Consider the following 72,089-nt stretch of genomic DNA (forward strand, 5'->3'; position numbering starts at 1 on the left):
TATCTTTCCACATCACTCAAAACTTCCGCAAACTCCCAAATGTTGATCTTGCATACTCAAGAATTCTCCCGCATCTTTCAAATTTAAAGCTCAATTCTTCCAAGCATTCAAGCAATTGACAAGTCCACCCCATGAATCACCTTCATAGCCATCAAGCATGAAATCTCCAATTCCCTTCAAGCCCAATCGCCTCCCAAGAATGCCGCCCCGCTAGTTTCCAAGAAAATCTGCAATAATGCTCAAGAAACTAGAAAGTACCCCGAAATGGTCATAAAAATAACAAAAGGGAAAATATGCATGAAAGTTAACTAAAATGCGAATGAAATGTACTAAAATAAACTATAAAAAGAAGTAAATAAAATGAAGCTATCAATCTCTTTATTCAGAAGGAATTGAATATGAGGCAACGATACTGGCTGGAATTACTCAAGGACTACGACTGTGAGATACTTTACCATCCCGGTAAAGCTAATGTTGTTGCTGATGCTCTCAGTCGGAAAGTCAATCTTGAAAGGAAAAGGCCAAGAGCGTTGAGAATTGAAGTTGTCTCGACCATTGTGGAAAGTATAAAGAAAGCTCAAGAGGAAGCTTCTAAAAAGAATGACCGAAAGGAGGAACGTTTGGGCAAAACGTTGGTGTTCGGTGTAAACAGTCATGGACTGAAGGTGTTCCAATATTGGATTTGGATACCTAAGACAGGAGGAGTAAGAGATCTTCTGATGGAAGAAGCTCACAAGACCATGTACTCGATTCATCCCGGTAGCACTAAAATGTATAGGGACCTAAAACCCTACTACTGGTGGTCGACGATGAAGCTTGATGTTGCAAAGTATGTGACAGAGTGTGTGACTTGTGCGAGAGTCAAGACACAACATCAGAAACCGTATGGAAGTTTAGAACCTTTACCTGTGTCTATGGGTAAGTGGGAAGACATTGCTATGGATTTTGTCACTAGACTGCCCAAAACAAAGAATGGTCACGACATGATTTGGGTGGTCGTCGATCGATTCACTAAGAGTGCGCATTTCATAGCAGCCAGGGAGAAATGGTCTATGGAAAAGCTTGCAAATTCTTATGTGAAGGAAATTGTGAGACTTCACGGTGTTCCGATAACGATTGTGTCGGATCGTGATAGCCGTTTCACCTCACGATTTTGGAAAAGTCTACAAGAGGAATTGGGTACCAAGTTGTGTTTAAGTACAGCTTACCATCCGCAGACTGATGGTCAGAGTGAAAGAATGATACAAACACTTGAAGATATGATGAGAGTATGTACCTTGGAATTCCTAGGTAGTTGGGATGAACAGTTTGATGGGTTTTGGTCATATGACATCCTATGTGCTCATACAAACCCTAATGCTTGGATCTAGATTTCTCTATTGTACATGCTTTGAATCGAAGACTATAAACCCTAATTCTAGCATATGGAAATCGATATTAACATATAATTAGGTTTAAGATGTTACCTTGATTGTTATGTTGCAATAACAATCCCAATTCCACCTTGAATTGACTTTGCATTGCTTAGAGTCACAAGTGCCACTCCTCTAATGGCTTACAAACACCAAGAGCAAATGGAGAAGGTATAAAGAGAGAGGAGAGAGGTTAGAATTCGTCCTTAGGACTCCTTGGGAACAAGTACACGAATTCTAAGGCCTTAGGGTCTTTATATAGGTGTAGAGATAGGGTTTCAGTCATTATCCTTATCTAGTTGCTTATCCACAAAGCAACCCATAAGATAAGTCTTAGAAATCCCTTATCGTTTATCCTTTGGACGATTTCAAGGATATCTTATCCCTTGAATTCGTCCAACCTATATCTAGGATAACTATTACCATATATTGTAACTATCACATAATTACAATTCAGCCCCTCTAGTTTAATTAATTACACTTGATCACAAAATTAATTCCTAATTAATTATTGACCAATATTAATTAAACAAATATGATTTCTCCTTTAATATATTATTCTTATAACATATTAATAAATCATAATAACCTCTCTCTCTTTATTTATTTCTCCAATCAAGTTGCTTTGGTGAAGGCAACCCAAAAGGACCATGCACCATCGGGTCAAGTACATACCAAAATAGTTATGGACTTAGACACTAATCCAACAGTCTCCCACTTGGATAAGTCTAATAACTATTCTGTGTATGACTTCAGATCCTGATCTGCAATCGTAGCTTTCCAAAGCCGCTGTCAACTCTGATCCTATCAGATATACATGTCCTTAGATAAGGGATCATATATTCCTCCATTCTAGATATCGTATGAGATATGATTTCAAATCATTCTCTTTGTACTATATCTCGATTTCCAATTTATGACGACTGACTAATTGAACAAATCAAATTAGCCCTAGCCCGGCCGAGCATTTACGTTTGTCATCACTAAACCATCGAGGGGCCCAAAAGATATCGCTTTTATCCTTCTTTGGATAAAAGGAATGGATAAACTTTGATACAATGCTTGCTTGCACTCACAGACCAAATCACACACAACAATATGTTTTATAACACCAAGTTACTAGTGCGTTTTCATATTATCAATGTGCAACCGATTAGCAAGATACAACTCACACATCTCGGTTTCAAGAATATAAGATGTTATCGTCTCACCAATCACTCGTGATACAATTCATGGAGTGATCCAAGTGAGCGTGGATTTAATCCAATGCTCAAATTCATATTCATAAGCACTCATGAATGTTGCAGTAAACATTTGCTTATGTCTAATACTCTTTTAGACAATCCACACACCAATTCACGACAGTCTTCATTCATATCTACTTCCAACATATGAACGACTGTGGCCCGTTTGAATAATTCGATTATTCTTAATAAACTCAATTATTCTGGAAGTTAAAACATGCAAAGTGAAACACAAGAATAATACTAATCCCATATGGCCTCAAATCTTTGAGCATAAATAAAACGCCTTTTATTTATCACCATATTGATTACTCATTATTTGTCGTTTCGGGTAATCAACTTCTTACTTGAATTCCAACACTTGTCCCATGCTCCTAGCATGCATACAATGTTTACCTATGGTTCTTACTTTTGTGAAATAGACAAATCGAACACATTTCCAATCATTCTCATTTTACAACTCCAAATCCTTTTTCATAAGTGTAAGAATATCAAATTCTTGCTACTTATAGAATATGCTAGATTCTAACACTTTATGCAACGATCCTTTAGTAATGTCACTGCACCAAAGTCACAAAGACTATTGCTAATGATTTTACAAAATCTTCTATCGGAGATTGTTACAAGACAATTCCTTAGATATGATGTCTCTCACTCAAAGTACATTCCTTTGAACATCCTTTTGCATAAAAGTTTCTAATCTAGTCATAGATTTTCAATATTTACTTCCCAATATGGACACGCTTCCATATTTTCCATATGACAACTTATTCTTAATAGAATCTTATCTATTCATAATAATGTCAATATGGTCCATCCAATACCATGCTTCTAACTACTCACAAGCAACCAATCCTCGTCGAACTTTGGATTGTTCTTTGATAGTTGTTTAATTATTTTAGTCAAAACCAATTCTAGTCCCTTTTCCCTCTAAATGTGCTAGACATTTGGAAAATTTAAGAATGGTCAAACATTAAAGCATTTGCAATCGATCCTATACCCGAAGCGTATGGGACACGATGCACAATGTTTTATTTGCTATGTTCTCAAAATTCGAATTGTGCAGAGGAATGCCGTAATCATAATCAAAAATTTAAGAACACACTATGTACCTTTGACTAAATCTATTAACGTTTCACAACCTAATCCTTTAGATTTGAAATGAAGCATAATATTCTCTCCCTTAATTATAGCAAAACAACTCTACAACCCTTACGACTTTGCAAGTTATGACTCTTGTTTTTCTATAATTAATATTGCAAACTTGCAAAACTTTCCATAATAATCATACAATCATAACTTTTATGCTCCCACTATCATGATGATTACTATAAAACATAACACTTATGCTCCCACTAGCTTCGACATGTATTCATAAACATCTTAACTTTTAGAAAGACAATACCTATTGAATTTCTTAAGTCCATGTTTCTAATACTTATTGCTTTGATAATCTTTTTTTCTTGAACTTATACACCTTTTCCTTTAGATAGTTCATATGTGTGTCTCAACAATTAAGACTAATTGCCAAACCTCACAATTCAAATTATGGAAAGGGATACCGTAACCATGATCGAATTCGAGAATGCAATTTTACAATCACTATCTTCTTAGAATCTTTCTTAGTGAAAGCATTTCCTCACAATCATTTTCATGAAGGAGGAAATCTTATGACACTTAGATTTAAATGGTGTATTTGTTCCTATCCATGTGAATTTGTTAAAACCAAAGTTTACGACAAATTCAAACTCATATGGACCGAGCCTTTTTTAATCTTGATTTCTTGCCTTATGGTAGCACAACTGCCCACCACGTCTTCCAAGTAGTTAAGCAGCTCACCTTTTCCTATCAATGTACCTTTCATTGATTAAGGTGCCTTGCATTTTATGCGTTCAAGATGAGAACTCATAGGACTCACATGCATAATTAACTCAATTGGAACAGCACAGAATCAAAATATTGTCAACACGATAGGTTGTAAACCTTAACTCGTGTGCTAGTGATGATTGATAAGGTTTATTTGATTTGTTCTTGAAACCTTTCAAGACCATTAAGACTCCCACTTACTCCTTGACATATAAGATTCTTTTGCCAATAAACATTTCTTGACAAACAAATTTTCAAGAGTTAGTGTAGCTTGTATCAAAACACTTCATAAATTGGTCCTAGTTGGCCTTTGTCTTATCCAAGACATCACAACTTTCCACATTTGATGAATGTTGTAAACCTTTAATACTTTTCACTCATTGTCACAATCTTAACTTTAAGACTTGTTATTGGAACGAAGTATGATAGACTTCTTGATCTAACCATTTCTTCAATCCTTGATTCCTCTTCTTAAACATACAATTGTACTAAGACTCACTTAGAGGATCAATTGAGATATGGTTCTTAATCATTAAGATCTATCATAAAGCATAAAAGCTAATCTCCCTTCTTCTTAGAATGGAGAAACTTTTATTTTTTTTCTGCCTACTTGATTCTTCTTATTCGTTCTACTATTGATCTAAACCCTTTAATCAATTCAGAATTACACTTAATCTTGTAAGTATAATCATATTTACTAATCCTTTAGTAAATCATGACGAATATCTTTGTTACTCTTATGGTGAACTTGATCAACATACAACTTTGTGTACTCGATCTCCTAGTCCTTCACTTGACACTTTGTCAATAAATTAGTCTAATTTCCAAAATATGAAATTTCTAATTCATCGTGCAACCAAGTTGCATGATTCCAAGTTTCTGTCCAATTGAAACTTGGGCGATGAGAAACTCTCCCTATTTGGTAAATTCTTGACTTTCCATAACACAATAAGAAACAAATCCATTATTGCTAATAATTTTACATCAATTTTTCATACACGCCATTGTAAGGATAAATAAATAAAATTTAAAATCAAAATTTATTTTATTGTGGAAAAATTTGTCCTTCACAATGCAACTCATTGAAAAACTTATGCTAATACATCTTTCTTATCAATCTAATTCTAACTCAAAGTAGTAGCTCAAGAATCTAATCTTCGAGAAACGTGATCGAAATCCATTCCTTCACGGTTAGATTCTGCTCACTTCTTCCCTTAAGCTTCCTTTCTTTTCTTCGATCTTACAAGACATCAATTGTAATATTATCACATTATGTATTAAGAATCTAGAATATAAGCTTAAAAGAGTTAGTTAATGGATTTTACCTATATTAGAGCCATACGTTTAGACTCTCCCATCTCTTAGATCTCTTAGGTAAATAGGGCAGCTTTGTCTCCAATGCCCTTTCTCTTGGCAATAAAAGCAAATTGACTCTTTTGGAATAGGACATGGAACTACTTCAGACATCGCCTTTCTCTTATGATCAAACTTTTCGATCATAGCATGTCTTTTGTTGCCATTGTCTATATCCATAGAGGTCTCGAAGGCAGATTCACCAATCAACTTTGCTTTTTCTATTGCGCCAAATCATTGCTGATTCAGCAGCAATAAGCATATAGGTGAGATCTATAAGGGTCACGTCGTAGTTTATCATATAGTACTCTCTTACGAACTCACTATATGAGTTGGGAAGTGACTGAAGAACCCAATCAACATCCATTTCCTCACAAATAACGGATCCCAACATTCTTAACTTATCAATGTGTGACTTCATCCCTAGGACGTGTGCACACACGGACTTTCCTTCTTTATGTTTACTTGCCAAAAGGGCTTGAGTGAGCTTGAACTTTTCAAGCCTTCAAACTTGTGGGTTAGGGAGAATAATAGGAGGAGGAGGAGGAAGTGAAGCATGATTTCTTGTTCCTTGATTGAATCGAGGAATATCATCTTGATGTGGAATGCTTGTTCCACGAGATTTGGGAAGACCATAGTTGTCGAACTTTGACATCTACAAAACGGGAGAAAACGAATTCAAGTTAGTTGATTGATTGAGTCCTTAGTAAATCACCCAAATGAGATACTAAGGCTAGGACCCAACACAATATTCTACAACTCGAGAGAGGGATGCCGTAACCCTAATTGCAGAATATTTGAAGGTAAGTGAATGACGATTCACTAATTTCCACCACGAAAAACGAAAAAGAAATTTAAGTTTTAAATCTATGAAAACTCTGAGATCCTTTGAGATTCATTGAACTTTCAATGGCATGTTTAAATCTCGATATTCCCCTCTTGTTTGTGACTGGGATGCCGAGGATCACAAAGCGGGTGTGAATAACCATGCAAACTTACATGGTGCCCTCACATGTTACAGTCACCTATTCGATGTGCCGGTAAACCACACACGCTCCACCGAACTATGACAAACATTGAGTCACCCTTTGCAACCTTTGCTTATAACCATTTAGTGTGCCGGTAAACCACACACGCTCCACTAACGTCTTCGCAAGGGCACAAAGTGTAATTTCATGGAATTGCATCAATTCACTTTTGCCTAAGTAACTAAGATTGGCAATTAGAAAAACATTTAATTACTTTGTATTTCATTATACTTATAATGGAAGGTTTCGTCCTATCCTACCCGTTCAGCTAACGACCCTCCACTAGTCAAGAATGCGGTGGGTAAGAGTGGATACCCATTCAATCGCCATTTTATAGGCAATTTCCTTAAACACCCCTTATAGACCAGCTTCGTGAATGAGGCCTACTAACGGTAAGACTGACTTTTACTCATACATATATATATATATATATATATATATATATATATATATATATATATATATAATGTTAGACTTTTAATGTTATATATATATATATATATATATATATATATATATAGTATAGGGTGCATTTTATACTTTTAAAATACTATGTGGTTAACTTTAACAATTACACTTTTAATTCAATTAAATGGTTAACCTAAACTTTTATGGATTTATTAAATCTCTTTTAATTATACTCCTTAATTAATTAATAAAACCATAAGGGTGTATTTGAACTTTTCAAAACTAGGGTTTTAGAATTTAACATTCCTAATCAACTTTTAATCAACTTTTAAATTCCAAAACTTGAGGGCAAGTTTTGAAACATTTCAAAACAATTTAGTTTTAATCTATCTTAAAATTTCGAATTTATGACATTTAAATTTAAAATTTTAAATATTAAAACTCTTGATTTAATAATTATCTTAAATTAGACTATTAATTTAATTATTAAATCATAACGGATTATCTAAATAATGAGGATAATTACCATTTATACATTTAAGTTATCCTAATCCCTTAAATATCTATATAGATTTTGAAAATATGGATGGATAATGCAAGATCTTGAATTACCATATATAACAATTAGAGGATAATTACAAGATATGGGATAATCCAAATCCCTAAAAATTAGGATCTTATCTTGGGGAGGAGGCAAATTTCGAAAATCAAGGGATTATAACAAACCCTAGATTTCGAAATTTAAGGGTTTAAGGAAAGGATTTGAAGATCTTATTCAAACTCTTGCAAATTAGGGTTTGCAAACCCTAATCTCGAAAAACCCTAGCCTCTTAGGGTTTATTGGCAATAAACCCTAATATGTCAAGTTCATACAATTGAAACCAAAACTGGGATTTGATACCACTGATGGGTTTTGGTCATAAGACATCCTATGTGCTCATACAAACCCTAATGCTTGGATCTAGATTTCTCTATTGTACATGCTTTGAATCCAAGACTATAAACCCTAATTCTAGCATATGGAAATCGATATTAACATATAATTAGGTTTAAGATGTTACCTTGATTGTTATGTTGCAATAACAATCCCAATTCCACCTTGAATTGACTTTGCATTGCTTAGAGTCACAAGTGTCACTACTCTAATGGCTTACAAACACCAAGAGCAAATGGAGAAGGTATAAACAGAGAGGAGAGAGGTTAGAATTCGTCCTTAGGACTCCTTGGGAACAAGTACACGAATTCTAAGGCCTTAGGGTCTTTATATAGGTGTAGAGATAGGGTTTCAGTCATTATCCTTATCTAGTTGCTTATCCACAAAGCAACCCATAAGATAAGTCTTAGAAATCCCTTATCCTTTATCCTTTGGACGATTTCAAGGATATCTTATCCCTTGAATTCGTCCAACCTATATCTAGGATAACTATTACCATATATTGTAACTATCACATAATTACAATTCAGCCCCTCTAGTTTAATTAATTACACTTGATCACAAAATTAATTCCTAATTAATTATTGACCAATATTAATTAAACAAATATGATTTCTCCTTTAATATATTATTCTTATAACATATTAATAAATCATAATAACCTCTCTCTCTTTATTTATTTCTCCAATCAAGTTGCTTTGGTGAAGGCAACCCAAAAGGACCATGCACCATCGGGTCAAGTACATACCAAAATAGTTATGGACTTAGACACTAATCCAACACAGTTACCATTGGTAGAATTTTCCTATAACAATAGTTTTCACTCGAGCATTAAGATGGCACCTTACCAAGCTTTGTATGGACAAAAGTGTCGTACGCCGTCTTGTTGGCTTGAGGCTGGGGAAAAGCAGTTTATGGGACCGGAGATGGTTCATCAAATTGCAGAAAAGTTGAAAATAATTAGGGAAAGAATGTTAGCAGCTCAAGATCGTCAAAAGAGTTATGCTGATAAAAAGAGAAGACCGATGACGTTTGAAGTTGGGATTTGGTTTTGCTTAAAGTCTCGCCGTGGAAGGGACTTATAAGACTTGGTAAAAGGGGAAAGTTGAGTCCAAGGTTTATTGGACCGTTTAAAGTTCTTCAAAGGATTGGGAACCAAGCTTACAAACTCAAACTACCAGAAGAACTGAATGGAATTCATAACACTTTTCATGTGTGTTATTTACGAAAGTTCACGGGGGAAGTTCCCGACATGATTCCACTTTCGGAGTTGAGAATCGATGAGAACAAAAGGTTGATTGAAGAACCAGAGGCAATTGTTGACCGAAAGACTAAGAAGTTGCGACGCAAGATGGTCGAGTTAGTGCTTGTCCGATGGAAACACACGAATGGGCCGAATCTCACCTGGGAGACGGAGAGTGACATGATGGGTCGCTATCCGCATTTGTTTGTTGAGGTGTGATTCCGGGGATGGAATCATTCTAAGGTGGGGAGAATTGTAACGCCTGTTTTTCTGGGCTTGCCATTTTTAGCAATGTAATAGTCTAGGTTAACCTTTGTAACCCGTTTTGAAATAATAGAAGTGTATTATTTGAGTATTATGTGTTTTCTGCTTAATTGCTTAATTATGTGGTTTGATTAATTAAAAATAAAAATAAGCGTCAAAATTTAAGTGTATAATAAACTTTATATCTTTAGATAATGTTGTAGTAGTTGAAACAAGGTTTCCGAAGATATAAAGAATGCCGAAATCCGAGTTATAACGAAGAAGTTATGACATGTCGAAGTTTCGCGACAAAACCGGCACTGCTGAATAACGTAAAAAATGAAATTTACGTTAGAGCGATATTTAGTCTTAGTGATCTAAACGAGAATCGAAGATCTCGTTGTTAGTATCAAAGCGATAAAAAGTTAGGCGAGAACGGACGTCAAACGAAGAACTTATGAATTTATAACGAAACTTTCTGTTCCGGCCTATTAAAAATAAATAATAAAAATAAAGCCAAAATTAGCCGATGGAGTCTAAACGAAAGTTGTAGAGCGTAGTCTCACCTTCGCGTGGATATAAAGAACGTCGAAAATGGAGTTCGTATGAAGAATATATGAATTTCCGAAGTTTATTAAATAAATTGTATTTAATTTTAATTGGAAAATCCGGCCTTATCCGAAGGCGAGTCACCGGACTCATCCGGAGTACGCCCAACGTACTCGAGTACGCCCCGAGTACAGCGAAGATGTCGACACTCGCACTCGAGGAGTTCGGATGACGAACGCAATGACGATTTCGGACCAGTACGCCTCGCGTACTAGCGTACGCCCCGCGTACTCCGAGGCACCAGCCTCCTATAAAAAGGATGCGAGGGCAGCCGGCTTCTTTGCTATTTTTCTCCATTCTCTCTCCCGTTTTGCCTCGATTTGCGTGCCAGAAATACCCCGAAGCCCCGGTAATATTCCGATTCCCGAAGCAAGTCCCGAGATCCCGAAGATCCCAAGAAGTGCGGTTTCCGAGCCGAAGCTCTGTTCGCGAGAAGTTCGATTTTTGTAGAGATCTGCTGAGGATTTCTACTTTTGCAAGTCGTAGTGCTGTCCGATCATCTTCTGATCATGTGAGTGTATACTACCTTTCATAAACGCAATAATAATACAAGTATGGTTTGCGTGTATTAAGTATATTGTTGTTTATACGTGTGAGTGCGTTGTTACTTTCTCCTAACGTATAATTATGAAGTATTTTATACGAGATACGTGTTATGTGTATATTTTGTTGTTATGTGTGTGAATGTATATTCACTTTCTTCTATCTTACAGATCTGATTATTTCTATATGAAATACGTGTTATGTGTGTGTGCCTCATCTGTTATATGGAAAATGTATTGATCAAGCATGCTATACAGGTTTTGAAAATATGTATAAAAATGTACGTTTTTATCTACTAATATGTTGGGTAGAACATGGGTGGATAGTTGGTGTGTAATAAACAGATGAGAGGCCTCGTTGTTGTTTTGATCCAGTCATCTAGCGGAATTTAGATGACGACCACGGACTTTTCTAGACAGTCCAGTGGAACGCTAGCAGACTCATAACCTGTAGGTGTTAATGAACTTGGGTGTTCATTCGATGTATTCCATCCCCCTCATGGTTGCCTTATTTGACTTGTATTGCTGAGGAATCCCCGCAGCATGTGTTGTCACCCCGATGAAAATATTCTTAGATTAGGTCCCTTGTGTTAGTTATTTTAGGGACATAAAGTGAGAATAACGGGAATGGGTAACTGGGTTATTGTTGGTTGATAATAATTAATTTAATTATTTATTGTGAGTTGAAAACCCTATATGCTCACCAGGCTCCCAAGCCTGACCCACTCAGTCTTATTTGTATTACAGGAAGTGGCGCAAGGGCGTAAGATGGATGAACCATCAAGTTGTTTTTTTTACAAGTCTGTATATGTATATATTTGTTGAATGAGTTGTAATGTTATCGTTTATGCTTATTGGTCTATATCGGAACATGACACCCCGAGTTTTGATTATATAATGAAAAATACATTTCTTTTATGAAATGCTTTGGTAAACATTGTTTTATCATGTTTTGTTTTTGGGAACAAATTCCGCAACTCTTTCAAATCAAATGGATTTACTCTGAATTTATTTTAAAAGCATAAATGAAAATCGATCTTTTCTGACCGAGATTTTGGGGATGTCACACGCATAATCTCTGGCAAAGTGTCTCGAACGAGGTCTGCTGCTCCGGACCCCAAGAAAATGCATCACCCTTCTTGGTCAACTTGGTGAGTGGCACGGCGATCTTGGAGAAATCCCTGATAAATCTCCGATAATAGCCTGCCAACCCTAAGAAACTCCTGATCTCAGTAGGCGACCTTGGCACCTCCCAACTCATCACAACCTCAATCTTGGCTGGATCGACCAATATCCCCTGCTGGTTAATGAGATGCCCTAGGAACTGGATCTCCCGTAACCAAAAATCACACTTGGAAAATTTGGCGTAAAGCCTCTTCGATCTCAAAACTCTGAGGATTTCCCTCAAATGCTTCTCATGCTGCTTTCTGGATTTCGAATATACCAAGATATCATCGATGAAAACAATCACCGATCGATCCAACATCGGCCTGCACACCCGGTTCATGAGATCCATGAACGTTGTTGGTGCATCGGTGAGCCCGAATGACATCACCACGAACTCGTAATGCCCGTAACGAGTTCTGAACGCTGTCTTCTGGATGTCCTCATTCTGAACCCTCATATAGTGATATCCCGACCTCAAGTCTATCTTGGAGAACCAAGACGCCCCCTGCAACTGATCGAACAGATCGTCGATCCTCGGTAAAAGATAACGGTTCTTGACCGTCAACTTGTTCAACTCCCGGTAATCGATGCACATCCGGTGTGAACCATCCTTCTTCTTAACAAAAAGGATCGGCGCTCCTCAAGGTGAGCTACTCGGTCTGATAAACCCCTTTCCCAGCAGCTCCTGAAGCTGCAAGGATAACTCCTGCATCTCGGGCGGCGCAAGGCGATAGGGTACCTTGGCAATAGGTGCTTCCCCTAGCACCAAGTCGATACGAAACTCCACCTGCCTCTCGGGAGGCACACCCGACAACTCCTCGGGGAAAACATCAGGGAAATCCCGCACAATTGGGACCTCATCAATCAAACTTGGCCTCCCAGTATCCACTCGCGTGTCAATCACATAGGCCACAAATCCCCTACAGCTTTGTCTCGCCCTAGCAGCTGAGCAAAATGCTGACTCAGGACGGGTACCCTCACCGTACATCATAAGTACTCCCCACTAGGGTCTCGAATCGTCACCAGCTGACGCTCGCAGTCTATGATAGCTCCAAATTGGCTCAACCAATCCATGCCCACTATGACACATACGTCCCCCATCGCAATTGGGCCTAGGTCGATCGGAAACCCCACACCGAAGATCTCAAGTTCACATCCTCGAATCACCTCCGTGGCATACAGTGCTCGCTCGTTAGCTATAGAAACTCGGAGAGGTCGACTCAAAGCCTCTTGAAAAATACTGATATGACGACTAAAGGCTAACGACACAAAAGATCGACTCGCTCCCGAGTCAAATAGCACTAGGGCAGCAACTAAATTCACAAGAAAAGTACCTACGCATAACATAATATAAGCATAATATCTCATACTCAAATAAATAGAGAGAAGAATACATACCGACCACAACGTCGGGTGCTGCGCGGACCTCCTCCGCCATCAACTGAAAGGCCCTCCCACGAGCCTTTAACGCCTCGGCCTTCACTGGCCGAACCTCGGTAGCCCTAGCCGCAGGCACAGATCCCTGTTGTAGTTGAGGGCACTCGGCCTTCCGATGGCCGATCTGGTTGCAATGGAAGCAAACCGAAAATCCCTTGGGGCAATCCCTCACGATATGCCCCTCCTTCCCGTACTTGTAGCATACTCCTTCCCGGCACGACCCCTCGTGACTCTTTCGGCACTTCCCACAAGTGCGGCCCTTCACGCTCCCAGATCTCGAATTAGCGGGCTAAGCTCGCTTGGCTGCCGGCTGAGACTGAGCCAGCCGCCGATCCATCCTCTGTGACTCGGCCTCCTCTCTGGCCTGAGTCTCCAACTCAATCTCCCTCTTCCGGGCATTTTCCTAGAGCTCAGCAAATGTTTGGTAAGTCGATATCGCCACGAACTCCTGAATATCTCTCCTCAAAACACTCAGATACCGGCTGATGCGAGCCTGCTCAGTAGACACCTGCTCAGGGCAAAACATCGCCCTCTCGTGAAACTTCCTGGTAATAACTATAACATAATCAGTACCCTGCTCGAGGGTCAAGAACTCCTGAATCACCTATTCCCTCTCCACCGGGGGAACATACTCATCTTTGAACATGGCGGTGAACCTCTCCCAGATTACCTCAAAAATCTTTGCCAAAGTGAAGCTTGCTGTCACGAACTTCCACCAATCCTTCGCTCCCAAGCGGAACTGGTTCAGAGCGAACTGCACCCTCAAGTGTTCTGGACAAGAACACATATAGAAACATCCCTCAATGTCAGAGATCCATCTCATCGCAGCAATCAGGTCCTGCGTCCCATTGAACTCTCGTGGCTTCGTGTTGCTGAACTCCCGAAACAACAACGAGTCACCTCCCTGAGGTCTGGCAGCAGCAGTAGCTTCAGCAGCTGCAACCTCAGTCACCGTTGCATACCGCTCGTCAAAGGTCTCAATCAGTGTGGTCTTGATGTCCCCGAACATCTCTGGAATCTCAGCCCGGATGGCAATAGCCACCTCCTCATGAATCAATCGACGGATCTCCTCGTCGCTGACCCCACTGCTCTCGGGTGTGTGTCGTGTCCCAACCATGATGTCGCTGACCCCACTGCTCTCGGGTGTGCATCCGAGTCCCTCAAACCAAGGCTCTGATACCAACTTGTAACGATGAGAGTTTCAAAACAAAATTTTCATTATTCAACACCCAAATTTATTTAAAAATATTCTCAAAAGTATTCACCAATAGTTATCAAAACATAACATATCCCAAGATCACAAAATCAAATCCCTTCTCTAGTGTGTACGGGTCACGCTGGCGCCTTTCCATGGTCCTCGCTAGTACCTGAAACACATAACACAACAACTATAAGCATAAATGCTTAGTGAGTTCCCCAAAATACCACATACAACACATACACCACTCGAGGCTAATGTACAACCCTCCGGTCGATGTGTCTCAGCGGGACCCTCCAGTCCTGTAGCTCGTTGGGCCCTCCGGCCCGGTCTAAATTGTTGGACCCTCTGGTCCGGTCTGTATCGTTGGATCTTCCGGTCCGGTCTACACAATCATATAACATACAAATATCACATAGCACATAGATTCACATAATCTCATACATAACACATAAGTCCTTCCGGTCCACATAAATACCACTCTAGGTAACGTATAGTGAGAAGACTCACCTCGTGTAGCTCGGTAACTCGTAAATCTTGGAAATCTCGGACTCTGTGGGATAAGATCTAGCCTCCGCCTAATCATATGAAATAACACTCAACATCAACACATTTCCCAAGGCTAAACCATTCACTCTAATCACTCTTAGGAAGGTAAAAGACCATTTTACCCCTTACATGGCTCAATTACACTAAAGTGACCAAACCTTAAAAGTCAACAAAAGTCAACCCTCCGGGTTACGCTGCGCGTACCAAACGTGTACGCTGGGCGTACCCGGAGCCTTCACAGAATCGGGGTACGCGGCCCCTTACGCCGCGCGTACTGGAATTACGCCCAGCGTAATACCTAGTTTCCTTATCCATCTCATTCAGGTCTTAATCGGGTAAGGCTTGCATTCAAAATTCAGATCTAATTCCTCTAATATGACTTAATCCATAAAGTTGAAACCTTTAAGCCTTTGCATGGCTGTAAAGGTCACTTTGTGCTCAAAACACCTTTCCTCTTTCCATAATGAGACTATAACTCATGCATGACACAAGATCCACATCCAAGACTGGATTTTTATGAATCCTCAACACAATATACATTAGAAAAGGTCAGATCTAAGCTCATGGAGACTCTTTGCACACAAAGTCTCCAACTTTGAACCAAAACCCTAAAAATGGTCCAAAAAGCAAAACTTATGAAGAACAAGGAAAACTTTGAGCTTTTTACCTTAGAAGGGATCTCCAACCACTGTAGAACTCGGATCTACACTTGTTCTTCAACTTCTAGCTCCAGTAATGGCTCCTTCTTCTCCTTCTTCACCTTGAAAAGATAACTTCAACCTTAAAACACACACACCAGCTAAAGCACGGATCTCAGCTCTCTAAGGACTCACTCAAGGGGATATGGTGGCTAGGGCAAAGGACTACATGTTCCTTTTATAGTGAAAAAGCCAGAAATCAGGGTTTGCATCTGGGCTAGCTACTCCCAGCGTAACCCCTGGGTATGCCCAACGTACCCGGGCAAGCCCGCGTTCAATTTAAGCGAGTGAGTACGCGCGGTGTACGCCTCAGTACGCCCAGTGTACTCACCAATCCACCAAACAACTTTAAGGGACTAATTTGTCAACTCTCCCAAAATAGAAGGGTCAATAAGCTTACTTGGTTTTCGGGAGCGGGGTGTGAGATGTTTGTGAAGTTTAATTGAAGATCCATTGATGGATTATTTGGACGAACTCACAGTGAAGCAAGAGGTGTTCAACTGTTTCTAGACTTTAATTACAGAGTGAACACAATTGATTTGAGTTTCGAACACCTCTATCAGCCAATGAGACAGCCACCAGTATATATCCCATCCGAGCTTGCTAAACAAAACACTTTACCTTCAATGGGATCAGCTTTGACCAACAAACGTCCGAACCTTTGTAAGGAATGGTTATAGAATCAATAAGGCATCTCATATAGTTTACCTTGTATTCCCAATATCTTTTAACAAAAGCAACGTAAAGTTGTTTGCACTTGGAGTCTTGTCACTTACGCTAGACCACATCACATGTCTTAACTCCTTATCGAAATCCAAGAATCCAGTTCATTAATTAGGGCCGAAGACAACCAACACAACTGAAAGCTTCTAGAGATGAAGTTGACACCATCAAAGTCATCAAACTTCATCTTGTAAAAATCGAGCTACTCGTGTTTCACCAATGACGGATATGTGATCCACTCAGCTTCTTCTTTCACACATTTTATCGCCTTTGACGTCTTTTTTTTTCTCATAAGATTTCATGAAAAAACTTAGGCGGTGTTTGGTTTGCAGAATGTTTTCGAAGGAATTGGAATATGTTAAGGAATTGGAATTTGTCTTGAATTGGAATCCAATTCAATTTTCTGTTTGGTTAACAGTAAATGGAATTTGAATCCAACTTTATATTTTGTTTAGTTGGCGGAAAATGGAATTGGAATAGTGTAAAATGACAGAAATACCCTTGTTGGTTTTTGCTTACTTTTACTTTGTTTTATAATTATATGTAAATATATATTATATAAATTATAAAAATAGTAAATGGTGGTGGTGGCATCGGCGATGGTGGTAGAAGCGACGGTGGTGGTGATGGCGGCAGTGTGTGGTGGTGACAAAGGTGGAAATGGTGGTAGTAGTGACATCATTAGTGTTGATGGTAGAGGTAGTGGTGGTTGTGGCGGTGGGTTTACTGGTGTCGGTGGTGGTGGTGGGTGCGGGTGGTGGCGACGGTGGTGGTGGTGATGATAGATTTAGTAGTAACAACGACAGTAGTAGGATGGTGGTGTAGGTGGTAACAAAGGTTATGAGTGGTGGTGGTGGTGGTGACGGTGGTGGTAGTAGTGGTGTTGGCGATGGTGATGGTGGTGGTGGTGGTAACGGAAGTTGTGGTAGTGGTGGGTGGAAGTGGCGACAACATCAGTGGTGATGGTTAATGATGTTGGTGGTGGAGGTGGGTGGGTGGCCGAGGTGGTAGTGAAGGTGGTGGATGGTAGTAGAGATGGTGGGTAGTGGTGGAGATGATCAAGAGTAGTGACGAATTTTTCTCATATTTAATGTTAAAAATGAAAAAGTAGTATGGTAATCTTTAACATTCCCAGTTGAAGGAATTTGAATTGTCTCATATTTTAGATGGAGTTTATTTTCCCTCATTGGAATGAAAGTTAGAGACATTTAGGAATCCAATTCTTTCTCAAAACTTGAACCAAACAAAAAAAGTGATGAAATTAAATTTCAATTCCTTCCAATTCCAACGAACCAAACGATCCCTTATTATTTTCTATCAACCTCAACGCCTTTTATTTTTACTTTTTAGCGACATCACGTGACATGCATACATTGCATCAAGTAAGTTATTTTATTAATTTCTCTAGAACCTTGGCCATTATCCATATCTTTATCAATCTCACTCAAACGAGATTGAATTTTAATTTGGTCTCTCTCTCTCATTTATTTATTTTTTATAGAATCACCAAATTATTTGTGCAAACATTATTATCTTTAATAAAAACAGTCGCAACATTATTATTATTATGTTTAATAAAAACAGTCAGATTACATAGTGGGGACTTGAAAGCTGAGTATAAGGACTTCTATCCACGAAATCATATAAAACTAGTCATCAATATTTTATTTTTTCTTTTTGTGTTATTAGTTCTATGTTTATTTAATTTTATATGCAAGAAACCAACCAAGACGTCATAACATCGTTATTATTTTTAGTTTTTTTATTACATTTAATCTCTCTTATTTTAATTATTTTTTCTTTATATAGAAGCTTCAAACACAAACTTTTTAGACATGGTTTTTATAATATCAAAAAAAAAAAAATTAATAACACGATTGGCTTGTAATTTTATATTAACACCATATCAAACAAATCTAAAACGGCAGGAAAATATAGAAGCTTCAAACACATATTAAACTTCTCAACTTGATTCCATGCAGATACCATTCATTGTCTTATATACTATTTGGATCTCGTTCACAAGATTAGAGTCACTAAGAGAGAGTAAGATATGAAATCAAACAGAGCATGCACCATTGATAAAAGAATGTACACATTCATCCATCACCTTCTTCGTATTTACATTCAGAACCACTTAACAGCTTCAGACCAATCCAAACGTGTTCTCCCCACTGTATGTCATGTACAGGAATCCATCCTCATCTTTGTTTTCTTCATAGATTGCAGACATCATTGCAGCTGTAAACATATATTATACTTATTATTATCAAATCACATTACAACAAAAACACATACTACTTGAAACACGTAAATTTACTAACCAGTAGGAGGCAGAATGTTCTTCACAAAGATAAAGATGGCCTTCTCAGCACTCAGCTTGATCCTCTTTCTAACCACATACACAAACTGCCCCACTGTGAGATCAGCAGGAACAAGATACCTGCAATCATATAAGACTTCTGTTAAAATAAAGAATTGCGTTTTGAGTTAAAAAAAATATCAAAAAACATAAAAAAGAAATGTGAGGATAGTTGAATTGAGACAAAGAGATGACTAACTTTTTCTTGTCAATGTCTGGTATGTCGCTTCGTTCAGCCTTCTCTACAATAACCTGCAACATATAGCAATAATGAGAAAATAGCATACAGATACATATCAAGAATGTTCACCATATGAGAAGATCATATGTCATACCGGAATTCTGTCAGGATACTTTTCCCTAATACGAGCAGCTTCAGCTTGGCGCCTCTCTGAAAAAAAAGAGTTACATCACATAATTTGCGATGCAGATGTATATATACTAACGTAATCAAACAGCATTAATTCGCAGATCGGCATAAGAAACTTAAACGATTCTCAATTCATTTTAAAACGAGTAAAAAAGTAGATCTACGCAAACCCTAATGAATGATCAAAAGCTACCATGTGAAAAGCTACGATTAGAGAAACAAGAATTCGAGTAATTCTATCTACGCGACGAACGAGAGTCCAAGATCATACAGATCAAACCACCCAATCAACAGAAAACACTTCGATTTCTAATTACTATAAGCACGAAAATATGATTTTAGATGCGATAAAAAAATACAAGGATTGGGAGAGTACCAAGAGGATGTTCCAATTTGAATGAACTTTTGGCCATGGCGATCGAGACTATGAAATCAACTGTAAAACAACAATCGATGAGCAGATCGAATTAGGGTTTTGATCGAATACAAAAAAGCGAAAGAACCGATTTGAGATTGAATAATCAAGATTCTACAAAACAAACGAAGATCATACCAAAAAAATCTTGAGGAAATGAAAGAGAAATTTTGTGCGAAATTTTATAGAGAATTCAGTTTCCAATGTTGATCGGTGCCTCAAATCTGGTTCTTTTTATATTCTTGATTAGGGCAAGGGGAAATGGATGCCTCTAGAGTTTAGAGCCTCTTTTTGTTTCACAGGCCCATCATCTTATCAATGGAATTGGCTGATTGGACTGGGCACTTCCAACCCAATAATCTTTTCATACTTGTCCAATAACCCGTTAAATGGTTCAAGTTTAATACGATTATCCGGTATATCCAAGACAAACCGGCTCGTGATCTATGTGGTCACGAGCGTTTTTCGTGCACACTACCCCGACCATTCGTGGTCGGGTGTTTTCGTGGTGGTTCGTGATGCATACGACGAGAGACAACGCCCAATCATGGCTTCTTCTTCGTCTCCCTCTGGCTCTCTCTTCGTTCTTTTGTTTGTGGTCGTGGAGGGTACTCCATGGCTTTGTGATAGGTTGTGGTGACCGATCTTGGAAGCTATCCATGACCATTGTCGTTGAGAATATAACAAATGGTCTAAGGTTAAAAGGTATACAAAGCACAAATGGATCTGTACGAACCATGATCATGCACACCGTCCTAGTGTGTAGTTGTGAGTCGTGGTCGTGACTATTCGTGGTGGCTACGACGGAGGCGGACGACCAATTGAATTTCGAGGCTTAGATTCGACCGTTCAACGGTCATTTTTTATAGCTTTTATTTTTTATTTTTTTTTCTTTACAAACTCAATACCTATATAAACAAAATAAAACAATCACTTCTCATCAAATTTTACACTCTCGTTCTCTAAGCCAAAAAACACATGGATTGCTTTAAAGATTTCGACTCGGATGATGATGGAGAATTCATCTCAACCTTCTCCAACGTTGTGCAACATTTTCACGATGAAGAAATTTCAAATGTTGCACATTTGAGAGCAGTCGTTAATCGTGATCGTCAAGCCGCACACGACTTATTGGTACATGATTACTTTGCTGGTAATTGTCTTTACAATGAGAACTCGTTCGAACGTCGTTTCCATTAGAATAAAACTATATTTTTACGTATTAGTAATGCTTTAGAGGTCCGTTATGATTTTTTCAAACAAAAACTCGATGCTAGAGGAATAATAGGTTTTTTCTAGTATACAAAAATATGCGGCTGCACTTAGGTATTTGGGATATGGCATAACATTTGATGCATCCGACGAGTACTTAAAGGTATCTGAGAGGACTGTAATCGATTATGTAGATCGGTTTTGAGCATGTGTGTATGAGGTTTTTCACAACTAATATTTGTGTAAACATACTCCACATGATATTGAGATATTATATTTGACTCATGAAGAGAGAGACATGGATTTCTGGGTATGCTTGGTGATATTGGCATATTTAGCTATATTTTTATGTTGGATTTTTATCATTTATTGGCTTATTAATTGCATATTATGGATAAAAGATACTTAATATTGTTCAAATTAATTTTTCAATCCAAAAAAAAAGCTCGGAAGCAAAAGGAAGCGGGATATATGAACGAAAGCTCGGGAACGAAAGAAAGAAGAAAAAAAAAAAAGCTTAATTCTGAAGCTACTCGCCGAGTAGGGTCGTCTACTCGATGAGTAGATGCGAGGGTTCGCGAAGCAATATGTGGAATCCTTTCCGTACACGGGTTTTAAGTGATGAACTCGCCGAGTAGGTCACTGGACTTGGCGAGTAGCCACTGTTTTGAGAAAACTATAAATAGACTTCACAAACTCGAATTGAAGACCTCTCTAGAATTTTTGGTGGAACACTTGGTGATTAAGGAAACCCTTGGAGCTCTGGAAAACGTTGAAGAACCCTAATCCTTCATTCTTAAGAGATTAAGGAACCTTAGGTTTAATTTTCCACTTTACCTTTGAATACAATTATGTTAGGTTTGTTTGAATTTGTTTTTAAGCTTTCATATACTTAAATCATGAACTAATTTCGTTAGTTTCTGTTTGGGGGAAACAATTTTGCTCCTATGGTTTAATTTACTCTTTTTGATTAATTGTTAGTTTGTGATATTGTTAAATTAAGCTTGTTAAAGACCCTTATGCATTTACCATAACTATTTTCTGTTAATTGCTAAGTGATTAAGCTGCATGAACATCTCTTAATTGCTTATCTCATATAATTTATGTGAACACAATACCACATGCCTAAGAATAATGAACATCTCTTAATTGCTTATCTCATATAATTAAAAGTAGGATTAAAACTAGTTGAGTTCACACACATCAAGTTTTTGTTGCCGTTGTCGGGGAACGGTTCAAAAATTAGCACTAATTTCTAGTTTTATCGATTCTTTGTGTGAGATTTATCTTGCATAAAGTTATTTTTAGGTAATTTAGTTATTAGGATTAGTTTTAATAGTTTTCTGTTTTATAAATTTAATTAGAATTTTTTTTGTTTTTGCCTTGAACTAGCCGAGTGCAGTCGAAGCGACTCGGCGAGTCCATAGTTGTTTCACAGTTTTTAGTTTTATTTTATTTTTGTTCTTTTTACGCATTTCTTTTGTTTTGTTTGTAGGACTTTCATGACCAGAGGAACCAACACACCCTTGGTTCCCCCTTTTGAAGACCTAGAATTCGTTTTGAGGAAAAACAAAGGCAAGGACGTTGAAAGCTCAAATACACCTAAGAAGTCACCTTTGACTAGCTTGAAGACGGTTTTTGGGAAGGAAAAGAACAAGAAGCTATGAGACACCAGCAGTCGAAAGAGCGAAGAAAGCAAGTTAGAGGATATTGAAGACAACCCAAAAGAAGCAGAATTCGAATACGACTACGAAACCGAATACGAAGAGGAAAGCGATCAAAAGGTGACTTTGACAACACCATGGCGAACATCGATGAAGTTCCCATGGGCAAATGGAAGACGATGATACGAGATGATACGGGCCCGGGTGTAACGTCCCGATTTCAAGTATAAATTTAATTAAAGAATAATTGGTATTATGTCCTACTCGGTGAGTTGGTTGCCCTACTCGCCGAGTAGCAGTGGATTGGATCGCGTGTTTAGTGACCTACTCGGCGAGTCCACCAAGAGACTCGGCGAGTAGGAGCTGGAAGATGAAACCCTAAATTCTGGGGTTTTACACCCTATTTAAAGGGTTATTGGCCTCCACCAGCCTCCCCTTATGCCTCTTGTCTCCTTCTCAAACCCTAAAACGTGTGTGTGTGTGTGTGTTTGGTGTCCAAGCTTGAAGGAGTGACTTTGGAAGGAAGCAATTGAAGAAGAAAGGAAGAGCAAGGCCAGGAACTCGGGAAAAGCTAAGGGATTGCATCAGCCATCACTCTCTGGAAGGTAATAAGCTATTCCCTTAGGCTCTTTTCACTTTGAACCTCCCTTAGATGGGTGCTATGAAGGACTCTCCATGTTTAAGCTAAGACCTGAAGTTATAACTTTAGATCTGGACTTCCCTTGACCTCTAGATCCATAAAGTTCCCAGATTGTGCAAGGTTGAGACTCTCCCAAGGTGTAAAACTCCATTAAAGAGCTTAGATTGATCATTTCGGGTCTTTAGAGCCTTGTATGTACGTAAAGATTGCAACTTTACGTAATTAACGTGCCTTAGGAGCTTGGATCTGTAATTTGGGGCCTTGCCATGGCTTAAAAAGCAGTTGCATGGATTAAGATCTGCATGGACTCGGCGAGTTGATTAAGGGACTCGGCGAGTCCGTTGAAGATGGCCATAAACTCAGCGAGTTGGATGAACAACTCGGCGAGTTCGTTGAAGATTGCCTTGAACTCGGCGAGTGGTAGAAAACTCGGCGAGTCGCAGACCTACACTCGGCGAGTCAAGTCAACATGGACTGTTGACTCTGATTGTGGACCTTGAATTGGACCAGGGGGTTGACCAATTGAATTCTGTGGGTTCCTGGGATTGGGAGATTTATAAAAAGGTTGTGTGGTACTTTTAGGTGGTGAAGTTCGTGTTGGACCCGGGAGTTGAGCTTTCTTATTTCCGACGACAGTTGCGAGGTGAGTTATCCTCACTACACTAAGGGGTCTAAGGCACCAAGGCTGGCCCATTGGATTTGATATACTAGTAGTCATTGATATGTTGAGTTAAGTTAGTAATGTATGCCAGTTGATATGCAAGTCGGGTATATCTATAGGATTGCCTGTGATACTGATTGATTACCTGTATGTGCATTTATCTGTTACATGTCGACATGTTATGTGGGGTGGGTTGAGGTTGTACTGCTCTGTGCGGTAGCCCACAAACCCGAGAGTCAGATATGAGCTGAGGGCCTGGTAGGCATTCCAGACTCATACTGAGGACTCGAGAGCATTCCACATACGAGCTGAGGGCCCGGTAGGCATTCCAGACTCGTACTGAGGGCTCGATGGCATTCCAGATATGAGTTGAGGGCCCGGTAGGCATTCCAGACTCGTACTGAGGGCCCAGGGGTAGTCCAGTTTGTAAGACCCAGTGCATGTTGTTTTGTTTTGATTGATATGATATGCTAATGTTGATATTGCTATGTGAATTGTATGTGTATCGGTATTTTGGGGGTAACTCACTAAGCTCTCGGGCTTACAGTTTTAGTTTATTGTTTCAGGTACCTCAGGGGATCGCGGCAAGGCTAAGGCTTGATCGTACAACTCCTCCTATTGTGTTATGTTTCTGGGGAAAACTCTGATATAAATGTATTTTGAAAACAAAGTTGTAATGTTTTGATGAATTTGACATGTTTTTAAAAATTTAAATTTGGCTTAAACTTTGAGTGTTACATCGGGACTCGTGCAATCTGCAATTCCTGCGACTGCCACTTTTGAGCTTAAGGGTCACATACTTGCTCAACTCAAGGAGATCCCCTTCTACGGAAAAGACCACGAAGATGCGTATAAACACTTGGATGAAGTCAATGATGTAACTGATTATTTTAATGTTCCAAATGTGTCTCGCGAAACCCAGCTGATTCGTATGCTTCCCGTTACATTCAAGGGTGTTGCAAAGGATTGGCACAAGTCACTTCCCCCCCCCCCCCCCGCCGGATCCATCACTACATGGGCTAAGATGAAGGAAGAATTTATTGACCAGTTTTGCCCACCTTCAAAGATAGCCAAGTTGAAGAAAGCTATTGCCAATTTTGAACAACAATCTGGAGAGTCGCTTTATGAGGCATGGGAAAGATACAATAGTCTACTAAGGAATTGCCCACATCATGATCTTAATATCCAACAAGAAGTCTCCATTTTTTATGATGGGGTCAATGTAACTACAAGGCAACTTCTTGACTCACAAGGACCGCTCACCAAGAAACCACCCCTGGTGATCAAGGAATTAATCGAGGAGTTCTCTAAACACTCTAGAGAATAGTATAAGTTTATAACCCACAAAATGAAGTAAGCAGGGGGGTGGTGAGCACTGTTAACAATAGCATGGCGACAATGATGGCTAAACTAGATAGTTTAGATAGGAGGATGACTAAGATGGATCAAACAATCCACGCTATCCGGGTGGGATGTGAGAACTGTAGAGGACCGCACCTCACTAAAGATTGTGATTTGGATGAGAATGAAAACAAGAAGGCTCAAGTATTCTATTCAAGTGATGATAGATTTTATGATAATTGGTGAAAACCGAAGAAGGAATGGCTCCCGTACGACGAGTACAAAAAGTCAAAGGTGGAGAAATACAAGCAAAAAGAAAGAGGTTTCTATCAAAAGGAGGAACCGGTTATGGAAAAGAGGGCCGATTTGGAAGAGATTCTTACAAGATTCGTAGCCGGATCCGAGAAACGACACAATGATACCGATGCTACACTTAAAGATCAACAAAATATGTTGAGAGAACACCAACTTATGATGAAAGATCAACAAGCTTTGCTTAGGAATAAGCAAGCATCTATTGTCAACATAGAAAAAGCAGATGGGGCAACTTGAACAACAAGTGAATGAGAGAAGATCGGATGGACTTCCGAGCAATACCGAAGGTAACCCGAAAGGCGCACATATAAACATTCTCACAACTAGGAGTGGGAAAATTATAACCCCTCTGGCCCCTATTCAGAACGTAGATCCAAAGCTGGTACAAAAGGAGGAGGCAGAAGGGCAGAACAAAAATCAGACCCATCTGAACCCAGACTCTACTTGCCGAGTCCAGGATATGGACTCGACGAGTCCGACACCTGATCGGAAACTTAAACCTCCTGTTAAGCCATATCAACCTCCACTGTCATATCCAGCCCGAGCTAGACAAGAAAAGAATGAAGAAGACTACCAGAAGTTTATAGAACACATAAAGGCTCTTCGAATTAATATACCATTCATAGAAGCAGTTGCTCAAATGCCAAAATATGCTAAATTTCTCAATGAGCTTTTAACTAATAGAAAGAAGATGGAAGAAGTGAAGAAAGTGGTTCTGAATGAGAATTGTTCAGCTGTCATCTTGAACAAACTACCGAATAAGAAGGGTGACCCGGGTAGCTTATCCTTACATTGTCAATTCGGAAATTTAGCTACCATCTATGCATTGGTAGATTCAGGGTCAAGTGTAAATCTCATGCCTTACTTGTTTTTCAAAAAGTTATATCTTCCCGAGCCAAGGCCCATTCGTATGGCAATACACCTAGCAAACAAGACAGTTACATTTCTTAGGGGAATTTGTGAAGACCTTTTGGTGAAAGTGGACAAGTTCGTGTTCCCCGCATAATTTATAGTTTTAGACATGGAAGCAGATCCCCAAGTCCTAATCATATTAGGGATACCTTTTCTTAATACAACAAGTGCTATCGTAGACATGCGAGATTCTAAACTTACCCTTCGAGTAAGAGACGAATCAGTCACTTTCGGAGTTGATCAAGCCATGAAGCATGCAAGGAGTAGTGATGACACAACATTTTCGATTGACATGTTGGAAGAATTGTTGGAAAACCGGAATTAAGATAAACCAAGAAAGTCCACCGTCTCATTGGAAGAAGAGTTTGATGCTGAAAGGGACCTGCTGGAATTGGAAAGACTGCTTGAGGAAGCTGATTATAATGATCTGATCAGAAGTGCAGAAAGTCTGTGACATCCCCAAAATCACGGCCAGAAAAGACCGATTTTGTTTATGCTTTATAAAAATCAAAGTACTTCTTTTCATAAAAATGTTGCGGAATTTGTTCCCAGAAAAATACGATAAATACGTTATCAAAACATTTTCGAAGAAACATATTTTATTTATGTTAAAATGTTTGGGATGTCATCGTCAATACAGAAACATAAGCATAAACAGAATTTACATTTATTTACACTGGTGGTCTACATCTCTTTAATCTCTCAGTGTGACTTCATATCAATACCTGTGATGTAAATAAACTGAGTGGGTCAGGTTGGGAAACCTGGTGAGTACATAGGGAGTTCAATCCCACAATGTTATACCATATATATAGTGTAAAACTCACAAAATATACAATTTCACCATATATATATAAACAACTCTTATCCCACCCCATCGATCCTCGCAACGAGGCTATCCATACTTTCGGACCTAAGATTAGTCGTTTTACCTACTCCATACTCCCGGATCAGAAATGAACAAATTTACCAAATCCATACTCACGGACTAGGGACGAATGACTAATCCATACTCTCGGATTAATGATCAATGATTATGCCTAATCCATACTCTCGGACTAGGGACAATGAATAATCCATACTCTCGGATTAATGACGGATGATTATGCCTAATCCATATTCTCGGACTAGGGACAATGACTATGTCTAATCCATACTCCCGGATAAGTGACATATACTAACTTCTATTCTCTGAGTTTAACTCACTTGTAATCGTAAGGATATACTACCCAATATTCCTCATATTTAATTTAGGTCTACTCTTTATCCTAAATTATCAAATATAATCAGGTATGTTCTTTAACACGAATTTCAAGCAACATCAATTAACTCGCACATAAACATATAATTAATACTTCAATCAATACTTGTATTAAAATCGTGTTCATGAAAGGGACTATGCACTCACTTGATAGGTGGTGATTTAGCACTCGGACAGCGCTTCAATACTCTCAAAACAACTTTCCTTTGATAAAACCTAGTACCAATACCACTAGGGTTTAGTCTAACGATAACCGCGACAAATTAATAGTCTGACTATTATTATTCTTATATAAGCGTTAAATAACACTCAATATAACTCATAATAATAGCCCAAATAATTATTTTAAGGACCTAATAACATTCCTATAATTATTTTAAAGCTATATTAAAAGTTGCGTAAGCGTAGCACACTTACAGTGAATTTTATCGAAAACCGGAACTTTATTTGGAGCAGTGTTTCGAAACCGAAAAACTCCTTTTTCTCGGGACTCCGGGAGCCTCGGGGCTTCCCTAGGGTGCTAAGGGGTTTTTCTAGGGTTTAGGGGGGTTTAGATGAGCTAGAGATAGAAACTAGTGAGAGAAAGAAGTGGATTTGGAGTGAAGAACAATGGCAGCCTCGCACATCAATTTATAGGGTCAGACTCCGGTCATTACGTTGGGCGTACTCCTCGCCAGCTCGGACCCAACTGTCTTGCACCCATCGTATGGATCAGATCGAACCTACGCGGGGTGTAACCTCTTCGGACGCGGGGCGTACTGCGAAGCGACGTGTCGTAAATCCGAAGCGAAGCGTGATCAGCAAGTGACGGCCCTGATTGAGCCACGTCATCTCCCTCGCAACAGATTTTGCAAATTCAGTTTCCGACTTCTAAAAATCATAAATTTTGCATACGAACTCCTTTTTCGACGTTCTTTATATCCACGCGAAGGCGGGAACGTACTCTACAACTTTCGTTTAGACTTCGTCGGCTAATTTTGACCCGATTTTAAATTTTATATTATTAACAGACCGGGACAGGATTCATCCGTTAAATTCTCATAACTTCTTCATCTGATGTCCGTTTTCACCCATCTTTTTCTCGTTACGCTACTCTTATCGAGATCTTCGATTCTCGTTTAGGTCGTGTCGGCTAAAAACCGTTCGATTTAACATTCGAATTTCGGGTTGTACACTGCTAATCCGAAACTTCGAAAAATCACAACTTCTTCATACGAAGTCAGATTTGGGAATTTTTTTTATCGATGTTCTTATTTTAACATATTCTACGAATTTCTTTTAGATCACTAAGGCTAAATCTCACTCTATCGTAAATTCACTATTTACACTTCCCGGTATCGTACCGGTTCCGTCACGAAACTTCAACGGGTCATAACTTCTTCGTTATAACTCAGATTTCGGCGTTCTTTATATGCACGAAAACCTTGTGACATATTCTACAACTTGGTTAAGATTATTTATTCTAAATAATCTTTTGTCGAAAAGTCGTTTTCGACCCCTATTGCCTCTAAATTGACTAGCCCGGATCTACGGGCGTTACAATTATGCCCCCTTAGGATGATTACGTCCCGGAATCATCAACGAAACAGGGCTCGTATAATGACTTCATATGTCATTTATTCATCCTAGGTAATATTTGATAACTTCCATATTCCTTCAAGTCTATCTCTTAGACTCATTGACTGTAAGCAGTACTTAATCGTGCACCTGCTCTCTACCTCAGGTTAGACTCAAAATTATGATCTATCATCATGTGTTGCACATTTAGACTTAGGTCTCTTAGTGTCAAATTTTAAAACAAGCTATGCCTTCCTTCATTTTCTGATGTGATATAATCACACTACCAACTTCTTTAACAACGAGTGCGATACTTCTATTGTTCGCTTTGATTTCAATCGTTTGGTTTAAGTCAGACGCTACATCAAACTTGGTTTTCTGAACCACGTAACCTACTCATTGTAGTCGGACTCAATGGGATATGACCACTAGGGTCGTGATAACAACAATCTTCTTAGTCATTACCGAAACAATGGTAACGACATACTTGAATAAAACGAAATCAATTACTAGCTTCTTGGTAACCTTGTGACTTTCCCTGATCCAAGTGTGAGTCCTGTGCTTTCGGTAGTATAGGCCTCTACTACCATTCACACCTACTCATACTCGTCCCAAGTATTGTCCCGTAGTTTTTCCAAGTCACCATACAAGAAAACCATACAACAACTTAACACATCAAATAACAAAACAAAGGTTTTATATTATTTCTTGAAACTATTACATAGGTGTTCAAGTTCACCCTAGACTATGCCTCTAACGGGCTACATCGTGAGGTACTATCTACACGATTACTCCATAACTCGATCCTCGGATGTCAAGCCTTCACTCCTGAATCCTCGCATTGTCATCTGCTTCGTTAAGGATCATTTGAAATGCTCTCGCCTTTGGCTTTGGTGGCACATTTGGCTTTGTAGCCCCTTCTCTCTTTGGGCAGTCTTGTTTGAAGTGTCCTTCTTCTCCACACTTAAAGCAGACTTCTCTCTTGGTTGTGCATTCGTTGGCATAATGACCAGTCTTCCCGCATTTAAAGCATGTTGTATATTTAGAGCATTTCCCGATGTGCTTCTTTCTGCACTTGTCACACCATTGCGTTCCTTCTTCAGACTTCGAGAATTTTCTCTTCTCGCTGGACCTTGAAGATCCTTCAAACTTTCTCTTCTCGCCAACCTCCATCTTGTTGGCGGCTCTTCCCTTGATCATATCCTCAACAGACTTGGTAGCCCAAATAGCTGCCTCTAGAGTAGGTGCTTGACGCACTGGCACCGCGTACTCCCATGGAAGCCCTTTTGCGTACTTGTCAATTTTCGTCAGCTCATCCAGAACAAGACGCAAGGCGAACTCCATCTTCTCTGTGAATTTGTTGGTGTATTCATCAATAGACGTGCTTCCTTTCTTCAAGGTAAGGAATTGGTTTTCTAGCTCAAGCAAATTTTGGGCTGAGCAGTACTTACGTCTGAACTGAACCAAAAACTCTGCCCATGTCAGTTGCAGGGGCTTATTGGGGCTTAGAGTCTTCCCCAGAGTGTTCCACCAACGAACCGCGCCTCCTCTGAACTGGCGTACCGCAAACGTTGTTTGTAGTTTGCCTCTGCAACCACACGTCATGAAAGCTAACTCCATCTCTGAGATCCAATCCATGAGCCCGATCGGATCTTTCTTTCCAGTGAAAGTCGATGGATTGCAGGTCTGAAAATCCTTGTACTTGCATCCATTCCTCTCGACTTCGTCATCTTGATTGTTCCTTCTAATCACCGATGGATCAGCTTGACCAACGGTCCTGCTGTCGTTCCCTTCCTCAGACTGGCCGTCATTCAGCTCAGGCTGCTCAATAGGCATCGTAAGTTCCTCTCCAGCTTGTTGAAGTAAATGTTGGGTTTTGAGCAATCTAACACTTCCTAAGTGTGCATGCAACCCTAATAAACCTTGGATCTATGTTTGTCTAAATACATGCAAAATAATAATTTTCCAAGGTTTATAACCTATCTAACATGGCATGGGGAACATTTCAACATAAAAGAGTTAGAAGAGATTACATACCTTTTGGTGAGTTTGGTTCTAAGGAGTTTGAGGGCCAAGCACCAATAGTGTGAATGCCTCAAATGGAATCACAAACACCACAAACTCTTGGAAAACTTTGAGAGAGTATACACCTTGTATAAAATCGGCCACACACATGCACACACACACTAGTTCACTAGTTTTCTCTTAGGCTCCATTTCATGCTCCATAAGCATGCTTATATAGTGTGCATGGTTAGGGTGAAACCCTAATAACCCATGTCTTTTCCTTTTCCAAGGATCCATGGGTTAAAAGCTCCATGGATCATCCATGGACTTCCACACAAGCCTAGCCCATTAACAAATGAGTATTAGCCCACACTATATAAAACAAATAGCCCATAATTTAATTAGTCTTCCTTTTAATCTCTAAATTAATTCATAATTAATTTAAGACTAAAACTAATTAAATAACGTAACTTCATATTAATATATTATAACTCATAATATATTAATAAACATATGTGTATAACTCTCATAAAATTATCCATAATAGTTTGGATGAGATGCAACCCAAATGGACCATGCCGGTCGGGTCAAGTATATACCAAATAAGTTATGGACTTAGACACCTTATCCAACAGACTCCCACTTGGATAAGTCTAATAACTATATTTGCCTATAACTTCAGGAACCAACCAACAATCGTAGCTCTCGAAAACTCCCTCGAACAATGAAGACTCTGTCGAACTATGAAGCGCCATTTTAGATAAGTGATCACATAATCCTCTGTTCTCATGATATCAGCCGGACAAACACATGGAACTATGTCTTGCTTATTGTCTAGCAGTTGTTTCTCGATTTTCCGATTTGTTTGACGAAGAACTTCACTGAACACATCGGTTTAGTTCTGACCAGGCCTGGTACATGGGTCAACACAAAATCATCGAGGGGCCCAGATATCGCTTCTATTTCTAGAAGGAACAGATAAACTTCGACTGATATGCTTGTTCTACTACTTATTGAATTGTACACAAAGGCACGTTTTATAACATCAAGTTACTGATGCGTTTACGTGCAATCAATGCACAACCAACTCATAGGTAACAACTCATATCTCTAGGTTTAAAGATTTATATGATGTTATCGTCTCACGATCACTCGAGATAAATTCCATGAAGTGATACAAGTGAGCGTGAGTTTATACCAATACTCATAACTTATGAGTACTCATGAATGTTGCAGCAACCATTGCCATGTCTAAACACCTTTAAGGCATCTACAAACCCAATTCATCTACAATCTTGATTCATACCTACTTCCGACGTATGATCGATTGTGGAGGTTTGAATAAATTAATTATTCTGGAAGTCAAAACATGCAAAACTGAAACAATAGTAAATAATTGACAATGATAGTAACACTTTACTCATAAATAAATCACAAATTTTATTCATCATCAAACGTCGATTACATTTTACAAGTTTCAGGAAGACTATCTAATCTGTAAAACTAATATCGTCCCTCAGCCCGATGCGTCTCGCATGCTGAAAATGCTTAACCCTCGTCAGTCCCTTCGTAAGGGGATCTGCAGGATTCTCATCCGACGATATCCTCCTTGTCACAAGGAGTCCTTCTTCAATCTTGTGTCTTATGAAGTGATATTTTTTGTCAATGTGTCGGGATCTGCCATGATCTCTTGGTTCCTTGGCTAAGGTAACCGCACTATTGTTGTCACAGAAAATCTCTATAGGTTCCTTAATAGCTGGTACAACTCCAAGGTCTCCGATGAAGTTCTTTAGCCATATCGCCCCCTTCGCTGCTTCACTCGCTGCTATATACTCTGATTCACAAGTCGAATCAGCCACCATCTCCTGCTTGGAACTCTTCCAAGAAATTGCCCCTCCATTTAAGGTAAAGATCCAGCCCGACTGAGAGCGGAAATTATCCCTATCAGTCTGAAAACCAGCATCACTATACCCTAATACTTTCAAGTCATCACAGCCACCAAGGGTAAGGATCCAATCCTTAGTCCTCCGTAGGTACTTGAGAATGTTCTTTACCGCGGTCCAATGAGCCTTGCCAGGGTTCCCCTGAAACCTGCTGACCATGGTCAAAGCAAATGCCACATCAGGACGGGTACAAGTCATGGCATACATGATCGAGCCAACTGTGGAAGCATATGGTAATTGGCTCATCTCAGCTATCTCTGCCTCTGTACTCAGACTCTGAGTCTTACTCAGTTTGGTATTGCTTTGGATCGGTAAATCTCCTTTCTTGGAATTCTCCATGTTGAACCTTTTCAACCCCTTGTCCAAGTAGATACTCTGACTAAGTCCAATTAGTCTTCTACTCCTTTCTCTTAATATCCTTATCCCTAGGATATAGGTAGCCTCCCCTAGGTCCTTCATAGCAAAGCACTTCCCAAGCCAGGACTTAACCTCCTGCAAGGTTGGGATGTCATTTCCTATGAGTAGTATGTCATCCACATACAGTACCAAGAAGCTAACTATACTCCTACTAGCTCTGACATACACGCAAGACTCATCTTCGCTTCTCAAGAAGCCAAACTCTTTTACCTTCTCATCAAAACAAAGATTCCAGCTACGAGATGCTTGTTTTAATCCATAAATGGATTTCTCAAGCTTGCATACTCTATTAGGGTACTCTGCATTGACAAAACCCTCTGGTTGATTCCTGTACACATCCTCAGCCAACTTTCCATTAAGGAAAGCAGTTTTGACATCCATTTGCCATATTTCATAATCATGAAATGTTGCAATGGCTAACATAACCCTAATAGACTTAATCTTTGCTACCGACGAAAAGGTTTCATCATAATCAACACCTTGAGTTTGAGTAAAACCCTTCGCAACCAGTCGAGCCTTATAAGTATGCACTTTTCCTTCCATGTCTGTCTTCTTCTTGAAGATCCATTTGCACGTCATCTCCCTCGCAAGCGACGGCCCTGATTGAGCCACGTCATCTCCCTCGCAACAGATTTCGCAAATTCAGTTTCCGACTTCTAAAAATCATAACTTTCGCATACGAACTCCGTTTTCGACGTTCTTTATATCCACGCGAAGGCGGGAACGTACTCTACAACTTTCATTTAGACTTCGTCGGCTAATTTTGATTCGATTTTAAATTTTATATTATTAACAGACCAGGACACGATTGATCCGTTAAATTCTCATAACTTCTTCATCCGATGTCCGTTTTCGCCCATCTTTTTCTCGTTACGATACTCTTATCGATATCTTCGATTCTTGTTTAGGTTGTGTCGGCTAAAAACCGTTCGATCTAAGATTCGAATTTCGGGCTGTACACTGCTAATCTGAAACTTCGAAAAATCATAACTTCTTCATACGAAGTCAGATTTGGGCGTTTTTTTTATCAATGTTCTTAGTTTAAGATATTCTACGACTTTCGTTTAGATCTCTAAGACTAAATCTCGCTCTATCGTAAATTCACTATTTACGCTTCCCGGTATCGTACCGGTTCCGTCGCGAAACTTCAACGGGTCATAACTTCTTCGTTATAACTCGGATTTCGGCGTTCTTTATATGCACGAAAAACCTTGTGACATATTCTACAACTAGGTTAAGATTATTTATTCTAAATAATCTTTTGTCGAAAAGTCGTTTTCGACCCCTATTGCCTCTAAATTGACTAGCCCGGATCTACGGGCATTACAAAGTCCGACTCGCCGAGTAGCCTCGATTGACTCGACGAGTCCATTCGAAGAACCCCGAATAGTTGCGAATATTACATCGGACTCGATGAGTCCCCTTACTGGACTCGACGTGTTCAACATTTAGAACACAAAAACTAAGCTCAAGGAATTACCAAATCACTTGGAGTATGCATTTCTTGAAGATGGCCAGCAAAAACCTATAATTATAGCTACTGATTTAGCCAAACATGAGAAGCAGAGCCTTGTGGGTGTACTAAAGAAGAGGCAAGGTGCTATAGCATGAAAGATAACCAACATAAAGGGAATTAGTCTGGCCTATTGTTCCCACAAAATCAACTTAGAAGGTGGATCAAAAGTTGTAGTACAACGCCAAAGAAGACTTAACCCGGACATGCAAGAAGCTGTGAAAAAGGAGGTGGTGAAATTACTAGATGTCGGAATCATTTATTCGATCTCCGATAGCCCATGGGTGAGTCCAATCCAAGTGGTTCCTAAGAAAGGAGGTATGACGGTAGTGGCTAATGAAAACAACAAATTAATTCCAACAAGGACAGTAACCGGGTGGCGAGTTTGCATCAAGTATAGGAAGCTAAATGAGGCCACGTGCAAGGATCATTTTCCATTGCCTTTGATCGATCAAATTCTTTAGAGGCATTCAGGTCATCTTTATTATTGCTTCCTCGATGGGTTTTTGGGGTACTTTCAAATTCCAATCGACCCACAAGACCAAGAGAAGACCACTTTTACATGCCCGAGTGGAACATTTGCATATAGATGCATGCCTTTTGGGTTATGCAATGCACCCGCTACTTTCCAAATGTGCATGATGGCTATCTTTCATGATATGATCGAAAAGTTTATGGAGGTTTTTATGGATGACTTCTCGGTTTTTGGGTCCTCTTTTGAAGATTGCTTGTCCAACTTGGATCTAATGTTAGCAAGATGTGAGAAGACCAACCTTGTACTTAATTGGGAGAAGTGTCATTTTGTGGTGAAGGAAGGAATTGTGCTAGGACACTTGGTCTCGAGGATGGGGATAGAGGTGGATAGAGCAAAGGTGGACACTATAGACAAATTGCCACCTCCAAAAAATGTCAAGGGGGTAAGAAGCTTTTTAGGCCATGCGGGGTTTTATAGGCGTTTTATTAAAGACTTTTTGAAGATCACAAGGCCCTTGACTCAACTTCTTTTGAAGGATTCCCCATTCAACTTTTCTAAAGAATGTCTTGAAGCATTTAATTTGTTGAAGGAAAAGTTGACTACTTCACCTATTATGGTAGCTCCAAATTGGAGTCTTCCTTTTGAGCTAATGTGTGATGCTAGTGACTTTGCGGTGGGAGCTGTTTTGGGACAAAGGATTGACAAGCATTTTCAGCCAATCTATTATGCAAGTAAGACCCTGAACCCAACACAAGAGAACTACACTACTACATAAAAGGAGCTACTAGAAGTGGTTTTTGCATTTGATAAATTTCGCTCATATTTGGTTTTGTCAAAAACCATAGTTTTTACCGATCATTTTTCCCTTAAGTATCTTTTTGCTAAACAAGATGCTAAGCCAAGGTTGATTCGTTGGGTATTGCTACTACATGAATTTGACATTGAAATACGAGATAAGAAGGGGATGGAAAACGTGGCTATCATCTATCGAGATTAGAAAACCCGCACTTGGAAGAGTTAGAAGAAAACAAGATTGGATATGAATTTCCCAAAGAACATATATTGGTTATAACAGGAGAGATTCCATGGTTTGCAGATATAGCTAACTATTTAGCTAGTGAATACATCCCAAAAGACTTGACCCGCCAACAAAACAAGAAGTTCTTTTTCAGAAATCAAGTATTACTTTTGGGATGATCCATACCTCTTTCGTAGCTGTGTTGATGGTATGATAAGAAGATGTGTATCCGGGAAATAAAGTCGGGAAATATTGGAGCATTGTCATAGTAGGCCCACCGGAGGACATCATGGAGCGCAATATACGGCCAAGAAAGTTTTTGATTCGGGTTTTTATTGGCCTACTATCTTTAAAGATGCTACAAATTTTGTTAAAGAATGCGATTCATGCCAAAGGTTGGGAAACATTTCATCACGCAACGAGATGCCCCAACATAGCATTCAAGTTTGTGAAATATTTGATGTTTAGGGAATTGACTTCATGGGACGTTTCCCAATGTCAAAGGGAAATAAATACATTTTGGTAGTAGTCGATTATGTATCCAAATGGACGGAGGCACAAACATTACCCACGAATGATGCTCGAGTAGTGGTACGTTTTCTCAAGAAATTGTTTTCAAGATTTGGAGTTCCAAGGGCCCTAATTAGCGATCGAGGCACCCACTTCGCCAATGATCAATTAGCTAAGGTGTTGCAAAAATATGGTGTCCACCATAGATTTTCAACATCCTATCATCCTCAAACGAGTGGGCAAACTGAAATTACAAATAGGGCGTTGAAGAGAATATTGGAAAGATCGGTTGGAAGTAATAGAAAAGAGTGGTCGGATAAGCTTGATGATGCACTATGGGCGTTTAGACAAGCTTTCAAAGTACCTATTGGTACTACACCATATCGATTGGTTTATGGGAAGAGTTACCATCTGCCAGTTGAGATTGAGCATAAGGTATTTTGGGCTTTAAAAATGTGCAATTTTGATTTGGATGAACTTAGAAACAACCGATTGATGCAAATGAATGCCCTTGAAGAACTTAGGAAGGAGGCCTACACTAGTTCCTTGATTTACAAAGAAAAGACCAAGAATTGACATGACAAAAGATTCAAGGGTAATAAGGACTTTTACGAAGGAAAAAAGGTGCTACTATTTAAGTCAAGGCTCAAAATATTTTCGGGCAAGCTTAAGACACGATAGGATGGTCCATTTATAGTAAATAATTTTTTTCCACATGTAGCTATTGAGCTAATATCAAGAGATGGAACTCCTTTCAAGGTCAATGGTCATAGGGTGAAAAGATATGAAGAAGGAATTCCGAGAAATGAAGAACTTGAAGAAGGGCTGATGCTGGAAGGGATTACAACAACGTAAGCGGGAAAGAGTCCAGCGAATGTCTCCTTAAAAAGAAGCGCTTCCAGGAGGCAACCCGTGTTTAGAGTTTGCTTTCTTTTTCTCTTTTAGTTTTTATTTTCATTTTGCTTAGGATTTTTTTTATCGATCTTCTTATGTGTTAAAATGATTGCTTGAGGGCAAGCAATGCTCAAGTGTGGGGTGGCCTACATTTTATTTTGCAAACTAAAAATTTTCACAGAATGAAAAACTCGACGAGTTCCTAAGTAAAATCAGCGAGTCCATTTTAGAATTCCCGAAAAAACGTTGAATCAGGCATCTACTCACCGAGTAGGTCCGCCTACTCGATGAGTCCATATTTTACCCGAAAAAAAGAGATTTATTTTACATTCTATAAAAGAGGGGTTTTTACCCTAAATTGCAAGCACTTTCAGCCGCCACCCCATACTCGATGTGCACTCTCTCAAGCATTCATCTTGAATCTTCTCTTCTTTTGCGAATTCAACCAACAAGGTAACAACTTTAGCCCTTAATCCTTTACAAGTTTCAATCTTTGGTGAAATATCACCCTTAATTTCTGGAAAATCCCGATTTTGGCAAGATTTGGATTTTAGGGTTTTGATTTTTGACAAATGAGGGCGTTTTAGACGTAATTTTTTACAATCATATGCCCCTGTAACATACCAAAGCAAACCCCTGAAATAATTTATGGATTTGGCAAGTTAATTTCATAAGAACAGATTTGGACTCGAGCAGTTCGTCCTATTCGCCGAGTCGGTTCGTGGACTCGGCGAGTCCATGCTGCTGATGCGCAGTATTCTGCCATTTTTTTAATACTTTCGATATTTTGCTTGTGGTTTTCTTGTTTCGTTACTGTGCATGAACCATGTCTAGGAGAGGTCAAAGTTCATGAGGAGGCGGTTATGGGGACATCCCATGGTTGACTTTTCTAAGCATCACCAACAAGTCTTCATTCACACGTGCAAAAAGCCAGTTGGAGGCTTTGAAGCGAAAGGAAATATATGTTCCTAATGAGTTAGACTGGTCATGGATGGGGCAGGCTGGGTTGGAAGAAGCACTGAACTATTATTTGGTCAAGTCTTGTGAAGTTAATGGGGTACAAATAGTCTGCGACGGTTGGAGTCAGTTGTTCAAACTTCAAGAACCCGTATTTCAAGAGCTTTTGTTGGGAGTTCTTTGCCACCATCTATTTCCGGGGTGGTAATGACTACTATAGCCTAAATATTATTTCATCCTGCCTTGGAGGAGATTTTCGCTAGTGCAGCATTGTAGAAATGGCATGGAGGCTCGATATTTATGATCAGAATGAGATCATGTCCGAGACTTTTGAGTCATTCCTGGAGCAGTTCCATAAAGACTTGCCCGAGGATGTGGTTGCCTCTACTTGGTGGAACACCATTACCAACCGGGTTTACATTCCTTCATCCGCACAAGAGGGGAGCATCCGTTCCTTGATTCATCTCTTAATACATCGTCTGATCGCGAGCACTATAAACATGCGAAAGGATGACGATAAGGTCCCCACTCTCGACATCTTTTACATGTGGAGTATTATTACTCCTAATGTATTTTACAATTTGCCATATTGCATGGCAAAATACTTGGCAGAGGGGGCAGTCAAAGAGCGGGTGACTTCAAAAATCAATGGTGGCATCTTTGTTACAAGGCTTGCGAGAACTTATGGTATTTTGTACCGACAAGAGGCACGGGCCTTAACTATGACTCCTGGTCCTCCCTTCAGCACAACATTATTCAGGAGGGCTAGGATCATTGAAGATTATGGAGGGTGCATGTTAGTATTCAAAATGATGACGAACCGTTAGTGCTGGAGGAACCGGGAGGAAGGGTGAGACAAAGGAGAGTGCGGGTGCCACAAGACCCACCGGATATTCCGGTGGAGGAGGAGATACCTATGGGCGGGAAATGAACTATACCAATGAGTCCTTTGTTTATTTATTTGAACAAATGCATTTTGCACCATGACCCGGGCCCGGATTCCCATACATTTCAAGTTGGGATGAAAGGGTGCAAGCGAGAAGAAACCAAGCGGGCCGAAGTGGAGCCGGTGGAGATGAAGACGATGAGGAAGATTGATGTTTTATTTTATTGTGTTTTTGATGTTTAAGAATATTTACTTTTCTTTGTTTTGGGTGTTGAACCTGTAGGATGTTTAAGTAGGGATTCGTTTTCTTTTATCACTTGTGGTTGTTTTCTTTTCAGATTGAAGGATTGGATGCATGCAAGAGTCTCAATTGTCAAGTTTAGAGTGAGGATCGGGTCTAGATGAGAATGTGCATGAGTTAGGGTAGAGTCCGTTCTCAAGGAGGGTATTAGAGTGTTATTTGTTGAAGAAATTTGAAGAAAATACACTAAGTTATCATACCCATCCACATTAGAAATGAAACACAAAAGCAGAATATATATATTTCACTCAGCGATAGACTCGTCGAGTGCATATTACCTACTTGATGAGTCCAAGTTCAATTCCACGATTTTCCTGCTTAATACATTGCTACTCGTCGAGTTGACGTATAGACTCGACAAGTTTATCACTTTTTCATTCTCAAGGCTTATATTCTGCTCATATTCACTACGGGTTCGCTCATATTCCTTAGAGTTTGATTTTTGAAGATTTGCGAGTATCTTTCCTGCATTTTTGGAGCTTTCCCACACAAGATATGACACCCAAGGCATGGATGAGTTGTTCCCATGTTTAAATTTTGTAGATATGTAGTGATGTCAAACCTACAGTTTAACACGAAGGCAAATGAAATCCCGGGCAAAGATTGCTTCGTTAATTATCGAGAGAGATAATCAATAGCTTGTGTAGTTTCCCGTGAATTACAATCGAATACTTGTAAATAAGTATCGATGGGCTTCATTTTCAAGGTTTCAATGGGTGGCATACGAATTTCGTTACATATCAGCCTTAACATAAGGTGAGTAACTGTAACAGAAATTACTTGTTTGACCAGTGTAGTCAGTGACAAATATGCTTTGAAAAATATTGAATGTAACTTTGGGATTCGAAGTAAACTCACAGAAATCATATTCATAAAAAAAATTATCCTGGATCTTGTTGGGTAACAAACACAGTGGGTTTCGAATGTTTGATCAAGATCACTCATATGAAATGAATATGACTTGGAGTTTTGAAAATAGGTATTGAAACAAAGTTTTGTAAAGTCTGGAACATTGTTCCCCATCAATTCCTTAATTTGCAAGAAATTTGGGTTTCACTTTCATCATGGTCTCATGATGTCAGATCATTAACACAGATTGTTGATATGTCTAAGTCTCGATTGGTTTGATGAGAGACCTCTTGGACATATGTCTTCATGTGTGATCGTGAAAGAAATTTTAGATGAAAAAGATTGGTAAAGATCCGAAGTGTACCTCTGTTATATTTGGACCAAACAGAAAACACTTAACTCATGTGAGAAGAGTAAGGTAGCTCATTGGACTAATGTGAATATAAACCTTATTAGGTATAAATCTTCGTATGAAAATTTTCATTAAGGCTTTCAAACATTGAATCAATTCGAGGCTTCGGACAACATGCAACAGCATGCTTCTAGGGACATCTTAACTAGTTCAAAGTAAAGAAAATGTAAAGAGTTGAAAGATTCATTTACCTGACCCTAGATCTGCAAGCATGTACCTCTTCATTCGTTCAGAAATATCTGCAACAAATTATTTAAAGGAAAGAAGAAATAAAATCTTTTTATTGTTTTTGATTTTTCGAAAATAAAGAAAAAATATAAAAATATTTTTGATGTTTTTGATTATTCAAAAAATAAAGAACAAGAACAAAATAAACGAAAGTACTTGTTGTAAACCTATGAAGTTTTAAAATGTGATGAAAAATACCAATCATACGAATTCGAAGCATACGAAGAGTGACTTATGAACAGTAACCTTATCCGTTGATGACGTGTCGGTGAATTATCATTATTGAACCTTCAATATCCTTTTTCACATGAAATTGAATTACCATCAACCATTCCAAGCCCTTCTAGAATCCTCATAAACGATTTTTCATCCAATGCTTTCGTGAAAATATCAGCCAACTGATCAGTTGTTTTCACAAAATGAACTTCAATATTCCAATCCTCTACATGATCTTTTATGAAGTGATAACGAAGATCAATGTGTTTGGTCTTTGAATGCTGCATAGGATTATGACAAATTCTTATTGCACTTTGCGAATCACAATATAAAGGAATATTTTTCATATTAATTGCATAATCACGTAATTGACTTTGAATCCAAATTATATGTGAAGTGCATGCAGCAGCAACATATTCAACTTCTGCTGTTGAGATAGAAACACATGTCTGCTTTTTCGATTGCCAGCTTACCAACTTCCCATCAAGCAATTGACAACCACCACTTGTGCTCTTCCTATCAAGGCTACATCCTCCCAAATCTGCATCTAAATAAGCTTGAATAAAGAATCCAGTATTCGAAGGATATCACAATCCAAGCGAAGATGTTCCTTTGAGATAACGAAAGATATTCTTCACAGCAGTGAGATGTGGTTCTCGAGGATTTGACTGATACCTGGCACAGTTACACACAGAAAACATGATGTCAGGTCTAGTTGCTATTAAGTAAAGTAAAGATCCAATCATGCTTCTATATAGAGTTAGGTCAACAGATGGTTTATCTAATGAAGGAGTTAGTTTTATGTCGGTTGCCATTGGTACTCGTAACTTTGTGCTATTCATCATCCCAAACATTTCCAGTAAGTTCTTCGTATATTTATCTTGATTTATAAAAAATACCTTCTCTATTCTGAAGAATGTTTAAACCAAGAAAATTGTTAATTTTACCCATCATGCTCATTTCGAATTTGCTCTTCATCAAGTCTTCGAATTCTTTAGACAAATCAAGGTCAGTTGAGCCAAAAATAATGTCATCAACATAAATTTGAACAAGCATTAGATGATTCCCAACTTTATTACGAAATAATGTGGGATCAACTGATCATTGTTTAAATTTAGATTGCTTCAAAAACGAAGTAAGAGTTGCATACCAGGCCCGTGAAGCTTGTTTTAACCCGTAAGCCGCCTTATCTAAGATATAAACATAATCAGGATGTTCTTCGTTTACAAAACCTGGAGGTTGTTCCACATAAACTGTTTCTTCGAGATCTCTAATTAGAAATGCACATTTCACATCCATTTGATATACATCAAAATCTTTGTGAGTTGCATAAGCCAAAAATATACGAACCGCCTCGAGTCTTGCTACAGGGGCAAAAGTTTATTTGAAATCAATTCCTTCTTGTTGAGAATATCCTTTAACAACAAGTCTGGCTTTGTTTCGAACAATATTTTCATCTTTGTCGATTTTGTTTTTGAAAATCCATTTTAATCCGACAATCGAAACATCAATTGGCTTAGGACTAAACCTCCAAACTTTATTTCGTTCAAATTCAGACAATTTAGATTGCATCGCAACAACCCAATCTGAGTGTTCCATTGCAATCTTAACTGTTTTTGGTTCAATTTTTGAGATAAAAACGTTGAACATGCAAAATTCTTGATGAACATTTAATACCTCATTCTTCGCACGAATTTGAGCTCTTGTTAAAACTCCTTCATGTGGATTACCCATTATTTGCTCCTTCGGATGATCTTTTATCCATTTGTCCATTGGTGGATAGGCTGGATCGAATTCCAAAGGTGCATCTTCATACATTTCTTCATTTTCAGATCCTGCAATCGAACAAACATCATTAATATCATGATAATTTTCATCATTTTGATTTAACTCCCCTTCAATATTATCATTTAATTTCTCCCCCTCAACATCATCATTTATTCTCTCATTCCCCCCTCGAAAGAATGCACCCCCTTAATTAGATTGATCGACTCCAAGGGCTCCCCCTCCACTGGATCATTATGCATACTTTCACCCATTTCTTGAGGAGATGAAGTTGAGTCATCAGTTAGTTTTGAAACTTCAGTGACATGATTATCAGGAGCATTGATTTCAACATTTGCAGCATAATCTGACTTACCAAAAATCAAATCATAATCAATGTCCAATGATTGTATATCTTCAGAGTCAATTTGATTTTCTTGTAATATTGGATGATTTTCAAAATGTTTATCAGATTGTTTGACATAATAATCATCAAAAGTAAGATTAAATGTTTCTTCCACTTTTCGAGTTCGTTTGTTGAGCACACGATAGGCAACATAATTATTCGAATATCCAAGGAATATCCCTTCATCAACTGTCGCTTGAAATTTCGAAAGATTATCCTTAAGATTCATAATAAAGCACCTGCATCCAAAAACATGGAAAAATTTCACATTAGGTTTTCTGTTATTGATGATTTCATAAGGAGTAATATTAAAACGAAGATGGATGAAAGATCTATTCTGAGTAAAACATGCATTGGATATTACTTCAGCCCAAAGATATTATGGAAGATTCGCATAGGCCAACATTGTTCTTGCAGCTTCGCATAGAGATCGATTTCTTCGCTCAACAACACCACTTTGTTGTGGTGTATATGGAGATGAAAAATTATGCGAAATGCCTTTATCCACCAAAAATGAATCGAGAACCTTGTTCCTAAACTCAGTTCCATGATCACTTTTTATCCTTCGAACCGTCTTCTTCAGCGTTTTTTCCATTTGTTTGATAAATTCAAACATGATTTGTGCAACTTCTGATTTAAGCCTTAGAAAATAAACCCACGTAAATCTTGAAAAATCATCAACAATAACTAAGATATACCGTTTATGGTTGAGTGTTGAAACTGTCGAAGGACCACATAAATCAATATGTAAAAGCTCCATTGGTTCAACAATCTTCGAATCAGTTGTGATTGGATGACCTTGTTTATGTTGTTTGCCAACTTCACATGCTGCACATAAAGAATCATTATCAAATCTGAGTACTGGTAAACCTCTTACCAGATCTTGAACAACAAGTTTATTGATGTTTCGAAAGTTGAGATGTGAAAGTCTTCGATGCCATAACCAGCTAAGGTCTGAAGTTGCTTTCGATAGAAGACAAATAGCAGGTTTACCCACTATTGTCCAAAGTAAACATATCACCCTTCCGTTTGGATTTCAGCAAAACTTCTTTTGTATTCACATTCAAAATTATGTTTCCTTCTTCGTTAAAAAGTACTTGATTTCGAGTGCCTAACACAAGTTGTGATACACTTATCAAGTTATGTTGTAAGCCTTCTACATATGCAACACGATTCACTATGAATTGTCCATTTGTGATCTTACCATATCCTTTGACATGGCACTTCTGATTGTTTCCAAACTTGACAACTCCATCATTTTGTAAGCTTCGAAAGTCACTTAGATTCTCCTTCTTTCCAGTCATGTGACGAGAGCAACCACTATCAATATACCATTTGTTATCGTATTGCTCGTCACATAGTATTTGCAATCATTGAAAGAATTTAGGTACCCAAGGCTTTTTGGGGCCTTGGAAATTAGGTTTCAATAAAGAATAACTGTTGACAAAATCACAAGCTTTAATTTTGAGACTATTAATAATATCAACATTTTCATTTGCAGGGATTGAAACATAAGGTTTTGTATGTTTTGTATGGATACTTACAACACCCTTCGCATTCTGAGTTTGTGATTGTTCGGTCTTCGCTTTTATGACTGGTTTCTAGGCTTTTACCAAGATATTCGAATCTTTTGATGACGAACTGCCATTTAAAGAAGTATTGACATACTTCTTATATGCTTCGTTGATTTGGTCTTTCGAATATTTGTTTGATTGATAATATTTTCCTTTCCCTTCTAGCTAGTGATCAATATTCTTTCGTGAAGCTGTGCCTTTTTCATACGAAGCTTTCATTGTTTGTTTCTTCGTAAGATTAGGAAAATTTGGCTTTTGAGGAACAAAATCAATTGTTGGTTTTGAAACATATGATTCAGCATAAGAAGTATCAACTATTGATTTAAAATGTTGTCTTTAAACTTTGATGTCGGTCTTTCTTCAATTTTTGAATTAGTTTTTGGACAATAAACTAGTTATCTTTTTGAAAAATATGAATTTTTCATTTTGAAAATAGACTTTGGTGATTTTGATTCAGACACATGCTTTCTTGAATGAACAAGATTTTTCTTTGTGTCTGAATTTCTTTCTGAATGAACAAGATTTTTCTTTGATGGTTTTCTAGATTCTATTGTTTGCCAAAATATTTTCTTTCGAGCTTGTCTCTTTGAAACTTTATTTTCTTTTGAAAATTTTTCAATTTTTTCTTTGAATTCTTTTGAATTTAATTTTACTCCATTGTTTATTTCTTCAAAAGTTCAGTTTTTGATTTTTCCACCCATTTTTCTGAGATTTTTGTCTTTGAAAAACATAAGAAATATTTGTTAAGTTGTTTTGAACCGTGCTTTGATTTGAGAAAAACCCTTCGTCTGATGTTTTCAAATTATCTTGTTTCACCAATTTCTTGAATTATAGTTTGACTTTTTCCACATTTCCAGCTGTTACGAATACTTGATTTGGAAACACAACATCATCCGAACACTTGAAAATTGGATACACCACTGTATTTGTTTCAAGATAATGAGCACCTTGTTCTTTCATCACTTTTTCATATTGCTGTGTATCACCAAACACCTGATCAACTACAATTCGAGGAATGTTGTCATCTTTGGACAATACTTTTTCCTTCGAAAGTTCCTCATCTTTTTCATCATCACTATCATCTGTTTGACTGTCTCAGATTTCCACGAAGTCCAAATCACAAACTTTCGAAATTGAGGGTTGTTTCGTATCATTCTTAACAAACAAATCATTAACATTTTCTTTCCCTTTAGATGAAGATGCAATATTAATAATAGATAACTGCGAACAATCAACATCCTCAAGATCACTAGCTTCACTAATACTGTCAAAATTATCTTCAATATCAGCAAAGTTAGATTGAGCATTGGATGTTGAAGCTTTAGTCTTTTTCAAAATTTGAATTTGTTCCGACTTGGTCAAAGTATCATTTACAATTTCAACTAAATCATCAGTATCAAGATTTTCATTTACTTTGACAATCCCATATCTATATCTATCATCAGGAACTTTGTCAAATTCAGTTATTTCTTTCTCACAATCATATGAAATGTTATCTACCATAACTCTTTCATAAGCTAGAAATGGCAGCAATTTCCTATGTTGTTCTTTACTGATTTCGCATAAATGATGTAGTTCAATTAATTTCCCATATAATCTTTTAGCCGAATTACAGTAAATGTTCCTCTGTGCTAACAACAATTTAGATTCACTAGACAAGTTATCCCTATCAACCATGATATTCGTTATTGGAAGTTCTAAACAATCTATCTTAGAAATTTTCGAATCTAGATTCTTTTGTGTCTCTAACAATTGAACAGACAACTTCTTAGCCTCATTGCTAGTAGATACCACAATTAAATCAAACTAAGTAACAGTTTCATCGAAAGATACTAAATCAGAGTTATAAGCATGAACTGGAATATTGAAAGATTCAAGAATATTACGTACCTTTGTGGTCATCGGGGATTTGTCAGCGACTTTTGATACGAAGCATCTCCCATGAACTTCGTATGTCTCCTCATCTAATTCTTCCTCCATCTTCGCATACATTGCTCCATGGGTCGGATTTCGCATCTCCTCATCATCTGATCCAGACGACCAGATTTGATAAGTTCCATCTTCTTCTTGTTCACCATGAGCAACTAATGAAATATTCTTTGCCTTCGCACGCAACTCCTCCAACTTTTCCACGTAATACGCTTCATCCTTTGTCTTATTATTTTTCTCATCTTTCTTCCTTAGCATGCAATCATCAGCTAAATGATTATCCCCAATGCAATAATGACAGTCAATCCCAACATCTCCCTTCAACTTCTTCTCTGTTTTTCCCTCAACAACCTTCACATCTTTCTTCTCTTCCTTCTTCTTCTCATCTCCAACACTTTTACTCACAAAATTCCTTTTTGTCTCAGATGACTTTGCCTTTGGAATGAATGATTGTTTGAAAACCTTTTTCACACGATTGTTTGAATAGAAAGCAATTGTAACATCCGGAATTTAAGGTATTAAATTTATTCAATTTAATTTCTAGTTTAGTGGAAGAACTCGGAGAGTTGATGCGTAGACTCGCCGAGTAGAGACGCGAATCATTATCCGGGTAGACGGCTGGACTCGGCGAGTCGCCCCAAGGACTCGGCGAGTCCACGCTGTTTAATGAAACCCTAATTCCTTAGGTTTGGAGCCTATTTAAAGGGCCTTATGGCCGTCATTTGCGGCTACCAGACCCCAGAGAGAAACCCTAAGTGAGCTAGAGCGTTTGTGAGAGGAAAGAAGCTATTTCTTGATCTTTGCTGGTGTTTTTGCAAATAGAAGAGGACCAAGACAAGAGGAGGCTGAAGAGGGTGCTAATCTAGTGATTCCAGAGCTCAGAGACTTCATTTTGAGGTATTCATTCGAACCCTCCTTCAGTTTATGATGTGATTCTTAGAGTTAGGGCTTTTTAGCCCCATTAGAGGATGGTTATATGGAGTAATTGGTCCCTTATCGTGTTGGTGTTGTAGATCTGGACCCAAAGAGGTCCAGAGACCCTTTTCCCTTGAGCTTTATGGGTATTAATGGAGGTTATGAACTTAGGATGTCATTGTAGAGGCCATATCTTCAAATAAGGCATTTGAGCCTTTGAATGTGCACCAAGATGTTAGAGATTATAATGCTTTGGGAAGCTGGATCTATGGTTTAGAGGAGCGGATCTAACCTCAAGAGGTCAGTTCAGCTTGAGCATGGCATGAACTCGCCGAGTCCTTTAGCCGACTCGACGAGTAGGACGAGGGTTTTCCCGATAATCACACAATTGGTGACTCACTGAGTTGGGGAAACGACTCGGTGAACAAAGGGAATCTAGAGGGCAGAGTGCACGATGGTACTCGTCGAGTCAGGAGCCGAACTCGGCGAGTTAGGTCGAGACATTTCACAGATTGTGATCAGTACTGATTTGCAGAGTTGAGGTTAACTCAGTGAGTCGAATGAGGACTAGGAGAGTGAAGAGCATGTGTGGACTCGCCGAGTCACAGTTGCACACTCGGCGAGTTTGGTCAAGGTTGACCGTTGACTTCGTTGACTTTTAGGGATTAGTCAATGTTTGGACTTTTGAGTCATCGAAAGGGTAGGATAGCCTTTTACCCTTCCTAGAGGATGTATTGAGAGGAAGAGATTAGCCTAGCCTGAGAGTTGTATTAATTAGAGTAATTATTTCATGTGATTAGGCAGGGGCTAGACCAGAGTTACCGAGTCAAAGATTTACTGAGATATATGAGGTGAGTCTTCTCACTATACTTTACCTTGATTAGGTAACCAGAGTTATGTGACATAGTATTTGTATGCTATGTATGTTATGTGTTGTACTGCATTATTTCTATGTGATTTATGTTGTGCATGTTTACAGAGTTAGAACTGGAAGGTTCCCAGAGTTAGAACCGGAAGGTTCACAGAGTTAGAACCAGAAGGTTCACAGATTAGGGTCCACGGACCCACAGAGTTATAGCCTCGAGTGGCTAATATGTGTTATGTGTGGTATTTTGGGGAACTCACTAAGTTTTGTGCTTACAGTGTTCTGTGTTATGTGTTTCAGGTACTAGTGAGGATCGCGGGAAGGCGCCGGCTTGATCAGTACACACACGGGATTTTTATGCTATGAGATCCTGGGATTGATATATGTTATGAATTGAGTTTTCAAAAAAAGATGTTTTTATGAATAATAAATGAATTATGTTTTTATAAAATGCGAAAAATTGTTTTGGAAATTTACGTTGTTATAGCAATTGCCTCATCATATGAGTTCACGATAAACCCTGCGTCTTCATCTGACACAACCTTCTTAGCTTCCCTTTCAGAGATCTTTGAAACCAATGCTAGTGGCCCTCCCAAACTAGCCTTCGATTCTTTGGCAATTTCATTCACTTCACTTTCATGTGACCTCAGCTGATTGTACAAGTCATTCAAAGTTGACGTGTCAAAGCTCTGTTGGTTCTTAACCATCATGCTCACACTACGCCATTCCTTACGAAGACCCATAACAAAAATTAAATTGAACTCCATGGCTGATCTGGTGATTCCATATCGATTACATCGATAGATTAATTCATTAAGACGATCGTAATAAACCTCGATTGATTCACCATCTTTTTGTCTGAAGTCCTTAAGTTCCACCAAGCATTGTTTCACAAAATTAACTTTTGTCTTCTCACTCCCTTGAAAATTTTCTTTGAGATTGTTCCATATCTCCTTTGCAGTTTTACAACTCCTTACGTAGTTGTAAACAACAGATGGCAAAGCTCCTCTCAACTCTCTCATGCATCTCTTCTCCAGTTTTTTAAGACAATCAGATTGATTCTCTAACTCATAACTTACAAAAGAAGAACCAATTGGCTAAACATTTGACAGTGGATTGCGATCACCAGAAATACAATTCCACAACTCTTCATCCAAACCATTGAGCTAATCTTGCATACCATCAACCCATTGATCGTAATACTCAGGAATTAGCATAGGAATTTTGGTGGATGAACCTAAAAGATGAGAGAATGAAGTCATGAAATTAAGATTGAAAGACGTCATTGATGTATGTAAGAAAACCTTGAGATTTTTTTAAGAAACTTTAAGAATTTGACAACAAACTATAAATCAGAATCACTAGTAGAACACTCGATTCAATGATTCAAATGCAGAATCAAATCACAGACTTAGATCTAATGAATTTTTCACTTTCATAAAGTGCAAAATTTCTTATATCAAAAAGTTGATTTAAAAACTTTTGAAAAGATGAAAATCAGATCAAAGATATGATTCCTGCTCTGATACCAATTGATGAAACAAGGAATCAAGTATGTAATGAATTAGAGTAATACATGATCAAAAGTAATGTTGCGAGATTTGAACACTGATGTAAATATGATTTCTAGTTCAGCTCTATTACGCTCTTATGATTTTACAGAATACAAGAGATAATTCTGTCAAAAAACCTCTATCTAACTCTAGTGAACACTCCTCTTTATAGGAGAGAAAAGCGTACAAAAAATATACTAAGGACTAAACATTAAGCTTCAAATACAATGCCTTAGTAAAATATATTATAATCCATACGAAGAGTACAAAAGACTTCGACTGATTACAATCCCAAAATACCCTTACACAAGTGAGGATGGATATTGGAAAACAACTGATTTTTAGAAACATATTACAATGAGATTATTACTGGTCAGTTATACGTCTTGTATAATGTTGTCAATAAGATGTAGACCATAACAAAGATGTACTAGTTTGAGAGCTACAATGGAACACATTTATTAGATTTGATGTTGTTTTGCTTAATATTGGTGTTGTTTTGTAAGTTTTGATGTTTTTATGAGTTTTGATGTTATTTTGGTGAAGTTGAAAAAAATAGTTAAAAAAGAAACTGGACATTTTTATCATTATATCATTGTACTTCCTATTTATACCAAATTAGAATGCTAGAATTTGTTATAGTTTTTAAAATACGATGTCTTAATAAGGAAATGTTGGAAATATAATGTTGTAATTGAAAGAAATGATAGAGAAGGGTAAAATAGTCATTTTTATTATTCAACATAAAACTTCAGAGGTTCCAACAAAAAAATGTTAAAATTCAGATCTTAAAAATTCAAACCTTTTTAGAAATTCACTTCAAAATTCAGATCTTAAAATAAGATCCTAACAAAAGAGCCCATTAGTCCACCTATCTACACACTTGTACACACTTCTACTTCAACAACACCAATTCAATACGCATTCCCTTTCAGGGGCGGAATTAGACTACCTTCATTGGCAACCCAACCCAACCCATTTATTTATTAAAAAATTAATTTCTCTATCTTCCACATATATAACCTAACTAACCATGAACTTTTATCTGCATTAGCAATCCAACCCAATCCTTCATTTTATTTTAAAAAAAAATATCGAAAAATATATCAACATTAGATTCATTTTGTAGATAATTTTATTTTATGTATTTTAATATATTTTGTTTATTTTTAAAAATAATATAACATCTATTTTTTTATAAAATAAATGAAATATAAAAAGAAAATAGAGAGAAAAAGATGGTGAACTATGGTGAGCTACATTGTGGGGGCAATCCGCTCACACCATTTCATTTAGACAAAACTTCAAAAATGGTCCCTATGGTTTTCAAAAATATCAAGTTTAGTCCTTAAGTTCAAAAAACCTCACAGATGGTCCCTGTGGTTTCAAAACTTTTAACAAATGGTCCTTTTTCGCTAACTCTGTTAGCTTTGGACCGTTAAGTGAAGGGCATTTTAGTCATTTCACAACCACAGGGACCATTTATGAAGTTTTGCCGTAATTTTTTTAAAAAAGAAAAATAAATATAATTATTTAATATTAAATCCCCCCCACTCTCTCTCTCTCTCTCTCTCTCTCTCTCTCTCTCTCTCTCTCTCTCTCTCTCTCTCCAACCAAACCACCATTAATAATGGTCATAAGAAAACAAAAATGTTTGAATGCTTATATGGGCTTACTCTTCCAGATCCTTTGATTCCTTCCTCCGGTCACCACCGACCACCACTAGATTCACCCGTTAATATAGTCGCTCGTTTTTCGCATACCACTCCATAAGTTCAGTCAAGTTCTTCGTGTTTTCTAGTTGATCCATTGTGAATGATGCATAACCATAAAATGATGGGAGAATACGGGATTTTCAGTTCCAAAGACGATAAACGGTAATAGTGCTTGGTTGTGATGGTTGTTGATCAAGATGGGTAAAGAAGGTGGAGAAGACGATGAACAGTAACTATCGTCCCAGGTTTCTTCACCTTTCATTGAAAATGCCCTAGGTTTCAACCAGTTTCTTTACCTTTATACACAATTTCGAACCCAAATAGAGATGTAGATGTCTTTGGATGAAAATGTGATACAAATACGTTAACATCGAATTTGAAAAGCAGGGTTGGTGATGCAGGTGGTAAAAAGCCACCATGGAGGGTGGGGATTTGTTGTTGGTTTTTAGAAAACTCATCGCTTCCTTGTTTTTCTGTCAGAAACTCCTTCTTTTTATGGGATTTCTCATTCTATTCCATCTCAAATACAATGTGAACTGATGCTTCAGAAGCCTCCTCCATGTCCGCTCCATTATGAGGGATACAAATGACTCATTCCAGAAAATCATGATTTTTGGTTTAATGTGTATATTTCTCATTTTCTCATAATCCCAATAGAAAATATATGTGTATTTGGTTCAGCTCAAATTTTGATGCCAGTTAGAAGAGAAAACACTTATTCTATGGTGAATTTATTAAGCTACACATCAACTGTTCGTGAAAATGCCTCCATAAAGCTATCGTCATGATTTCTTAACTTTTTCACCTCCTTCCATGTCTTCACCTCTTCCTCTAAAAAAACTCATCTTCCCACATCAACATCCTGTTAAATTAACCAGAAATCAACATGAACAATTTAATCCCAAGCTTGGTTTCATGAAGAAAAGAAAAATAGTTACACTAAAAAGGAATAACTCACAAGCTACAATTGTTGTCTCCTACTTTGCACCTGTTACCACCGCACCTTGAAGTTGCCTGAAAACAAAGGAAAAATCAAATTAAACTACAGACGGAACGATGGATTTAAGGAGAATACGGTTGAGGACGAATATGTAAGGGTTTTTTTAAGCAGCTTTGGTTGTCAATGGTGAACAAAAGGTCATGTTCTTTGTTTCTTAAGAGAGAGAGAGAGAAAGAGAGGGTGGGGCCCTTTAATATTAAATAATTATATTTATTTTTCGTTTTTTTTTAAATTAAGGCAAAACTTCATAAATGGTCACTGTGGTTGTGAAATGACTGAAATACCCTTCACTTAACGGTCAAAAGTTAACGGAGTTAGCGAAAATGACCATTTGTTAAAAGTTTTGAAACCATATGGACCATCTGTGAGGTTTTTCGAACTTAGGGATTAAACTTGATATTTTTAAAAACCACAGGGACATTTTTGAAGTTTTATCTTTCATTTATCTTTAATTTTTTTTTGGATGAGCCATGGTGAGCTGCTACCAATAAAGATAATCTTAGACTACCCCCGTTGCTGAGTCAAAACTATAGCTCACCAATAAAAATTTAAAAATAAAATAAAATAATGAGACTACCCACGAATTCAACTCACTATATTTTTATCTTTTTCATTGTTCGGGTGTCACCAACTCAAGGAGGGATTATATTAACTTTTATAAACTAAAAGTAAATTTGAAATAAATATATTTCGACTTTATTAAAAAATAAAATAAAATATACTAAAATACATAATTTATTTTCTCTACAAAATTAGATTAATATTGATATAATTTTTATATATAACTTTTTAGATGAAATTTGGGTTGGGTTGGATTAGTAATCCAAGATAAAATTTTGGAATGATTATGTTGTATATTTTATTAAGAAAAATAATAATTTTTAATATATAATTGGATTGGATTATGTTACCAAATCAATATATAATCTTAGGTGTTGTTTGTTTTTTGGAAAAAACCTCTTCAAACATCTTACTGCTACGCGGCGCAGCACACGCGCAGCACTTTTCATCTCGCAGCTGTTTGTTTTTTAGAAGTCTTTTGAGTCAAAAACCTCTGCGCAGGCTCTGTTTGGCGCAGCACTTGTACTGCCTTTTCTAACATCTTCCAACCTCTTCTTCTTCTTTTTTTATTGCTGAAATTTTGATTATATGTTATTAAAATTTTATTTTACATTTTTTTTTCCGTTTATTCTTATTGAATTTATTTTTTATTTTTTTATATTCAATAATGATAATTTCTTGATGAAATATCATTATTTTTTACTAAAAATATCTTTATTTTTTGTTGAAATATTATTCTTTTTTACTGAAATATCATTAATTTTTACTGAAATGTTATACATTATTAAATTTTACGTATTAAAAAGCTATTTTCGGTTTATAAAATTAGTTTATTTTAAATTTTTAATATCTGCAGCAGTATGCAGATGTTAAAAAAACAAACACGCTTCTTATTATAGTCTGCAGCCGTTTGGTCCACCTCTTCTACTGCAGAGGGTTGCAGAGGTGGTCCGCAGACTTCATGAATTTTTGCTTCAGAAAATCAAACAGCACCTTAGATTCCAGGATAGGACCGACACCCTTAATTTTTCAAACAACAGTGAAAAAAAGTTTGAAATTTTTTATTATTTTTCACGATCGAGCAACCTGAATCTGCCTACGCCCTGTTCCATTTGGCCTGCACAAAACGATTGATACGGAAATTGCAGACCCATTTTGAAGTGACGAAATCCAAAGACGGAAACGATACAAAGAACATAGATGCCTGCCACACATCCGGTGATTCCCTGAGATGGAGATGGTAGTGACGCACTACCTCTGCTCTCCTCTCTCTCTCTCTCTCTCTCTCTCTCTCTCTCCAAGTCTTTCTATATTCCGATGAAGAAATGCTAAAAACACCCGACGATGGCACAGGCACGCACAGGCGCATATCCCCATTTCCTCCGTACGATAAACATCTCTATCTCATCACTATCGGCGCCCGTGAATATTCCGTTAGCAGTTGTTGAGGCCAATTGATTGCTCGAAAACCAAAGAATAGTGTTAATTTTTCCATATTCGACTTACATCGGAGTTTTCGATGGTGACAGTGGGTCGAACCATCTACATTCATCACCAGTCAACTCTACCGTTACCTGCAGAGTAAGCAGTATTTGAAAACCCTGAATTTCTTCCACTTTTCATTGACGTAGTGAATTTGTTTTTTTAGCAATTATTTCTTTTTAGCTAGAACTTAATCGTTCAGAATCTGATATGATTGCTTAATCTGATGTAGATAGTCACTCTACTTGCGATGTCATAGGTTCGCATCCTTCCCTTTCCACTGCGTCTGTTTGTTGTGTGGTCTATTAACGGATGTTACTTGATACTATCATCATCATCATCACTATCACTATAATATGCTTCCTCAGTTCTAAAACATTACATAATCAGGATAAATACTTAGATATGGAGAAAATGGTTTGTTGTCTCTAACCAAAACTACAATTCACTGCACATGAGAGATTATCTTCACTAATTTTCATCATATTTCACTTTTAGCTACCTGAAAAAGCATGTGTTGATAAAAAAAATTGCATAGTTCTCCTGATGTTCTGAAATCAATTGCCAAAATTGTATATGGCCACATTGAGATGTTGTCCATTTGGCATGGTTACAGAATCAATTTCTTATATGATCCCGATCAACACCTTCCCCCTTGAGGTCCATATCTCATATTATACCACTTACATCTGTCCAAATCTTGGGTCCCATTTGGCATTCTATTCTTTTTGCTACAATAATGTTATGCATTCAAAATTCAAACATCATTGATGTACTCTCTTGAAGTGAATGATATGAAAGTAGACAGACTATGGGATGCAATAAATAAAAGAAATTATCTTAAATAGCTTTTACCCACTTTTTCTTATTATTCTATAATAATTAATAAATATAATTCATAAGTAAGTTAATTATAAAGATATTAAAAAAGATTAGTCTTTATTGTTTAGTTACTAGCACATACATCATCAAAAACAGATGATTCCAAACTCTCAGAATGGTAGCAGGAGCAAATGTAAATTTATGCGGAATCTCCAAACTCTCCAGTTTTTGGATCTTTTTTTTTAATGTCCACCAACAACTACAAACAAATAGTAAACACAGTGCATTCAAAACAAAATTAACTATTTTGTAAAAGGCTTTAAAATTTTTATATTGTCAATCATAACATGATAAACATGTGATATGAGACACACCACCATACAAATCTAAACCTTATAATCATCGACTTATCTTTACAATAATAAGACCACAATAAGGAAAAGTCAAAGTCAAACACCATAGTGACCAAAATAAAGGAAAAACTCTACAATCCATGAATGCACAAATCTATATCCTTTCACCTTCAACTTCTTTGGAAGAAAGAGGAGGTTCAAATCTTGTGAAAACCCTAAAAGCCGATATCAAAGAAAGCAGAAAGAAACAAAGCAAAGCAATAAGATGAAGAGCCAAAATGAGATTTAATCTCCCACAAAATCTTCCATATGAAGAGCATGCTTCACTCCATGTCACCTTTGGGTTGCCATTGTATGCCAAATACACTATCTCCCCAAAGCTACCACCACTTGCCACCATCAAATATGCCACCACCTATAAAAGATTGAAAGAATTTGCCTATTATTTATCATGAATGTTTCAATTTAAAAAAAAATGAGTAAAATTTTAAATCAATTAAAACTTGGTTGGTAGGTTGTTATCTTTTTTCTGTTTTTTTTTTCGTACCAAAGATTACTTTTCCACATTTTTAATAAAACAATATAGAATGTTGTAGACATCTAAACGTAAAGTCATAAACCTTTAACTTGTTTTTAAATTAGATAACTTTTCCTTTAATTTGACCGATTTTACCTTTTATGAATAAAATATATTGATCTAGAACTTCTATTACTTCTATTAGATAACTTTTAACCACTTGGACAAACTCGATTGGATAATTCAAAATTTTAAATAATGTAGATATAACCTGATCGCAAACAAAAAAGATCCAAGCTTTGTTCATCAAGTTCTTGACCCATGAAGAAACAACAGCAACCACAGCATACGCAGCAGAAATTGTACTAATGCTGACCAAGAATCTGTAAAAAAACACAAAATCTCATTAAATAAACAGAATATTTCAAGAATCTTGATGGGTGTCATTTAAAACATGTCAAAGAGATGGATAATTACTTGAGACCCTTGAGATTACTGAACTCTATTTTGCCATACATTTCGTTATTTTGATGATTGGTCAAAGTCAACCACATAGAACCAAGACTTAGAGGAACCACAAACAACCTTAACGAGGAATCTATGACTTTAAGGGTATTCATATTTTCACCAAGAATCATCATTTTGAATCCAAGAAAACCCCACTTCCAATTTGCAACAATAAACTGAGAATATGCTCAAGATTCCGACTTTTCACTTCAAGAAGACGAAGTTAAACGGGTACAAAAAAGCAACTTTTTTTTGGGATGAAACTGTCTGCAAGATCAAATTGCGCATGAATAAAAAAAACTGGGAATTTAGGGTTTTCTATGGACTAAAGAATCATGATTTGAGGTTGGTTAACAGTGCAGGAAAATGATCAAGCTTTGGTGTTGTGACCTTGGCGAATATGAATGAAAATGAGTGAAAGAAAGAAAGAAGGTTTTCGTTTATGAATCTGTTTGGATGAATGAATCTAAAAATTGGGGAATTTGTAGGGTTTTCTTTAGGGCCAAAGAATCATGATCTGAAGTTGGTAAAAAGTGCAAGAAATCAATAATGGATTCCAAGTGGCCGAAAGGCCCTTTCCCCGAGCTACCACAGCACTATGCCCACTATATCGAGTGTTGAGTTCCCTTTTATGATGAGCTATAAGAGCACTAATATGGCGCATGTAAGTTGTACCAATTGCATTGAGAGTTATAATTTTATATGTACTGTAAGTTGTATTTGTATCTACTGCATTGAGATTTGTGTATGTTATGTAATGACTTTGTACAAGATGGTTTGAACTCGAATATTGATGGTTAGGTTACTGTTACTGTGGAGGCTGCAATTTGTGTAGTTCCCAAATGGTAATAACTAATAAAGGTGGTCTTTAATAACCCAACCACCATTACCATGTTTAGCACTTGTCAACATTTCACAAGTGTTTAATGTAGTATTTAAATTCGATGTGAAATCACATCTCACCCAACTCCATTCTTTTTACTAGTTTTTATATAGATTATGTTAATAATAATAAAACAAAACTTTGATGTGTGTTCCAATAAAGGTTCTTCAACTCCACACTAAATGGAACCGGAACTATTGATTATTTAGATTTTGTGACAGCTCCTAATTTGCTTGGGGCCGGAAATATGTGACCATTACAAAATTGCAAATCAATGCTTTTCCCAAATTTCTGAATCAACTACTCCAAAGTTCCAAGGTGTCAAAAACCTGAAATAATAATTAAATATATTCATTAATAACAACCTACTTTTCCGGAGTAGACATATAAAAAAACAAAATGAGACCATAAAAACAAAAGCGAAAATAGAACCACAACAATAAAATTTTATAAAGTTAAAAACATGTCAACTAGAATGTTGTTATAGAAACATCATGACAAAAGTAGTAGGATGTTATGCCATTGTAAATCACTTCAAGGAGGGACGGATGGTGTTATAAAAACATCACCAAAGAAACAGAAACAAGATTGTTGGTCAAAAATCACTTGTGAGTTGTGAGAGTGTTTTGTCTTTGTAGATTATTTTAACTCAATTTCTTTATGATAAACGTATACCCATCGGGATCCATCACACGATACCACATCACTTATCTATTGAAAGCAAAAATTTTCCTCCACCGACATCATTTGATCCGTATCTAAACACTTGAAATAAGTACATCTTTTGTTGCATCAAGGCCCATGGATTTTTTTAATTTTTTTTTCTTTATAAACTTTTTTTAGAAAAAAAAAGCTATTTTACCTGGGCTAGTAATCTAGTCATTGTTAATTATATAGTATCCCAAATAGATAATTGCCTCTTGTAATCTAGTCATTGTTAATTATATAGTATCCCAAATAGATAATTGCCTCTTTTTCTATTAATCGTATTGTGATTTTTTTGATATTTTCATCCCCTTTGATACCCATTTAATTTTAGTTTTTGCGACAAATCCATACTCTTTCCATTTCTTCAATATCACCAAGTTTTGTAATTAGGTCCATCCTAGTATTCATATATCGATCACATATATCATTATAACAACAACCATCTAGAAACTTACTCATGTCCTGCTCAGGTTAATGAACTAGAAAGATAACGAACTTTGATCTTTATTCACATTAAGGTAACCATGTTTTTTTGTACACATTTGACTATTGAACTTGTTTAACCTATTCAAAATAAGGTAATATGATTGGTAATCAACGATAACATTACTCTGTTATGAACAGGTCAAACAAGTTTACTGCTCAAATGTGTACGAAAAAAAACATGATTACCCAAATATGGACAAAACCAAAGTTTCTTACCCGTTTTTGTAATATTTGATTCTTTATGTTAAGTGTAAGTAATCATGACACCCATTGATGTGATATGAAATTGGGTTGTTCAATCTTTGTGTATGAGGAGATTGTAAGGTCTTTGGCCAACCCAGTTTAGGCTCAACTAGTTAGGGGTTAGGTTGTATACACTTAAGAAGGTATGTTGTATGTGCTTTAAAAACCTAGTAACACAACCTAGCCCATGACTTGTCGGGACTGAACTGGGTTAAACCAAGCCAATCCTAATTGTTCATTAACTGTAGGAGCCTGATCCCAGGGCACAGTCCCTGAGATGGTTCTTGTCCAATATTACCAAAACGGGTAAGAAACTTTGGTTTTTGTCCATATTTATGTAACCATATTTTTTCCCTACACATTTGACCAATAAACTTGTTTGATCTGTTCATAATAAGGTAAAATTATCATAATTACCAGTCATATTACCCTATTTTGAACAGGTCAAACAAGTTCAATGATTAAATGTAAATGAAAAAACATGATTACTTAAATATGGACAAAAAACAAGGTTCGTTGTCTTTCTAGATCATTAACCCTCCATTTTATTTAACAAATCTTTTCCAGCTATATGAATTTATTATCTTCAAGAAGCCCATTAAAATATCATACCATTAAAACTCTCTCTCCCTCCATTAAAGAATTATGGAATTTAAAAGGTAAAGGCCAATAATCATAAATTTCACTTTCAATGAGACAATGTCCAAAAACAAGTGATGGATATGTTTAGGACCAAATTGATATATATATATATATATATATATATATATATATATATATATATATATATATATATATATATATATATATATATATAATAAAATAAAATAAAAAGTTGTTTTCGGTCTATTTCAACAATTTTTACTCATTACTACTAAGTACTAACCAGTCATGTACTTACGCAAAGCGGCCGATAACGAATAACTTCTTTCGGTAATTATTTTTATTCGGTAACATGTCATATATATATATATATATATATATATATATATATATATATATATATATATATATATATATGTGTGTGTGTGTGTGTGTATGTGAAGAGCAACAAACCATATAGAAAACATAGAGTGATGTAGCTTCTTTTGTGCACAACCTTTTGTCCAGCAGTAAAAAATACAAGTGATACCTTGCAGTGAGTGATCATATTACAAGTATAGTTTAGCCTTGTAAAAATTGTAATTTTCTTGGTGATAATGAAATCCTTTATCTCATTCGCCAATAGATGTAGGTCAAATTACACCGAACCACTTTACATTTTGTGTTTAGTTTTACGTTTGGAGTTTTCAGTAGTTTTATTCCGCATGGGTAACAAAAATCATTTATCATGCTTAACTTGTTTTGTTGCGTTTTCAACATCTAATTGCAATCATCTCATGGAGCAACTAAAATATGATAGCAAAAGGTTTACAAGCACTGTGATCGAGGGGATAATGTCAATGGTTATGAATGTTACTACAACAATATATAATCTACTGTGAATCACATTAGTTAGTCAGAGCAATAAATTACTATTAAACCGACGAGGGTAAATATTTAATTGTATAATCACGTCGATACACATGTACGAAAAGGAAGCTAGAAGTTGGTCTTCTTTTCCAAGATGATTTTTTATCAAGTGATTTTAGTTTCAAATTGATTAGAACATCTTTTTTGGTTTTACCCTCAATGGCAATTATATATTTTTTTATTGATTATCGTTTTGCCGTTAAAAAATACTTAAAAAAAAAATTAAAAAAAAAAAAAAACTTTGAATATAAAATAAACTGGAAACATGTTGGAGTTTATAGAATGGACCAAAAAACACATAGTAATAATAAAGGAAAGGTCGATGAGACGATGACATAAACTATAACAAAATCCATAGTATTTATTATATTCATGATCTGGATAAGGAATATGGGGGAGGGGATTTTGAGATAACTAAGAGCAGTGCATGTTAGATAGATGCCACTTGATGAAAGTGACTCTTGATGTTCGATCCACTGTCCATATGGGTGATCGACAATAACTTTATTGACCAAATTCTTGTGCATATTTTTGTTCATTTTCCATTTTTATAAACAACAATACGAATTACAAACTTATATATTGTGATAATATTTTTAAATAAAACGGTCTACAACTTTGAAATATTTTTATGACTTTTGTTTAAGGGAAATCTTCAGAAAAATCATAATATTTTAATCTGATTTATAAAAAAAAATCTCAAACTAAATTTGTTTACAGAAAAATACAAAATACTGACTAAAACTTCAAAAAAACTATTTTCAATCGGTTTCGCAGATTTAGCCGGTATTTTGTCATTTTTCATTAATTTTATCAAAATTTTGGGACTTTTTTGAGAATTACCCGATAACCAAGATATTGACACTTTTCTGAAAATTACTATGAAATTAATAAATATTATTATTAACAAATCATTTATAAACATAATAAATATTTTTATTATAAACAAAGTAAATATATTTGTTGCTAATTTCTAGAAATAAATTGGTAGACTAAGTACTCATTTATTGTTTGCTGCCACTTTAAACTCTCTACGTTCCTCATATGCATTATTGTAGATATGATGGTGAGATGTACTCATTGAGTGTTCCTCTAATATTAGTGTTTCTCTTATGTTGTTAAACCTAACTACCACCCAACATCCATACCTCACATGGTAACAACCATCGGCTAGCACACATAAAACATCCCAAAAATACAATCTAAAAATTTCGTTTGAAAACATTACTAAAACCATAATATCCAAATATCATATAAGAAAACCATAAGTCGTGTGTCTCAAAATGTCATAAAATATGTCTCATATCAAAACTGATGACAAGATCATATCAAAAATATCAGAGTCTAACTCACAGGCTAAAACTATGGTGTGTGCCATGCCATCATCCCGAGCCTTTCCCTTTGCTAGCTGAAGTACCTGAAACCAAAACTGAAACTGTAAGCACGAAGCTTAGTGAGCTCCCCCAAACTACCACATATCATACAATAACATATAAAGCACATACTGGGCACTACATCGGACCGAAGTCCGGAACTGACTAGGGCCTTGCCCACTGCATCAGACCGAAGTCCGGAACTAACTAGGGCCTTTCCCTCTGCATCGGACCGAAGTCCGGAACTAACTAAGGTCTTTCCCTCTGCATCGGACCGAAGTCCGGAACTGACTAGGGCCTTACCCACTGCATCGGACCGAAGTCCGGAACTGACTGAACATAGCATAACATAACCGTAACATATAACAATAACACACATACTGCATACTGCATCGGACTGCAGTCCGAAACACATAACACAAAGACATGCCTGAATCACAAAGACATCAAGCATACTGAACTACTTCTCGGGACCACCCCGGCATCGGACCTGCTAGGTAGTATCCGGTCGAGAGGACCGAAGGGGAGGCCAGCACCCAGGTATAGGCCGTATTCGGTCGAGATGACCGAAGGGGAGGCCAACACCCAGGGATGCTAGGTAGTATCCGATCGAGAGGACCGAATGGGAGGCAAGCACCCAGGTATGCTAGGCAATATCCGGTCGAGATGACCGTAAGGGTAGGTTGGGAACCCAGATATGCCTCACAGTATATGTATGTTATAGGATTGTATGGTATGTGGTACGATGGGGTAGGCCTGGCAATCGTGTCATGTTCGGGTTGGCGTGTCGCGGGTTGGCGGGTCAAAATATGCCAACCTAAACACGACCCATTTAACTATACAGGTCACGGGTTGGCGGGTTTGGAACATAAACCCATATATGACCCACCAACCCATTTATTTATACGGGTTCACAAGTTGGCGGGTTCATGGGTCAGATTTGGGTTCGTGGGTCCAAATTTTAGATATTTAAGTCTTAAACATCCAAATGAAAATTAAAAACATTCATAGAAACATGTTGTAGACTTAACCTTATAGGTTACAACTTATGACCTTAGACCATCCACCACGAGTAATAATGTCAAAACAATCAAATGGTCTATGAATAAATGGTATATATTATATAATACTTATTAAATATTAATACTTGATACATAAATACATTTAAAAATATAATAATTTTTTTTATTAAGAATATAAACGGGTTGGCGGGTCAACCCGTTTATTTTTTGAGAAACCCATATATGACCCGTTTAATAAACGGGTTGACGGGTTAGCGAGTTGAAAAACTCAACCCAAACCCATTTATTTCGTGTCGTGTCAAGAATTATCAGCCCTACGATGGGGGAATTCACTAAGCTTAGTGCTTACAGTTTTCAATTTTGTTTCAGGTACCTCTTCAGAGAATGGGAAGGAGTTGGCACGGTAGTTGCACATCATACACACACGTTGGATTTCCGCATTATGAGATTCTTGGGATTGTACTCTGACGTTGTTATATTTATGGTTTGTTTTCAGACATGAGATATTTTTTTTATGAAATGATATGTCTTCACTATGTTTTCTTATGGAAGTTTTATAAATCAGTTAATTAAAAATGAAAATTTTGGACTCGAAATTTGGGATGTTACAATGATGTAGAAGCAGCAAGATGAGAACTATATACCTTCAATAGGTTGGAAATGATGTAAAACCTTTGGATCTAAAAGCACTTTGCAATCCCTTGCTTCTTCTCTAAACACCTTTTTCTTCAAAATCACCCAAATAAGACTAAAATGCTCAAGGTAAGCTCAAAATGCATGCAAGAGGCTTAGGGTTTCGTTCTTAGGGTTAGATAGGATGGAGGCTGGCGGAAATGAGGGTTGGAGGTGAGTTAAGGTGTTTAAATAGGGTTCAAGACCCGAAAATTAGGGTTTAGTCTGCCCATACGAACACAACGCGTTCCCTTGGGGAACGCAGGGAGTTCCCATATGCACCCGCGTCCATAACACCCAAGTAAGCCATGCATACATATCTCATATGCCCCGCGTACCCAGTTCGGCCCAAACCCTTCTAACTTCAAATGGTCATAACTTCTTCGTTATAACTCCAATTTTGACGTTCTTTATATCCACGAAATGGTAACGAGAAGCCCTACACTTTTATCAACTTTACATAGCCTGAAAACCAACCGAAATTAAATCCAATATTCAAAAAAGGATCGAACCAACGCTTTTACCGATACCCTTGGCATAACACCTATAAAATTTGAGCCAAGTTAAAACATTTTATCTCATTCAAAAACAATTAAGTTCATACATCTTGTTTTCAAAATAGTTTAAACATCATAGTATCCCCCATAACCATATCACATAAATCACAAAACATGAGGAGCGATACGATCAAGTCTTCGCCTTGCCACGATCTCTTGAAGTACCTGAAACAATACACTGAACTGTAAGCCCTGAAGCTTAGTGAGTTACCCCCAAAATACCAACCACACATAAGAATACTCATAACATATCACAAATAGAACATCCATGCACATCAGGTCTACTGCGTGACTGGTCCGCCCGCACCGGGCCTTCAGTCCACCTGGTCCACCCTCCGAGTCTAGCCATGAACATCGAGTCTACAGTGAGATTGGTCCGTCCGCACTGGGCCTTCAATCCACCTGGGTCCACTCTCTGAGTCTACAATATGATTGGTCCGCCCACGTCGGACCTTCAGTTGGCATGGTCCACTCTCCGAGCCTCGACACGTCTGGTCCGCCTTCTTGGGGCCGTCAGCCTATCCGAACCGCTCGCTGGGCCATCGGAATATCCGGTCCGCCCTAGGTATGTTGGCCTACAACACAAAGTAGGACCCGCCTCAACCCAACCCCCATCAAACAACCATGTGCACATACAACAATTAATCACATAACAAATCCTTAACCAGAAAAACAGTCTAACAGATCACATAGCATATCAACATCCTAACCAGGATTCCGGCCTAACCGGTTACTAGCATAACATCACCATATATACCGGGCACCGACCTTAACCAGGTCAATAACATAACATTACCCTAAATACCAGGAACCGGCCTTAACTAGGTCACTAACATAATACCATCCTAAATATCAGGATGCAGATCTAGAAAAGGAATAACATAACAAAGAATACCCGGATTTCCATCCGATAAAGGGCCGACCTTGGTGTCGTAGACCCTGTCGATATAGTGAGGATAACTCACCTGCAATTGCCGACTCAAGAGATAAGACCAAACTGCTCCGACCACCGACACGAACTTCACCATATAACACTACCAAAGAACCAATTCCATAAATACCAAAATACCCTTGGAAGTCAAACTCAATTATTGATCAAAGTCAAAGTCCTCAGTCAAAGTCAACCTTCCTGATTGATTTTACTTGCCGAGTCAACTCGTAGACTCGTTGAGTTCCCATTCCCAGAAAACTCTCATAACACAACTTAACTCGCCGAGTCTAACGATCTCTGAGTCCCATCCTGACCGACTCACTTAATCCAAGGCTTTAACCATAATAGGTTGGGGTTCTGCGACCTGACTCGTCGGGTCCAAGAACAGACTCGTCGAGTCCAAGGCAATCTGCAACAGACTCGTCGATTCCATGCACATGGTCATACAACTCATCGAGTACACCCATGTGACTCGCTGAGTCTCTTCAGTTCTCAAACCATTCAGAGGCTTTTCGAGCCATGCAGGAGCTCCAATCCATAGATCCATGCTTCTACAATCTATCCCTCACATAAAGTTGCAAACTTTACATGAAACCAAGGAGATATAGGCCCAAAACACACTAGGGCTTGGTTTTAGACAAAGGGGCATAACCAACAACTCAATGACTGAAACTTTATGACATTCTAGGCCATCATAAGTCTAGATCTGGAGTAGCAACCTCAGATCTAAACTCCAACCCGAAATAGATCTCAAACAAGCTAAGGAACTCTACATCAACCACCAAGGATGAACCAAAAAGGAAATTAGCTTAAGATTATGGCTTCTTACCTCTGAAATGTGCCCAAAAAAATGTAGATCCCAGATCCACACAACCCCCTTGATGCTCGCCTCTAATTCCTCAAGCTCTTTCCACCAAATTCCTCTTCCAAGCTCTAATCTCCTCAACAATGAAGTCTCACACAAAAATCATGGTTTTTGGAACTCTCAGGGGGGTTAGGAGGCTGGGAGAAGGACATAAAGTCCTTTAAATAGGGTGCAACCCTCGGGATTAGGGTTTTCTCTCTCCAGCACCAACTCGTCGAGTCCAAGCCGCTGACTCGGCGAGTTGGCCACTTAAACCGCGACAGAATCCCGCTCAGAATCGGCAAGTAAGCGAACCTACTCGTCAAGTCCCTTTCCTAAATTTACACTTTTTGCCCTTCGCTGAACTTCTGAAATTTGGGGCGTTACACGTGGGCTCCATAGAACGAATCGAATACTCAGATCATCCACACTACATCATTCACCTCAAAATGAGCCCAAAGTCGATTCTTCAGGGGTTCTAAGTCAGCTAATACCCATTACTTGCTCACTACCTTGCAATGGCAACGACTCGAAACAAGGCGTTAGAATAATAAAAGATCTATATGTTTTAGAATCATTGTGTAATGATATTTTCTAGTAACACCTGATCCTATAACGTCATGCCTAATATCAAGTAAACCCTTATTGATTGTATATTAATAAATATTATCAATTCTTGTATTTAATTGGAGAAACGTACATAATACATCTTACTATAGCACCTACAACGATACATATAAAGGACATAGAGAGTTTGAAGTGGTCAACAAACAATAGAGGAGTACCTAATCCACCATTTTATTCCTAAAAATTAACAACAAATATACTTCCTTTGTTTATAATAAAAAAATGTTTGTTATGTTTATAAATGATTTGTTAAGAATAATATCCATTAATTTCATAATAGTTTTCAGAAAAGTTTCAATATTTTGGTTATTGAGTAATTTTCAGAAAAATCTCAATATTTTGACCAAACTAACCAAAAATAACAGAATACCGGCTAAATTTACAAAACCAATCAAATTTTTTTTTTTTCAAATGTTAACAGATATTTTTATGTTTTTTTTTGAATTGGACTAAAATATTAAGATTCTAGATATTTTTTTATTTAATATGCATTATTTGTAATTGTAGTTGAGGCCTCCGCTAAGAGCAAAGCAAACACAAACCACATGGGATAAAATGGGCTTGTGGGTTCCACTAATAAAGGACCTTGACCCAAAATCAGCTTCTTTACTCTTTACTCTTTAGTTAGTGCCCGAATATTATACATGGGCTGTGGGCTCTACAAGCCTGACCCGATGGGTGACCCCCTGCGTCATATTTACGCAACTTAAAAAATTTCTTTTAATAAACATCAGGTTCTTATCATCTCAAAGTCAAATTTTGGATATATTAATAGATTTTTTGATATCACTCTACGCCGCTACGGTTTGAGTTTCGATTTCCATCCATTCTTTTTATAATATATAATCAAAAATATCAAAATTCTTTCTGGGTAACTATATTAAGGTTGAGGATGAACTTTTTATAAAATATAATTAAATATTTTTATATAATATAATTAGGTGTGAAAATCGTGTATTACATGGTTTTATTAATATATATATATATATATATATATATATATATATATATATATATATATAAACCTTAAGTAGTTTGTAAAGTAATAATTTTAATATATAACATGTTTTGATGAATAAGGAATTTGTAAAGTAACAATTTCACATCCAATCCAATGATAGTATTTATTTAAGAAAAAATTCATCAAACACAACCTTGATAGTATTTATTTAAGAAAAAATTCATCAAACACAACCTTCATTTAAAGTAATGATGTGAATATTTAATCACATAGTATAAGTATTTTTAATAGCTACTGAATTTTCGGATAAAAAAAAACAAGTAATGGGTTCAACCTTCATTATGAATTAGAATAATTAAATCAGTAATGTGTCAATAAAAATAAAATCTAACTAATAAGCAAATTACATATGGAAAACAATAAGTCAAAATTATGAAAAAATTACATGTGACAAATTAGATAAGAATATGATAAGTGATAAAAAGTTCTTTATTTATTAGGATTGATTAATTAATTAATTATACTCCATTCATTATTATCTTTTATAAAATTTAAAAAATTCATATCTTTAATTAGTGTATTACGTATAAGAAAATATCAGGCTTTATGTTTTTTTGGGAAACTAAAATAAAGTAATTCTCAACTTAAAAGCATAGGAGTTCCCTCTCTAAGAATGGATATTGCATACATAATTACATACAAGTCTAAAACGAAAATTGCAAGAATGGTCTATGTGGTATGTCCAAAATTGCTACTTTTGGCCAAACGGGTTTGGATTAGCACTAATAGTCCAAAACTTTTCATTTTGCTGCAGTTTTGGTCCAAAAGAGTTTAAAAAAACTAAAAATGACGGATTAGCCATTTTCCATTTGTTTATTGCTCTTCTTTTTGTTATTTAATTAATTTCTAAATAAAAAATAATAAAGTAAAATCAAATAAAATCTCTCCCCCCCCCCCTTCTCTCTCTCTCTCTTGGAAACCACATAACATATAGGCACCTCCTCGCCGGAAACCATTGAAACTGAAGCCCTCTTTCGTCTTCTCCGGCTTGATCGTCTTTTTCATTGAATCACAACACTGCTACCGAGATCTGTAGAATTTGGGTTTTGGCAACTACGACTCCAAAGATTTTGTCTTGTCGATCCGGGTTACAATGATGCTTTCATCTCGCCATAGAAAACGAATCGATCTAGGTCCATCCACCGACTTCGTCTTCCTCTACCAAAAGACGTCGGTGTTTATCAAATTTGCCTTCCACCCCATTACTGGAGATGCTAACCCTAAATCTAACACCACCACCGCCATCATTTGGGATAAATCAATCACAAGAAGCAACAACAATGTTCATCACTCTCCTCCTCGTTAATCTCTGAATATCAGATCAATGGTCTTGTATCCCGATCAATTCAACAAGGGTGATGTTGTAGGTTTCACAATAACCCTGATCCCTTTCTTGCCCTGGACCGTTGTTTCCTTGATCAACTTCATGGTTCAACCTTCAAAATATATGGGTCTGAACCTTCATCATCTAGGTTTCAAAGTTCTAATAGATTCACCAAGCCTATTCTCGTTTTAATTGTGCAACCACCTCCACCCACTGTCTCCACACCCCTGTTCTTCGAATCTGGTACCACCTGCAAGTTACAATCAGATTCAATAGAACAATGTTCATCGTTCTCTTCTGTTTACATGATGAAATTGGCCAAATCACCAGACGTGTGGATCGAGAGAAAGGGCAAGAGAGATCGTAGATAAGAGTTTTACCCATTTTGGGGGTTTAGAGAGAGAGAGAGAGAGGGGGGGGGGGGGGAGAAGAGAGAAAGAGACTTTATTTTATTTTATTTTTTTAGTTAGAAAATAATTAAATAACAAAAAGAAAGCAAAAAACAAATGGAAAATGGCAAATCCATCATTTTTAAAATTTTAAATTGTTTTGGTCCAAAACCACAGCAAAACGAAAACTTCTGGACTATTAGTGCTAGTCCAAACTCGTTTGATCCAAAGTAACAATTTTGGACATACCACAGTGACCATTCTTAGAATGTAACTTTGTCTTTTCTCGTATCTAATTTAATACAAACTTATTTTATATATATAAAAAATACTAATCATAGATTATTAATTTATTCGGAAAATGAGTTATTTTAATTTTTTAGAAACTTTTAACTTTTCATTAAAAAAATCGAATTAAAAAAATTATTCAATAATTCAATAGTTCGATCATAAAGCGTGTATGCAAAATAAATAAATAAATAAAATAAAAAATGTAAAAACTACATCGTTTTTGAAGACGTCATAAATTTTTTAACTTTTAATTAAAAAATAATAATTTGAAAGTATGAGTTTCAAAAGTTTATCTTAAGAAAAAAAAAAACTATATTTCAAATAACTTTATTTTTTTTAGAGCTTTTAATTTTTAATAACCTTTTAATTTTTCATATTTTTTATTATCTTACATCTACAAATATTCCAGAAAGAACCGTGAGCTGTCGCAACACGTATCAACCGACCCATATGACGGTACACCCACCGCCACAGAAACGACCCGGCTATTCTCTATATAAACCCCCAGCCCTCATCTTGATTTCTTGACATATACACTTTCTTTCATCTTTCTTCGTTCTTGGTTAGGAAGAAAAGTCGGCGATCTCAGGTATCTTTTGATCTGTTTTATTTTGGTATTGTCTGGTTGATAGGGTTAACTGTTGAAAACTCGATTTTTTCTATTTCTGTTCTTCTCTATCTGCCTCAATTTAAGAGAGTATTCAGTCAATTGTTTAGAGCCAACCGATCGAGACGTGGTGTTGTTGGTTTGTGCAACCAATTCTGACTGTGTTTGATTGGTATTAAACGCCCTTGATCTATTTTGCTTTGTTTCCGGAGGTGATGGGAATTTTTTTTATTCACGATCATCTGTTTTAGTGTTTATTTCGACTGGGGTGGTCTGGATCGGTATTAGCTTTCGGTATTTGAAAAAGGATTAAATGGTAGTTCATCGATTGTTATCGTTAATAAGAAAATTGGTTGTTATCTGGATATCTTTTTTTGTGCTTAGGTTGATTTCTTGATGTATTTCATCCAGTTCATATGTTGATCAAATTCTAGAAAGTAAAAAAGAAAATAGACGAACCTCGATTGTCATCTTGAAATTTGTCGATTTTTAAAATCAAATTGGGGGTTTTAGCGGTTTGATTTCTGAATATGCTGTTTTGATCTTAATTTTCCTATTCTGATGATCTTTTTTCTCTGTTTGAACAGCGAATCATCTTCATTCAAACAAAGTTCATGGTTGATATAGGAGTACATATCCCATCTGCT

At 37.2% G+C, this 72,089-nt stretch overlaps 3 protein-coding genes, 1 non-coding gene and 1 pseudogene across 5 annotated transcripts in view; 2 read left to right on the plus strand and 3 right to left on the minus strand.

The window, feature by feature from the left end:
* Positions 1 to 18,606: 18,606 nt before the first annotated feature.
* On the minus strand, positions 18,607 to 20,074 carry LOC144996949 (autophagy-related protein 8C-like). Its single transcript, XM_078956754.1, has 6 exons — positions 19,940 to 20,074; positions 19,763 to 19,822; positions 19,352 to 19,407; positions 19,216 to 19,268; positions 18,979 to 19,097; positions 18,607 to 18,895 (listed from the first exon to the last, which is right to left on the minus strand). Exons 2-6 carry the CDS (start codon positions 19,797 to 19,799, stop codon positions 18,801 to 18,803), a joined length of 360 nt encoding a protein of 119 aa, XP_078812880.1. The 5' UTR covers positions 19,800 to 19,822; positions 19,940 to 20,074; the 3' UTR covers positions 18,607 to 18,800.
* A 4,976-nt stretch (positions 20,075 to 25,050) lies between these two features.
* LOC144999202 (small nucleolar RNA R71) lies at positions 25,051 to 25,157 on the minus strand. The gene has a single exon (XR_013660721.1). It is a non-coding gene; the product is annotated as a small nucleolar RNA R71 (small nucleolar RNA).
* Positions 25,158 to 26,094: 937 nt separating this feature from the next.
* On the plus strand, positions 26,095 to 26,640 carry LOC144998351 (uncharacterized). Its single transcript, XM_078958135.1, has one exon. It carries the CDS (start codon positions 26,095 to 26,097, stop codon positions 26,638 to 26,640), a length of 546 nt encoding a protein of 181 aa, XP_078814261.1.
* A 30,253-nt stretch (positions 26,641 to 56,893) lies between these two features.
* LOC144998170 (CASP-like protein 2D1) lies at positions 56,894 to 58,543 on the minus strand. The gene is made up of 3 exons (XM_078957990.1): positions 57,923 to 58,543; positions 57,717 to 57,828; positions 56,894 to 57,343 (listed from the first exon to the last, which is right to left on the minus strand). The coding sequence occupies exons 1-3, from the start codon at positions 58,084 to 58,086 to the stop codon at positions 57,083 to 57,085; spliced, it is 537 nt and encodes a 178-aa protein (XP_078814116.1). The 5' UTR covers positions 58,087 to 58,543; the 3' UTR covers positions 56,894 to 57,082.
* A 12,723-nt stretch (positions 58,544 to 71,266) lies between these two features.
* Positions 71,267 to 72,089, plus strand: part of LOC144997440 (protein translation factor SUI1 homolog 2 pseudogene) — a 1,343-nt pseudogene continuing 520 nt past the window's right edge. Inside the window, exons 1-2 of the transcript XR_013659807.1 lie at positions 71,267 to 71,424; positions 72,030 to 72,089. The exon at positions 72,030 to 72,089 is cut by the window's right edge and continues 520 nt beyond it. The product of XR_013659807.1 is annotated as a protein translation factor SUI1 homolog 2 pseudogene (transcript). The remainder of the gene's footprint in view (positions 71,425 to 72,029) is intronic.

This window comes from Lactuca saligna, chromosome 5, assembly GCF_052625555.1.
Source record: "Lactuca saligna cultivar CGN05327 chromosome 5, ASM5262555v1, whole genome shotgun sequence".
In the NCBI taxonomy this organism is placed as follows: domain Eukaryota; kingdom Viridiplantae; phylum Streptophyta; class Magnoliopsida; order Asterales; family Asteraceae; genus Lactuca; species Lactuca saligna.

Coding starts and splice junctions, on each gene's coding strand:
- LOC144998351 (XM_078958135.1), top strand. CDS start 26,095: ATGGACTCGACGAGTCCGACACCTGATCGGAAACTTAAACCTCCTGTT.
- LOC144998170 (XM_078957990.1), bottom strand. CDS start 58,086: ATGATGATTCTTGGTGAAAATATGAATACCCTTAAAGTCATAGATTCC. Junction 57,829..57,922: donor AGTAATCTCAAGGGTCTCAA/GTAATTATCCAT, acceptor GTTTTTTTACAG/ATTCTTGGTCAGCATTAGTA. Junction 57,344..57,716: donor TCTTTTTTGTTTGCGATCAG/GTTATATCTACA, acceptor AATCTTTTATAG/GTGGTGGCATATTTGATGGT.
- LOC144996949 (XM_078956754.1), bottom strand. CDS start 19,799: ATGGCCAAAAGTTCATTCAAATTGGAACATCCTCTTG. Junction 19,269..19,351: donor AGTATCCTGACAGAATTCCG/GTATGACATATG, acceptor TATATGTTGCAG/GTTATTGTAGAGAAGGCTGA. Junction 19,098..19,215: donor CCAGACATTGACAAGAAAAA/GTTAGTCATCTC, acceptor ATATGATTGCAG/GTATCTTGTTCCTGCTGATC.